Below are 69832 nucleotides of genomic sequence, written 5' to 3' on the forward strand. Positions count from 1 at the left end.
AAAGACCACATACTGTATGATTCCATTTATATGAAATATCCAGAATAGGTAAATCTATAGACAAAAAGTAGATTCATGGCTGCCATGGAGCAGGGAAAGAGGAAAACGGGGAATGATTGCTGATGGGTATAGGGTTTCTTTATGGGGTGATGAAAATGTTCAAAAATTGATTGTGGTGATAGTTGCACAACTCTGTGAATACACTAAAAATCACCAAATTATTCCCTTTAAATGGATGAACTGTATGGTATGTTAATGATATCTCAATAAAGCATTTTTATTTTTTTAAAGCCCTTGTCTCAATATCTACCTCTTGGGAAAACCAGCTGAGATCCCCAGAACCTAGAATTGTGCCTAGTACATAGGAGGCATTCAGTCAATAGGGAAATACATACTGAATTATTAAATGAATGGAAAACAATTGCAAACACAGGCTGGATGATAGTCACACAAACAACTTCAAACAGAACTACAGCCACCATTCCCTCAAGCTTGTCCTCGGCTATCCCTTCATTCCCCACTGGAAACAAGCTCAAATCTCACAGGCATGTCTGGAATTGTCTCAGCATGTGAAGGGGGCAGAGTGGTGTGTGTATGTGTGTCAATGAGATGGTGAGGGTGCGAAAGGGGTGTGTGTGCAGGTGTTTGTGTATGTGAGTGGAGGTGTGCGCATGTATGTGCATATGTGACTGTGTAAGTGTGTGTGTGTGAGAGTGTGTGTGTTTGCGTTACAGTGTGTGGGGTGTTTATGTGTGCATCTGTGTGTACGTGCATGTGTGTGGTGGTGCAGGAGTAGCCATCCTAGCGTAGGAGTTGCCAACAGAACCATGGATGGTGGTGAAGGAAATCTCTGAGCAGCAGGAGACCACTTCCTGATACCTTAAAGTCAGCCAGCGCCCTCCAAGCCCCCTTCTTGTCTCCCTCTGACCCATGAATTGCGTCCTATTGGAGTCCCTGCCCACGGGGGTGTTTGCAGCAGGTCACTGTCACTTCTGCAGGATGTTCCCAGCCAAACAGGGGCTTGGCTAACATTCCCAGCTGTTCATTGCTTGGCTGGTCCCATCTATAGGGGTCGAGGACTAAGAGGAGAAAAAGGAGCCCAACTTTGAGCAGGTTTAGAGAGCAGAGGGACACCCCCCTCCACCCATAACCCAACACTTCAGGCCTTTTCTTGTCCACTAGCAATAAAACTAGTTCTTAGTCGATTAAGAACATAATCTCCATTAGGATGTGCTTCCGATTATCTGTGACTCATCATCCCACTCAGCTGAGTGAGGCTGTCAGGGTCCCCTGCTCCACCTGTCCAGGGCTCTGCTGAGCTTCAAGGGCTGAGGTCCAAGAGGCCCGTGTGCATTCTGCAAGGCTGTGCGATGGGTTGGAGCACACCAGTGACCGGAGTGTGAGCCCTGGCCCTGCACTGAGACCTGGGAGGCACGGAGCAGGCCCCAGTTTCCCTACAGTGTGGTCAGGGCATAGGGCTGGGCATCTGTTGACCATTCCTGTCTGACACGGGACAGCTCTCCCTTCCATCTTGGTGGTCACCAGGACCACTCCCTCTTTCTTCACACCCTTGGCCACTTCAGGGGTGCCCCATCCATTCTGCAGGGCCACGTGGACTCGCTCTAACCATCCTCGGTCCAGGAGCTCAGTGGCAGAAGCGTAAATCCTCTAGGCTGGCTCCAGACTCTACCTCCCTGGGCACCTGCCCTTCCTGCCCCCAGCAGATGGTCACAGAGCCCTTGGAGGCTGCGAGCAGGAAAAGAAGAAGCATAGCACCCGGACCAGGCGTTCCCTGACGTTGCCTCCTGCGACTCTGGCAACTTCCCTCAGGCCCCTCCCAGACAGAGAGCCCCGCCCCTTCCTGGCAGCTTAGTCTCTCTACCCAGCCTGTCCCAGCACTCCTACTGACCTTTTAGTCAGTCGTCACTCTACAAATATTTTTGGCCTGTCTGCTCTGAGCCAGGCTCTGTGCCAGGTCCTGGGGATACCAGGATGAATGAGGAAGTCAGAGGCTCCCTGCCCTCAAAGGCTTCGGAAGAGGCAGACAAATAGCACACAGTACATCATGGTAAAAGCAAAGATAATGTTCATAAAACACAGAGAGCTTATCATGTGCAATCACTGTTTGTTTGTTTTTCTGTGATTACAGTTTTAAGCACTTTACATATATTGTCATGTAATCTTACATGTGTGGATATTACAAATACAAAAGCTGAGGCTCAGAGAGGTTAGGTAACTTATCCAAGGTCACACAGCTAGTAGTAAATGGGGTGAGGAGGGATTCAAACCCAGGCAATCCAGCTCCAGAGTGGAGCTTTTGAACAATGCTAGATTGCTTCTGGACGAGTCCAGAAGGAAGAAGCTCAGGGGCCGGGGTGTCCCAGCTGCCTGGAGGGGTAGTGAAGGATCGTGGATGGTCTACCTTCTCTTCCAGCCATCTTGAACTACCTTAAACTTGGGTCTAAACACAAGGGACTGGAAGGAGACTTTGAGGTTCACAATATTAAGTCCTAAAAGGTCAAAGCTGTTTCATGCACTGAAGGGCAGCAATGTCAGTCCTTGGCATGGGAGGGCAGGGAGGCAGTAGGATCATCGTGCCAGAAGCCTGTGACCACAAGAGACCACAAGGCCCCATGTCTCTGGCACCGGTTACCACCAGGTGAGCAGAGCAGTCCGGGGGCCCCTAACGAGGGCTGCCCCCCTTTATTTCATTCCTTCCTGTTATACTCTATTTCTCAGTCATAACTCGCCGCACTTCAACTTCGTGGTTTCATCGTCTGTTTCATAACTCTCCAAGTTCCCCGGGAGCAGGAACTGCGCATGTCTTAAGCAAGGTTGTGTCCCCCACAACCAGTGCCGTGCCTGGCATGGAAAATATTTATTAAAGTTATTGAATGGCTGGCTGGCTGAATAATAGGTGAGTGGATGAATCTGAGCCATTCGATAGATACTCTGGGAAGGTGGAGTAGCTATTATTATCCCAATTTTACGGGGTTCGGGGCAGTGGCATGGCAGAGCTATGGGACCATCTCCTTGATCTGACTCCAGGAAAGGGAATTTTGTTGGGTCACACTAGGGACAGGTCCCCAGGGTCACAAGAATCCCTGAAGACCCAAGGAAAGTTGGGGGACAGCAGACTTCTCGCCACCTCATGTCCTGTTATCCTTTTTCTTTGCCTCTTCCCTCGGTTGGTCCCCTCCAGCAGCACATCTGTAGACCCCAGAAGGTTCCAGGCCCTTCCCCGGGCTTGGACCATCGTTGTGTTTTTGATGCCCATTACCGTGTAGTAGACGTGCCTGGGGGAGGGACACAAATATTGAGGTGTATCTCTGGGACCATGGTGACGTCGCAATATCCCCTTACCTGAGCACCCCTCACTACGATGAATACCCAAACCCAGCACTCTCGGGGCAAACGTTTCATTCATTCATTCAGTCAGCACACATTCCTTGGGGGCATGCTGGGTGCCATGCAGAGTTCTAGGCACCAGGGACCCAGGCCTGCCCTCAAGGGGCTCTCAGTGCAGCTGGGGAGACAGACAGGAAATCAGGCAAACAAGCCAGCGACACAAGCAACAAGCACGGTAGGCGCACTGAGGTGGGGAAGAGGAAGTTACCTCTTTGAAGGGCCCAGACGCTGAGATGAGAAATAGCACGATTTGCCGGCAGAATTCTTGTAACTAATTCTACAAGAGCCCAGCTGCTGAAGCGAATGCGTGAGGCAGGGAAGGGCAGAGAGGAAGGTGGAGGAGGAGGTGGTAACAATCCCAGCTCTAACTGCTTTGCACAGAGAAACGCACTTCATCCTCACAAGTCTATGAGGCGAGTACTCTTCACATTCTGATTTCATAGATAAGGAAATGGTGGCACAGAGAAGTTTAGTAACTTGCCCTTGGTCACACAGCTAGAAAGTAGCAGGCAGGATTTGAACACAGGAAGTCAGACTCTAGCAGCTGTGTTTCTGCACTGCTTTGGCAAGATGGAGTCCAACCACCTCCGTCCTTTTAGTCATGCTAAAGAGCCCAAGATGATCCCTTGGGATGGGGAGACCCTGGAGATTTAAATGGAAAAACTGCTCAGCCTGGCCCTTTAGGGGGACGGTCATGGAGGCCACATGGAGGATGGATTTTTTTTTTAATTTATTTATTTTTTATTTATTTTTTTATGGCTGTGTTGGGTCTCCATTTCTGTGTGAGGGCTTTCTCTAGTTGTGGCAAGCGGGGGCCACTCTTCATCGCGGTGCGCAGGCCTCTCACTATCGCGGCCTCTCTTGTTGCGGAGCACAGGCTCCAGACGCGCAGGCTCAGTAATTGTGGCTCATGGGCCCAGTTGCTCTGCGGCATGTGGGAACTTCCCAGACCAGGGCTCGAACCCATGTCCCCTGCATTGGCAGGCAGATTCTCAACCACTGCGCCACCAGGGAAGCCCGAAGGATGGATTTTAGGGGCAAGGCAGAGAGAGCTGTTAGGAGACTGTTACTTTGCTCAGGTGAGAAGAGAGCAGAGGGGGCTGGTTGGAGAGCAGGGGGTGGTTTTGAGAAAAACTGAGAAGGTAAACTCGGCAAAAACGTGGTGACTGGCAGGAAGAGAAGAATTGGGAAGAGGGAGGCATGAAGGTGGACCTGATTTCTGGCTAGATGCCTGGGGTGGTGCTTCACTGGCCAGGATACAGAGCCCAGGAGGAAGGTTGTCAGGGTGATGAGTGGGCTGGGACAAGTTACCTTTGAGGTGACTGTGGGACACCCAGGTGGAGATGCACAGCAGTTACGTAGGAGCCCCATAGCCCTCTGCCTGCCTCTCAGGCGCCACTTCTCCCATCCACCCTGCCCTCTCCCCCTGCCGCCCACCGCCCAGCGCTGCCTTCCTCAACCACCCAGAGCCACCGGCTTGCTGGAAAGCCCCAGTGTTTACTCTGGGTTCCCCGGGCCCCCTCCCTGCAGCACAGACACTCCCCCATTTCCGGGGGCCCTCAGAGACTGGGATGGGACTTTTCCACTCTGGTTTCCCCTGGCAGTTGCAAACGTTACCTGCCTCCATGTGACATGACCATGGTCTGTGACTCCACCCCTATAAGTGAACCAGCGCCAAACTGAGAAAGGCCCTGTGCCACTCTACACCTGGGAGCTGCCAGTCACCCATCAGGGTTCCCAGAGAGCAGCCCCTGGGTCTGCGGTGGGAGATGGAGGAGAACTGAGTGTGAGGGGCAATGCTTGGGGTGGAAGGACCCCAAGGCACACGGGAGTGAGCACTCACTGGGGGTCAGGAGACCTAGTGCTAATCCTGACCCTGCTACAGACCTGCCGTGAGACCGCGGGCCACTGACTCACTTGCATGGGGCTCCTCCGTACTATTTCGGCTGAAGGACAAAAGCTTTCAGCTGCGCACTTCAGCTCTCACCCTCCTGAAGGGCCGCCTCTCCCACCGTTAGGAGGAGAAAGCCTTTTGCCCCAGAATTCTGGAGCGGGAGGGGCACCGGCAGAAAACTCTGCAAGGTGTTTTAGCAACAAGCAGGACAATGGAGCGGCTTAGCGCTGGGAGCTTATTCTGCTTATTTTCCCGTCTGTGTGTCAGGACACGCCAGCGCTGGGTGTCTACATTTCGGTAAGTCCCTCGTTACAGTAGCATTCTCGGCAGCTTCAGTCACTTAGACCGCAACGGTAATCCGCTCAGGAAGAGCCTGGCCCTGCCACAGCGGCTGGTGGGTGTTTGGGGCAGGGTGCCCTCCTTCCCCTGCAGCCACTCCTGCCTGCCTGCCTCCTCTCTCCCTGAGCCCTGTGTGTCACCTTCAGATGCCCTACAGATCCACCAACAAGCCCTGGTCAGTGGGAGGGCTGACGGGTCCTTCTCAACGGAAAGGAATTGAGTTAGACACTAGGAAGAACTGTCCCAGTGTTGGCGTGGTTGAGTTAGGAGCCATGTGGTCTTTCTTTGTCTAAAGAGAGTTTAAAAAATATGAGATATTTTCTTGTCTGAGGTCAAAGTTAGATGAGTAGAGGTTTGGCATGAGGGCAGGGAAATGGCCATTAAATCTCCAGAACTTTCTGGAAAGGAGTGGGAGCTGGGGAGGACTACACCAAAGCCATGGGTGGGGAAGATCCCCTGGAATAGCTCTCCAAGACATAGCTCCCCTTTCCCTCTTGAGGTAATGAATTGTGAATCCCGAGTCCTGGGTGTGGGTCTGACTACAGGAACCTCTGTGACCCACTGTTTCCTCTTCTGTCACACAGTTTTTAGTCAGTAAGACATCTCTGACCTGACACTCAGCATGTGATACTATTCACTTCTCCTTCCATTTTGAAGTCTTCTCCTCCCTCAGTTACCAAAAAGTGACTTTCTTCAGGTTTTCCTTCTTCCTTGGTATGAGTTAGGAATATTCCATTTGCAGGAAACAGAAAACTCTACCTCACAGAACAAAGGGCAGTTAGTTGTTCACCAGTGGTTCAGGCGAGGACTGATGGAGCAACTCAGGGATGTCACCCAGGGCTAAGTTTCTTTCCATCCCTGCCTCTGTCTTCCTCAGCCTAAGGCTGGCTCCTCTTGGGGACACAGAAACTGCTTCCTTGTTCATGTACTGATGGAAAGAGCTTTTTTGTCCATCATGTCCATCAGAAGTGCTGTAATTCTCTGACTGGCCTGACTTAGGACAAATGTCCCCCCTCCACCACCCAATCATGGTTGCTAGAGGGGTGCCACGTGTTCCACTCGAGAGCCTCTGGGATGGGATAGGGGGTGCCCCAACATACACTCTTCCCCTGGGCCACCTCTTCTAGTTCCTCTCCCTCCCCGCCTGCCTCAGCCTCTCTTCAGCCGCTCACCTGGCACCCAGACTCCCTCTCACGGATTCAGAGATCATGTCCATGTGACTGATTCCCTCCTTTGCTGCGTCTTGAGCTCTGACTCTCTTCTAATATCTCATGCTCTATCCTGATGTATTCACAGAGCATTTCTACTTGATGTCCTCAAATTCATCCTCATAGAAAAAGAATTAACCATTTTCCCTACCGTCACCCACTCTCACACATACACACCTTAACTCTCCAGTTACTCCCAACTTGGGCTAGTCCTTCTCCTTCAGCCTCCCACATTACATCAAGCTTGACACGCTGGCAGTTCTGGAACCCATGCCCTCTCCACTGTGTCTACAGTCACCTCAAGCCTGGACCACAGAAACATCTTCTTCTGCTTCCTTCCCAAGGCGCCCAGTCTCCTTAACACTTTCATATCAGCCTTCCTAAGACACCATTGGGAATTCCCTGGCAATCCAGTGGTTAGGACTCTGTGCTTCCACTGCAGGCCTGCAGGGGGCACGGGTTTGTTCCCTGGTCGGGGAACTAAGATCCCGCATGTTGCGGTACGGCCAAAAAAAAAAAAAAAGGGACCCTAAGACACCCTCCTTCAAAAGCCTTCTATGTCTCCCCATTGCCCACATGACCAAATCCACTTCCCTGAGCCTGGCATTCAAGGCTCCTTGTAAAGCAGCCTCCTCTAACTTTTTGGGCTCACACTTTGCCCTCTAGTCTGCTGTCTGGTACACACCCCTGTCTGGTTCACTGCTTACCCTGAAAGACCGTGAGCATTCCTGCCTCTTCACTCGCCTTCCTGCAGCTTCCCAAAGGCCATCCTCCCAGCAGCCTTCCCTGACTACTTCCGCCCAGCAACCTCTCTCTCACTGTCCCCTGCCAGCACACATCTGGGTGTGTATGTGCCCATCTGCCCTTGCGTTCTTAAATGCATCAAAGCCCCTGGACAGAACAGTTGCTGCTGCCCTCGAATCCCCTGGGAGAGCCTGTTCTCAATAGAAATGAGCTCACATGTGTGGAAGCACTTGGAACATTCCGAGTTCTGTTGGGTAGAGGTGTGCTTTGGGTGTTTCACCAGCCTGGAGGGCAGCGGCAGTGACACTGGAAGAAGCTGCAGAAGGTGGAGCCTCAGGGAGAGCGTGGTCGTTAAGGACAGCCTGCCAATCTGGCGAGAGCCACACCCGGCACCAGAAGATGTGACATGAGCTACAATCCCAGCTGGCCTGCTAACTAGCTGTGGGATTTTGGGCAACTCACTTAACCTCTCTGAGCTTCAGTTCCCTCACCAGAATGAGGGGCATTATTCCACGGCTCTGCCTGCATCCAGGGTCGTTGGGAGGATGATGTGAGGTGACGTACGATAGACTGGAGGAGTGTTTATCCAGTGAGTGACCTGGTCTCAGCCTGGCCTGCCTCTGAGGGACAAAGAAAGGGCAAGAAGGAAGCCTGGGCCCCCCTCCCCCAGCGGGAGGCTCTGCAACAGTCTGGCCCTCAGCAGGCTGTGGGGAGAACAGGAGCAGATCAAAGGCCAGGGTTGTAAACAGCAGGGCAGGCACCTCTCCCCAGGCAGGAAACCTGCGGACCAACTCCATCTGACACCCTCCTGGCCGCCAGGAGGGCCTTCCTGCCCTCTAGTGGACACAGTTAGGAGGTGCACGCACTTATGAAGCCGAGCTGCAGGCAGAGTTGCCTACTCTTAAGAGCAACAAGGTCTTCAGAAAGCCACTGTGTACTGAGCTATAAACTTTGTCATCTTATAGAATTCTCAACAGTCCTTCAAGGTCTGCCTTATCATCCCCATCTTACAGACGGAGATCCTAAGGCATAGAGGTTATGGATTGCACAAGTCCACACGGTTCATAATGGTGGAGCAGGGATTCTCAGGCCAGAAGGTATGTGGAGGGGTCTGGGACCCTCTAAGACCCACCCTGGGGAGAGCTGGCTAGCAGCTGGAAGATACAGGTTTATTGTCGAGGAGTTTTGTCATGGGAAAATCAGGGCAGCTGGCTCTGCAGAGGCCTCCTGAGAGCTCCCTCCGTCCCTTCTGCTCCTTGCTTGCTTGCCCCTCTGTCTGCAGCCTCAGCTTCCCCCAGGCAGCTTCCCCTCCAATAGGGGGGCAGATCCTGTGACCCAGGGCCCTTTTTCTTTAAGGTAGGGGTCCACAGACTTTCTGTTAAGGGCCAAAGAGTAAATATTTTAAGCTTTGTGGGCCGCATGGTCTCTGTCTTGACCCACTCTGCTGCTGTAGCAGGAAGCAGTCATAGACGATACATAGTGAATGAGTGCATGGCTGTGTCCCAATAAAACTTTATCTGTAGGCACTGAGGTTTGAATTTCATGTAGTTTTCAGGTGTCATGAAATATTATTCTTCTTTTGAAGTTTTCCAACTATTTAAAAATGTAAAATAACATTCTTAGCTTGCAGGCAGCACAAAAACAGGCAGTGGGGCCTTAACGACCCTGCCCCTGCTCTAAGTTGAAAGTCTGTCTCTAAAGCATTCGGGCTTCAACTCTTCCATCTGATTGCTCCTTCTTTGTCCATTGTTCCATTTCCCCTTCTGATCCCTCAGTGAGGCCAGAGCCCAGGAGCCCACCCTTCCTCCTGTTCTCTCTCTGTTCTTCTCTCCCACCCCTCCCCATGGACCCTCATTCTTGCCTCTTGTGTCTCCATCTCCCGAGTCCGGGGCAGGGAGTCCCAGCATTCACCCCTTTCCCCCTTCTCCTCAGCCACAAAGCCTTTGTCTAGCCGCCCCGGATTGCTCAACCCCCTTCAGCTTCACACTTCCTTACCTGTATGTTTTAGAAGGCTTATCCCTTCTCCAAACCCCCAGCAGTGACATGGAATGCTCCAGAAAGCCCCCCCGCCCCCCTGGGTATTGCTGCCGCCCTGGTGTGGGTCTGAATCCTGACTCTGGCACCAGCCAGCACGTGATCTTTGTCTTGTCCTTCTCCAGACCCTCATTTTGTCTGTGTTTTCTGCTGCCTTGTTGAAGAAACAGTGTGGTGCTGTGATGTAAGAACTGAGTCAGGAGCCAGGAGCCCTGGGTTCTAGTGCCAGCTCTGAACTTAGGGGAGTTACAGGGTGTTGGGGTACGAGAGCACCCCAACATCAGAACACACAGACCTGGGTCTCAAAAGAGATATAGATTTGGGCAGAGAGTTCTCACCACCAAAAAAAAAGTTAACTATGGGAAGTGTTAACTAAAAGTACTGTGGTAACCATTTCACAATACGTATGTGTATCAAATCATCACCCGTGTATGCCTTAAACTTACACAATAGTGAGATATATATATATATATCTGAATCACTTTGCTATACACCTGAAACATTATAAATCAACTATACTTCAGTTAAAAATGGGGGAAAAGGGCTTCCCTGGTGGCGCAGTGGTTGAGAATCTGCCTGCTAACGCTTGGGACACGGGTTCGAGCCCTGGTCTGGGAAGATCCCACATGCCGCGGAGCAACTAGGCCCGAGAGCCACAACTACTGAGCCTGCGCGTCTGGAGCCTGTGCTCCACAACAAGAGAGGCCACGACAGTGAGAGGCCCGCGCACCGCGATGAAGAATGGTCCCCGCTTGCCGCAACTAGAGAAAGTCCTCGCACAGAAACGAAGACCCAACACAGCCAAAACTAACTAACTAACTAAATAAATAAATAAATAAATAAAAATGGGGGAAAAAAGCTGGTGTTGACAAGGATTTCTAGATTGTGTTTCAAGCTACGTTATGAGTCAGTAAACATAATCCAATCTTTAAAAAAAAACTTACACAATGTTATATGTCAGTTACATCTCAATACAGCTGGAAAAAATCTGGAATAACAAAAAATATATATATTTGGGAATCAACAGCTGAAAAACACCCACAGGGGCTGTCTTAACACTCTGTGGCCAGAAGGTGGCAGCATAGGCCACTAAGGGGTGTTCTGAGGGGCAGGAAAGAGGGGCTCGAAGAGAGAAGTAGCTCCCCCAACTGTAGATTTACCTCCTGGTTGGACAACAGTGCCTGGCACCCAGGTGTGGGAGGAAAGGGGAGCTGAATCAGAGGGTAAATGTATATGTAAATAGAAATATACATAGCTTTTTCTAACTAAAACCCTACTGGATGGGGATCAAGCAGGTGTTACACTGCCAAGAGCACTGAACTAGGAACCCAAAGGTAGCACTCATCTGGGGAGTGACGGAGGAGCACAGGCTACCCACTCCCAGGCTGCCTAGGTTCAAATCCCAGCTTTACTGTTTACTAGCTTTGTGACCTTGGGCAAGTTACTTAACCTCTCTGTGTTTCAGTTTCTTCAACTTTAAAATAGGGACAATGGAACTTCCCTGGTGGCACAGTGGTTGAGCATCCACCTGCCAATGCAGGGGACACGGGTTCGAACCCTGGTCCGGGAAGATCCCACATGCCACGGAGCAACTAAGCCCGTGCGCCACAACTACTGAACCCACATGCCTAGAGCCCGCGCTCCACAACAAGAGAAGCCACTGCAATGAGAAGCCTGCGCACCACAACGAAGAGTAGTCCCCTCTCGCCGCAACTAGAGAAAGCCCGCGCGCAGCAATGAAGACCCAACGCAGCCAAAAATTAATAAATAAAATAAATAAATTTAAAAAATAAAAAGGGACAATGAGAGTATCTATCTCCATAGGGTTGTATAGGTATTAGATGAATTGATACATGAAAAGCTCTTAGAATGGTGCTGGCATATACTAAGTGCTTAGTATATATTAGCAATTTATGTTATTATCTTTAAAACCCACACTAAATGGGAAACTTTCCAGGTCCTTCCTTCCCATGAAGAGGCCCCAAGATCTCAGCCTGGGGACTCAGAAAGGTAGCAGCCTTGTCAGATCAGCCACTGGGAGAAGGGTCCTGGCAGAAGCATAGCACATCATGCCACCCCAAAGCCTCAGATTCAAGAGGCCATGCAAATGGTACGGTCAGAGGGCACGTACCTCCTTACCCTGATGCCCTTTTTACCTGACCAAGGTCTAGCACCTCCCTTTACCAGTCTCCAGGAGGAATTAGTGTTTGTTTGTGAATATGTGTGTGTGTGTACAGAAGATGAGGGGAGCTGTCTATTTTTTTCTCTCACTACCCCAATTTGTTTCTGAATCTGAAGACAAATGATGTGATGGAAAGATCCCAGGCTGGGCATTAGGAGACCCAGGTTCCAGTCCTCACTGTGTGACTTTGGGTGACTTACTTTCCCTCTCTGAACTCAGTTTCTCAAAGGTCCCTTCTGACTCTGATATTTCACGGTCTTTGGGTGGGCTTATGATTCGTCTCCCTGGTTGTGCAGCTGCACCCCAGACTCCTCTTCCACTATCTTCTCCCTCATCTTCCCTCACCCTGCTCCAGCGTTCTTGTAAAAGGCTCCTAGACCTAGAAATGGGGTAAGTCTTTTGAGAGCGCATGAGAGAAGACAGACAACCTTGCAGCCGATCAGTTTCTATTTCCCCTGCAGGATGCTTCTCAGAGTTCAGAAGGTGGGCCCAGGCTGCCAATTTAGCAAACAGCTGGGCCCCTGGGAACTGGAGTCTAAAAACAGCTAAGGGGCAGAGCCTTGGAGGTCAGAAGCCTCGGAGCAGTCTGCACCGAGGGAGGGTGGCCTCTGGCTCCACCTCGGGTTCCAATCCTGGGAACTGCCGTGTCTGGAGGCCTGCCCTGCCCATCATTTCCTGACATTGCTCAGAGCTCTGCTTCTGCCCGGACCAGCGGCCCACGCCCCAGGAGCTGGGTAGGGGATTAAAGCTCCCAACCTCGCGGAGCTTTAATCCTAACAGGGCTGCTGGCATCAGGGAGACGATGCTGACTCCCAGGAGCCCAGGCTCACGACTCTCCTCAGAACGAGGAGGGGGTGACCTTCTCCCACCACCCTAACGGTACTGGAAACCAAAGCGAGACACGGTTCTGTCAGCTCTCTCTGAATTTCTTGTAAGCAACAGCACGGGCAGAAAGGGTAGGCAGAGAAATACTTCCCGGGGCCTAGAAAACCATGAAATGATGAAACGGAATCTTGTTCCAGAGTGTGGGATCCAGGAAACTGAACCCAGACCAATAAGCAGGATTGGGGGACCCAATACAACATGAAAATGCTGGGTCCCTTATTCAAAAAGTATTAAAAATTTCAAGAAGGCAACAATAAAGCATTAAACCAAGCATGAGCCTCCTAAGTGTGGTGCTATTCTGAGCACAGGGCCCCGTGAGATGCACGATTACATGCCCGAGAAGTCAGCCCCGCCAGGAACGATCATTTACTAAGCACCTACTGTGTGCTAGACTCTTTATATCCAGTATCTCATTTAATTCTCAAATAGCCCTATGAGGTAGCCATGATTAGGTCCTCTTCATGGATGAGAAAATTTAGGCTCAGAGAAGTTAAACCACTTGCCCAAGGGCACAGAGGCTAATGACTGGTATCTGAATCAAGATTTTTCTGAGGCCAGAACCTGTGTTCTTCTCTTGAGTGGTGCTGCCTCTGATGTACAGTCTCTGGGGGCTGCCGGGGTCACGACATCTGAGTGTGGGCGCTCTGAGGTGTGGCAGAGACTCCCTCCCCTGGTTTGACATGCCCTGTTCTGGACTGGGTTATCTGGAGGGCGCCTGGAGCCTGGCTTGAGCATCAAGGCATTGCAGAAAGCACACATGCTCTGGACTCAGTCAGACCTGGATTTGTATTCAGCTATGCCTCTCACTAGGTGACTAGGAAGGTCACTCGAACTCTCGTAAGCTTCAGTTTCCTCATCTGTAAAACGGGATAACAATATCTACTTAATGTTATCATGAGGATTAACTATGATCTACATAAAGCGCCTGACACACAACAGGCACCCAGTAAAGTCAGTTCCCATCAGGAAAACACACTGGCGGCCACCCCTACCCCACCTTTTCTTTCTTCAGCAAGCCCCCCAACCTCGCCCCCCTCCTCGCCCTCTTTGAAGCAGCCTAAATTCACTCTTCTCTCTAGGGCTTCTCCTCCAGGCCTGGCCAGTGAGGGAGATCTCTCAGCTCCTCTTTCTTAAAGAAACTGGCGGTTTACATCAGGTTTCGAGGTTTATTGCTAATCATGCCAGGCAGAATTACAATGCCTAATGTGGGGAAATTACCAGGTTTCTGGATTCTTACAGAGTCTCGGAGGGTCTGACTCCTTTCTGGGGCGGCAGCCCAGCCCTGTTGCTCGGGCACCACCTACTTCCATTCCTCAGAGGGGCCTCACCCCAGTCCCCTGCTTTCCTCTTCCCCGTCCCCTTTCAGGGAAAAGCAGGCTGACCATTCCCTGCAGGGAGGCCTCCTTCCATGGAAGCCTCCCACTGGGTCCTGGGCAGGACCTGGGAGCCTTCTTGTCTCAAGGGAGAGGTTTGGGTTTCTGACAACTCCTGGCTGAGGTCCCTCATCTACTCAACTTTCACCCTCTTAGGGACATTTCCCTGGGGACAAAGTCCCCTTCCAGTCCCTCCCAGCCCGTGCCAGGAACAGGAGGGAGATGGTTGCCTGGGGGCACACCTGAGGTCTGAGAAACCCTCTGGTACCCAAGAAAAGAGAGCACATCCTCCCTTCCCCTCCACTTCCCTCCCCCAGAACCCAGCCAACTGCAGCTTCAGCTGCCTAAGGTGACACCTGCCCTTTTGCCCTCTCTCCAGGAATAAATATTGGATCAGGTTCAGTCACCAGCTGTTTAACTAAGAGTGGAGCCGTGGGTTCATAAATGGCTGGGATCCTGAGGAAGAAATGCTTAGTGGTATTAATGTCTCAGAGGGACCAGGGGCAAACTCACTGGGGCAAACAGTAGGCCTGGGGGTCCAGACTGTTCACAATCCCTTCCTTCCCCTGGCTGCATCAGACACTGCCAGATACCAACCTATGAGTCTGGGCTGTCACCTGGAGTAGCTGGTTCCCTGGAATAGGACTTTCTTGCCAGGTCATTTGGCACTCAGGTCTGATTTGGGGCAGCCTGGTATATTTGGGTATTGTACCCAGTCACACCTGTTCACAAGGAGAGACTTACCACCACTGCCTGGGCACTCAGGTGCATTTTCACCTGGTAGTATCTGGCACAGTCAGATGTATTTTGATCAGACATTCCTGTTCATTCAGATGTAGGGGCCCTGGACCCAGCTGATCATTCAGGTACACCTGAGCTGAACAGGCCTAGTATCTGCTCCATCACTCAGACAGAGTGTGTTCCTGGGAGGCCCTGCTAATCCACACCATTCTGGTCATGGGCTCACCCCAGAGAAAACCCGGGGCCTGTCCAGATTGCTTCTGGTTCCTGACCCATGCTGACCCTTCCTGTCTGCCTGGCTCCTCTCCCACCCCTCAGGCCACACCTGGCTGCTCTGGAGCCCCAGCCCCTCCCAGGCTGCAGGAAAAGGGGAAGCTGGCCTGGGAGGAGCCCCCAGGAGAATGAGCTGTGCCTCCAGGGAACAATGGTCACCGGGCTGGGTTCACAAGGTGTGGTGGCAAAGGGCTCCCAGCTGGTCCCGGCAGGATAGGCTGGGTTGGGAAACGTGGTTCCTGCAGGCTGAGGTGGGAATGGGGCAGCTGCTTTCCCTCTGCCCTGGGCACCTGCCCCAGGCCTGGCCCAGGGCTGCTGATGTGCTGGGATTCTGAGAGGGGGTGAGAGGAGCACGGCCCACCTTGGCATTTCTCTGGCCTGTGCCAGCCTCAGAGGCCAGCACTGTGAGTCACCACTGCAAGGCTGTCCTCACCCTCCTGCTGTCCCCAGACTGGGGAGGGCTGGAGGGGCAGCAGCCTTGGTCTGGGGCCAGTCAGAGCCAGGAGAACCACCACGGGGGAGGGGCCGGCCCGGGGCTTCTGTGCACTCTTCTGACTCTCAGCAGAGTTAGTTCCCTGGGCTCTAGCTGGCCACTGGCCTCCAATCCAGCTGCCCAGTTTAACATGAAATGCCTTGCAGATGTATGCCAAGTGGCATCTACCTCTATTCATGCCCCAGTTTCAGCAGCTCTGGCCTCTGGGTCTCCCTGTCTCTGGCCCCAGTGAACTGGCCATCTTGCCTGTGCTGAATGTTTTCTCTATGGCGCTGTCCTTCTCCATCAGGATCCAGCTGCGAGAGCTGGAGCTTGGAACATCACACCATCCAGGCCCAAGCCGCTCAGGCAGGGGGAGAGGGGAGAGAACTCTAGGGGGTGTGGTGCTCCCCTCCCCAGGCCCCAGGCAGCTGCCTCCTCTCCAGTCTCCTCTCTCCTGCCCCATCCTCACTCTGGGCCCTGCGCAGCAGCGTGGGAAGAAGTGCTACAGGCACCTTGGAGCGTCTTCTCCATCCTTCGGCTGGTGGTCGTGGTTGGCTGGAGACGTGTGGGCGTCCAGGGCAGGCCGGTCAACTGGCACCCCTTCATGAGGATATCTCTTCACTTGTTCAAAGTGGATTTAGAAGAGAGGCCAGGGGCTCTGTGGGGGTGGGCAGAGAAGAACTGCTGGGACCACGCTTGGCCCCTCTTGCCTTCCCAGTTGGTCTGTGCTCCCCACTCAGCAAAGCAAAAGCTCTGCTGTTTAGCCCACCCCACTCTCTTGTCACTAGAGCCTTCTTGACGGTGAAGGGTGCTCACCTGTGCCCTAAGTGGCTTGTCAAATGATTTCTCCTACACATATCTTGTTATATTTCCATCTTGTGCACCTGTCTGCTGGCCCAGCCCTTACTCCAGTTCTGGCTACAAGGGCCTCTGGGGGCCATATTGTCTCACCCCGAGTCCTCCCCTGCCCCAGCTACCATCCCCATCAGTCCCTGGATGACTGAGAACCAATGATGTGTGTGTGTGTGTGTGTGTGTGGTGTGTGTGTATGTGTGTGGTGTGTGGGGGGAGTGTGCGTGTGTGGGGTGCATGTGTGTGGGGGTGCGTGTGTGTGGTGTGTGTGTGTGTGGTGTGTGTGTATGTGTGTGGTGCACGCGTGTGTGTGTGTGGTGCGTGTGTGTGGTGCGTGTGTGGGATGCGTGTGTGGGGTGTGTGTGTGGGGTGCGTGTGTGTGGTGCGTGTGTGGGATGCGTGTGTGGGATGCGTGTGTGGGGTGTGTGTGTGGGGTGCGTGTGTGTGGTGCGTGTGTGGGATGCGTGTGTGGGGTGTGTGTGTGGGGTGCGTGTGTGGGGTGCGTGTGTGTGGTTTGTGTGGGGTGCGTGTGTGTGGTGTGTGTGTGGCAGGGTGCGTGTGGGGGGTGTGTGTGTGGGGTGCGTGTGTGTGGTGTGTGTGGGGGGGTGCGTGTGTGTGGTGTGTGTGTGGTGTGTGTGTATGTGTGTGGTGTGTGTGGGGGGTGTGTGTGTGTGGGGTGCATGTGTGTGGGGGTGCGTGTGTGTGTGGTGTGTGTGTGTGTGGTGCGTGTGTGGTGTGTGTGGTGTGTGTGTGGTGTGTGTGTGGGATGCGTGTGTGGGGTGTGTGTGTGGTGCGTGTGTGGTGTGTGTGGTGTGTGTGTGGTGTGTGTGTGGTGTGCGTGTGTGTGGTGTGTGTGTGTATGTGTGTGGTGCGCGCGTGTGTGTGTGTGGTGCGTGTGTGTGGTGCGTGTGTGGGATGCGTGTGTGGGGTGTGTGTGGGGGGTGCGTGTGGGGGTGCGTGTGGGGGGTGTGTGTGGGGGGGTGCATGTGTGGGGTGCGTGTGTGTGGTGTGTGTGTGGTGTGCGTGTGTGTGGTGTGTGTGTGTGGTGTGTGTGTGTGGTTTGTGTGTGGTGTGTGTGTGTGTGGTGTGCGTGTGTGTGTGTGTGTGTGTGTGTGTGTTGGGGGGTGGGGTCCTTAGATGTTTTCAGACAAACCTGGAGCAAAGACTTCATGGCCACCCCCCACTCTCCACCTTTGCCAGACTTCCCTTCCAGAAGTCCAACTCACAATCTCCTGGGAAGCCAGTTTGGCCCATTTGCTCTCAATCCTGGGAGTCCAGGTAGAAGGTGGGGTCCCTTCCCTTGTTCCATGCCCTTTCACTTCCTTTCCCTGAGGACTTCTCAGATCTCCTCCCAAGGTCATGGGAGGGCCTGGGACTCCCCACTCACAACTCATGCCCCTCTAGTTTCCCTTCCCCTGAGCAGGGCCCATAGCCAGGCCTTGCCCTTGCCCTTGCCCTGCCCTGTCCACTGCCTCCCTATCCCCCAGGAGGGGCGGGCGGGTGCCTTGAAGAGACTGGGATTTTGTGGTTAATTATGGAGCAGGCACTTGGCAATGAGGCGGCTCCCGGCAGGGCGTGCAGCGTCTCTGGCACCCTGGCTAATGAGATAGTGCCGAGCCAGCTGACAGAGGAACGCTCTGTAATTTATGGGGGCCTAATTGCTGTGGAGGCTATTGCTTTTTAATGTGATCAGGAGCAAAGGCCTTCTTCTTCTTCTTTTTCCCCCCTTTAATCCATCCAACTGGGAGAAAGGAGTTCTGGTCTCTCCTCACATGTTGTTCCAACCTGAACATGCTACTCAGTGGCCACAGGGGGTCCATTCAAAGTCTTTACTCCTGAGCCATTGTTTAGAGCAGGGTCCTGAGCTGCTTGGTGCTTGGGAGAGGCAGAGAGGAAGTTCAAGGTGCCCTGACTGCCCCTCAGACTAATGCCCCTTTAGCACCTGTCACAGCGTGTCCCGCTGTCAGCACAGAGGTCAGCCTCACCCACTGGACCACTCGCTCTCGGTCTTTTCTGGATCATAGAGCCCTTTGAGAGTCTCACAAATGCTTCTCTTGCTCTCTTTCAAGAAGAATAATAGCTAACACTGATTGTCCTCTTATTCTGTTCCAAGCACCGTGCTAAGTTATTTACATACATTTCCCATTAAGCCCTCAGTATGACCCTATGAGAAAGGTACTCTCTGATCACCACCTCATAGATTAGGGAATTGAGGCACAGAGTGGAGGATAATTTGCCATATCACACAGATAAGACTTGAATCCAGCAGATTGACTCCACTTGAATACGTTCATTTGTAGAGTTTCTCTCTTTAAAACCATGCAGTCTCTGTCTCTGACAAACACACACACACACACACACACACACACACACACACACAGAGTCAATATCAGCCTATAACAGTATGGATTTTCAGACTCTCTGAAGCTCTCCGCTGCTCCAGGGTATAAAATTCCCCACATTCAGGAGCCCTGAACCCAGACTGTGAGACACCTGAGAGCAGCAACTGTACCCATCATCATGACTGCTGGAGAGGCAGCACTTAATTAGCGTTTACTGAAGGAAGGAAAGGGGGAGGCAAGGGAGGCAGGGAGGGAGGACGTGATCCCTGCCTTCAAGAAGTTCAGGATCTAATTAGTTGGACAAGATACCCAAACGCAAAGAAGACTTTTAAATAACAATTCAGAAGAAGAGAGGAGCCCCGACCCATCCATGCAGGACCCATTGTGCTCGCTGGACAAAATACACAGACACAGAGAATGGGAAGCTGCTGGTGCTGCAGGGATCTCAGGGTGGTGGAGGAACAGCTGGGTGACAGAGGTGGCAGGCTCAGAGCCGCTCAGGAAGAAGTCACCAGATGCCCACAGTGCTCCTGACACCAGCTTTGTTTGCTTTCTCTCCAGAGTGGCGGCACCAGGAGAGCCCCCCAGGCTCCTCCTGCTCCCCACTCCTGCACAGCCTAACAGCTCAGCAGTCGCCAGTACCCCCAATCTCCCTTCCCTACCTTCCAGTCACCCCTCGGCCCTCCACATCAGGCTTCTGCCCACCCCATCCTCCAGAACTGCCCTCGTCAAGGTCACCAATGTTGGGTGACCAACTACCTCCATTTGCCCAGGACTTTTCATCCTAGAACTAGATGAGTCCCAGGAAAACTGGGACTGTTCGCTTCCTAGTTGCCAAATTCAATGATGCCTTTCAGTCCTTAACTACCTTGACCTCCAGGCTCCTCCTGACGCCTCTTTCCTTCTTGACACCCTCTCTGCTCCTGACTCCTGGCTCGTTCTCCACCTCCTTTGTCAGCTCTGTTTCCTCTGCCAATTCAGTTCCACCGTTTTGGTTCTCCAGGCTTATTATACACTAGGTACTGGGAATACAAAGGCTAAAGATGTGATCCTTGGCCTCAGGAAGCTCATACCCCAGTAAAGAAGACAGATGCAGAGTCCCCATGTATTGGGGGGCACTCAACGAGAGAAGTGTGTAGACAGAACAGAAGCGCTTCAGACTGCTGAGTGATTAAGCCTGTCTGGACAGCATCGAGGACCCTGTCAAGGACGTGGTGACTCCTGAGCTGGACTTTGAAGAATGAATAGGAGTTAACTAGATACCAGGAGGAAGCCCCTGTAGTTGGTGAGAACAACATATGCAAGTCATGAAGCAGTGAAACACAGTAGGTGTGCAAGGGAAGCACATGCAGCTCGATGTGGCCGGGCATAAATCAGTGGGGGAGGTCAAGATAAGCTGACGAGGCAGGCAGAGGCCGGGTCACAGGGGCCTCATAGGCCATGCCTCCACAAGCAACTCCATGAATGAGATTGAAGAGGCCCAGAGCTCCCAAAAATGAATGAAAAATAGTGTGCATATGTGTTTTTGATTCTAGGAAGGAAGTTCCTCGGCGTTCGTCAGATTCTGAAGGACGTCTTAGGGGCCCAAAGGCTCACTGTTGAGGCGCTATCAGATGCAGCTGGGCAGAGAAGCCCATTGTCAGCTTTCCGTTTTTAACTAAGATAAACGCTCCGGTAGCTGAAAGGAGGATTCTGGGGTATGGAAGCGAGAAGCCAGTTTAGCAGTGGGGCACACAGTGTCCAAGCCTCAGCTTTCTCGTTGGCCCTGAGCAGAGTCTCCCTAAGGCGGTCTGCCATCCCTACCAGCACCTGCCTCCAGGTCCACCCAGCGGGTCTCCTGGACTTCCAGACTTCTCCACCAACACGCTCTGCAGGCCTCTCAAAGTCCACCTGGCCATAGCCAAAGTCAGCATCTGTGCCTGGCAAACGGTAGATAACCAAGTAAGTGTTTTCAAGTTGAACTGAGTTCCAACTCTATAATCTACCCATGAGCGGAATTTTAGGGTTTGATTTTAGGTCTTTCTGGGGACCAATCAACTTTCTTTTTCTCAGAAGATTCAAAATTCTTCAGGTTTTCTGAAAAGAAAATCTGTAGTTCCCATCCTTATTTATTAGTTGAAAAGTAATTACATGCTCTGAGCACATACTATAATACAAGCAGAAGCCTCTGACCCCGTCTATAGATGAGCAAACTGAGGCCCATGTCTAAAAAAAAGCTATTTAGAAAGCCTAGGTGGACCAGCTGCCTCTCTTCTCCCTCATCCTGCAGGGGAACCCTACTCAGTGACCTAACCCCAGCCAGTGTTGCCTGCATTCTCACCCCAGTGACTGTCAGTCTCGTTGCTGAGGAGGGCCACTTTCCCATTTTCTCAGCTCTGGGTGGTGGTTTCGTTGTGGTGGTAATGCAGCGACCTGAAGTGTGTGTGTGTGTGTGTGTGTGTGTGTGTGTGTGTGTGTGTGTGTGTGTGTGTGTGTGTGTGTGGTATGTCTGGGAGGCACTGCTGGATACAGGGGTGGGGTTCTAATTGGTCTGATGGTTGCTAGGGTCAACAGGGTTGTGATTGGCTGACTCTGTTTATGTGTCCACCCTGTCCTAGAACCCTCTAGGGATGCAGCTGTTGCCCGATCTGAGGTCTGGAGTGGTCGTGCATGGGGGGCAGTGTGTGTGTGTACATGTGTACACACAAACAGTGAGGAGAGGATGCTTGGTGCAGTGATAAAGCGGAAACTTCCAGGCTCTCTACTGGAATTACAATGGAATCAGGTAAATGATATTTTTCTCCTACTCATCCCCACTCTCCACATATCACTGGAAAACAATGGCCTGGGTTTCTTCAGTGGAGGAGTAAGAACTGGCTGAGTCCAGCCACATCCTGCTTTTCCAACTGACTAGTACAGCCTAAGGAGCTAGGCCATAGGGGATTGATCCATGGGCTCAGGTCTCTGCTGCCACTTTCCCTCCTCCCTGCCAAGGACATACATGCCCTTGGGGAGAGTTTCTCTCTGTTCTTACTTAGTTTCTCATTTCTCTTGTCTTCACTTGTCTCCTAGAACCCTAAGAAGGGCTCTTTGGTCAAACACTAATGATCTCACACACATGCAGATCTTTTTATAGTTTACAAAGCACTTTGACATTCACACTCTCATGGAATCCTCCTGAGAGGCAGGCATTCACATTATTCCCATTTTGCAGAGGAGTAAAACTGAGGCCCAGATAAAGAAATGACTCCTGCACCTTAGGGGCAGAGTCAGGTCTCTGGGCCTTCCGAGGGTTCCTGCAGTGCTTCTGGAGACTATGCCTGCCTGGGTGCAGGAGGGGCCAGAAAGGAGGAGAGCCTGCAGCAGTGTTGCAGGAAGGAGATTCTCTGTTGGCTGAACTCTCCCTGTCTGGATGCTGCGCCTCCCAGGAGAAAGTGGGGCGGGCTTGAACTTTGGTTTTTCAGAAGCTATTCAAATGTGCTGCCCGCACAGTCTGTGAGGGAGAGCTGTTTCCAGCTTCCCCACTCAGCCCTCAGGCACCCAGGGATGCCTGTCCTATCTGCAGAGCAGCAGCATGTCACTGGCAGTGGGGAGGAGGGACAGGATCAGAAGGAAGAGTGGGTTGGGCTGCCCCTGGGGCCCCCATTGTCATGCTGCTCAGGCCTGCCAGCCTGTTGTGCTAGGGCCACCAGAGCCTCCCAGGAATGCCGCAGACCCTTTAGGCTAGCAGAGGGGAGGGGCCTGCAGGGGAGAGGCCCCAGGAGCTGGGGCACCAGGGGAAACCCCCAGCTGAGAGAATCTTGTCTGACCCTCTGCAAGGAGGCAGTTATTGGGCTGCAGGGAAGGGAAACAAGCATTGATAGGCGCTAGGTTTACATCTCATGAAAACCTCACAACAGCCCCAAGAGAGAGAGACTATTACCTTCTCCATGTTACAGACGGGCAAACCAGAGATGTGAGTAACTGCCCAAGGTCATACCATCTGTGTGACTTTAAAGCCTGAGGTTTTGGTTGGTGGGGCAGCAGTGTGGGCGTCCCTCCTTAGTGGAGGACACAGGTAGTGCTGCTTCTACTAAGCTGGGCTTGTTGAGAGATGTATGGAAAGAAAATTGGCATGGAAGAAGGGTGGGGTCACCAAAGGATTTGGAGGCAATTATCCGACGGGAAGAGAAAGGGAGCAGAAAAATTAGGATGAGCCAAACACACACACACACACACACACACACACACGTAGGCTCTTTATCCTGCTAGCAAGCTCCACCCACATGCCTATGGTCACTCTTACCTGGCTCCCCCTTCTACCTGTCCATTTGCTCATGCCCTTCCCTGGGGCTCCCAAGGCTCCATTTGCCATACAGACACCCATCTGCAGCCCATCTCCCTCCCCCAATCCCAAGGAGCGAGGCATTGCCTTCAAAACTGAAGATTTCAAAGACTCTGAAATGCAATCCCATGTCAGGGGGTGGGGAGCTGATGTGATAGTCTCTGAGCAGGTAGCTGACCCTACATCATTTAAGCTGTCACCTCTCCTCTGTGAAGTTGTCCCTGATTCTCTTGGGTACAGTTAAGGGATTCCTCTTGGAGTTACCTTTGCCTTGCTAGGTAGCTCTTCCTCTACACATCTCTCTCCCTGGGATGCTGACCTGCATAAGAATGGGGACTGATTGAAATCCCAAGGATCCATCCGGTACAGACCCTGGCACATAGCAGGTGCTCAATAAATGTTTGTTGAATGGATAAACAACAGTAATTACATCTACTATTTATTGAGTTCCTGTTACAAGCCAAGCCCTGTGCCTTGGCATACATTATCTTTAATATGCACAACAAGCACACACATCAATTTTAGTACCTTTGTTTACAGATTGCAAAACTTGGCTCAGAAAGTTTAAGTCACTTGCCCAAGGGCACACAGCCAATACAAGGAAGTTCTGGGAATCAAGGCATCCCTAAGGAGCTCCCAGCTTGGCCTATCACACCAGTGGTTCCAACCTTGACACTCTCCACTCCCTTAACTTCTAGGTGCGAAGTTCCATGACCCTGTCTCCTAACTATCTCTCCTCCTCTCCTCCCTGCTGCCACTGCACTAGTCTAAACTTGCATGATGTTTCACCAGCTTCAGCCTAGAAATTGGGGTTCGCATGTCTAGATTTGACCCCACCATCAATCCTCCACTTGACTGCCAGAAGGATTGTCCTAAATCACAGACCTGGTGATACCGCTTTCCTCTGAAATGCTCCAGGTTGCCTTGTATTGTCTGGAGAGGGTCCTGGCTCGTTAGCCATGGTGTACGTAGAAGGGTCTTCAAAATCCAGCACCTGCCTCCCTTTACGAAGTCACCTCCAGCCCCACCAACTCTAAGTCTGACCTCACAGAGCTGTGTAGCCATATTTTCTCACCCCTGCACTGTGTACATGTTATCCTTGCTGGAAAATCAGAAAAGCCCTTCCTCCCCTCCATTGTCCTCTCATCCTGTAACCCTCAGTTCAAGCAGCAGAACCACACCTCCAGGCAGCCACAGCTCTAACCTTGGCCCTCCAGCCCCGGAACTGGTCACGTACTGCCCCATGAGACAGTGAGCTTTCTGAGGGGGAGGACTGCATTTCATTCTTCCCTCGTGCCCAGTAAATTGGCCGTTATTTGGCATATAAGAGATGTTCAGAAAACTTTTGTTGAAACCTCTTGACCTCATCCATCCCCCTGGTTCCTTCGGCTTCATTCTCTCTAATCCTCTAAAATACAGTTGCTTAGCATAGCTCCTTCCCTGCCTCTGCATGGACTCCTCCCTGCACCCCTAGTATTCTTATCACACACGTGGATTATGGAGCCAAGAAGGTTGCTTCCTTTCCTGAAAGCCTGGAGGCTCTGGATCCATCCGCTCTCTGCAACCCTTCAACACTCAGCAGTTTTATTCTTAAAGTGCCTGTGCCTAGGAAATCTGCATGCCCTGGCAGGGAAAACATAGGTAGCAAAGAGTTGGGAGGCCCTTTGCCAGGTGGCCCTGCAGACTACCCACAAGTCACTCTCCTGATGGGCCCAGTGTCTTCCTTCTCCCTCCCAAGTCCAAGCCCTGTGGAGTTGCGAGAGATCTTGTGCTACAGGTTGGATGCAGGCTGATGTTGAAGGGCAAACCTCAGGCCCATGTCTTCCAGAAAGAACATTTTCCTATTCTCAACAACTCAGTCTCTCTCTCTAGGGAAAGGCCTCAGGCTCAAAGCCTAGGACTTAAGAAGTGGCATTCACTTTTTTTTTTTTTAATTTATTTATTTATTTATTTATTTTTGGCTGTGTTGGGTCTTCGTTTTCTGTGCGAGGGCTTTCTCTAGTTGCAGCAAGCGGGGGCCACTCTTCATCGCAGTGCGCAGGCCTCTCACTATCGCGGCCTCTCTTGTTGCGGAGCACAGGCTCCAGACGCGCAGGCTCAGTAGTTGTGGCTCACGGGCCTAGTTGCTCCGCAGCATGTGGGATCTTCCCGGACCAGGGCTCGAAGCCGTGTCCGCTGCATTAGCAGGCGGATTCTCAACCACTGCGCCACCAGGGAAGCCCCCGGCATTCACTTTTGATCAATCGTCAGAAAGTGTTCAACAGAAACACATCCCCACTGCAGACTACCCTTCCTCAAGAGACCCCTGACAGGGCCTCCAGACTGCAGAGGCCATGTCCACTGGCAGGGCAGAGGCCACAGACCTCCCTGGTTTGGTGCCCGTCTCTTCTTCAGGAGGAAGCAGGGCTGGGAGGGGCCTAGATGGGGCCACTTCATTCCAGCCCAGTTTTCCTTTGATCCCTTAAGTCCGATGGTGGAGGGGGAGGAGGAGAGGCCACTGGCCTGGATCCTAATCATGGCTTGCCACTAACCTTGTGAGACTTTGGGCCAATCCAACATCCTTTCTGGGTCTCAGTTTCTCCTTCTCTAAAATGAAAGCTGGACTAGCACTAGCTATTCTGTAAGGCTTCTTGGATGATTCTCAGTTGGCCTGTGGGGTTTAATTCCAAAAGGACAAACTGCATTACTCATCAGGGTAGGAAGTGGGAGTGATGAATACCTTTACTTACCTAAAGGTAAGTGACAAGTTCCACTGGACAGGACAGAGGGACAGCCCTGCCAGGAATACTGTTGTCAAGAACTCTAAGGGCGAAAATGACCAACAGGACCTGGCCATGCACATTAGCTCCTGGGGTGCCAGGTGCTGGGATCCAGGTTCAGACTCAGAAGGTTGGAAGGGCTACACCTAGGGGTGGACACTCAGCAAATCACCCCGTGACCTGGCCCCAGTCCTGGGTGAATCCGGAGGGCCTCATCCCCTACTGAAGGCTCTCAGGGCCAGTCCCAGAGGGCTGGTAGAAGCCAGGCCTAGGAACGAAACCGGAAGAAGCACTTGGACCCTGGTTCCCAGAGTGGGAGAAAGGGGTGGGCACCCGGGCAGAGGGAGCCCTGGGGATTGGCAGCGGCTGTGGGCAGGGCAGGAGGGACGGGGGAGGAGTCAACTTATACGTGTGAAAAACTCTGGCGGGGGCCGGGCTCTTCCCTTCCTCCTCCTCCTCCCCCTCCCTGCTCTTCCCCACCTTCCTCCACCCCTTCCCTTCCCCTCCCCTTCTCCCTCCTCCTCCTCCTCTTCTAGCTCAGGTTGCAGCTTCTCTGGGGAGCCGCTCACCTTTACGGAGCTGGGGAAGACGCCCCGAGCCCGGGCAGGGACCCCAGCAGGGCGCAGGGTACGGCGCCCAGACCCGCGGCACCCCGGCCGTCGCGGGCTGGAGCCGGCGCGCCACGGACCCCAGGACACCCGCGGTGAGTCCCGCGGGCGGCGCACTGTGTCCGGCCGGCTGGGCGGGCGGCGCGCCGGGGGAGGAAGGGGAGGTCGGAGGAGGGGGCACCGCGGCGCCGGGTGAACGGAGCAAAGGTAAGCGGAGCGGCTCTTAAAGGCGCCGTTCTGCTTTTGCCCTGGGGCGAGAGGTTGGAGGGAAATACCGGAGCGACATGGGGAGGTCCGAGATCACGAGGCGAGTGGACAAGAGTGTTGGGGGGTGGGCGATGCCCTGCGAAGGCCAGTCCCAGGTTCCAGGTGCTTAGGAGGGAGGACTGTTTTGCCTTCTCAGATCCTCCGCCCACCCCCACCCCCCCACTCCCGGGAGTCTCCACCGGTACTCACTTTGGCCCCCGGGCTCCTAGGAAGCAAAGTTTTCCACCCCATCGGGAACCAGGCGCTTTCTCACTTCCCTTCCTTCTGGGAAGGGCAAGGGTCAGGAGTCTCCGGTAATGGGAGAATCCGCCAGTGTGGGACCAGATCCCGCCTTGAAGGGCTTTCTGGGCTCCGGTGAACTTTCCAGAGAGGCAGGCTGGGGCTGGGTGGGAGGCCAGGGCCCTGGGGTGAAGGTGGAAGGACAGGACACGTGAAGCCCTTCAGGTTCCAGCGCTGAGGGGTGTGGGGGGGGGCTGAGTGGGGGCCTCTGGGGGTTACTGCGCCTCTTCTCTCCCTGCCCACCCGGGAGCCCAAAGGGGCAGTGCCACCTCCCCACCCAGCAGCAGCGGGCAAAGGGTTAACGCAGCGGTGGGAAAGGGTGGGTGGCCTGTTGGGAGATGTGGCTTGAGGATTCTCCTGTCTCGGGGTGGGGGCGGGGGAGACAATCAGGAATCAGAAATCTGAGGTCCGCTCTGGCTGGAAGCCTCTGTTCTCTCCCTGTTAGGGGCGGGGGTTTCTGGAGCTGTCTGCAGGCCTTGTGGTGGGAGGCCGGTTGTTGAGACAGTAACTGATCTTCTGTGCTTGGGGTCAACGCCCTGCTAGGCACCAGTGACGTCTTTCTGATTCTCTCTGAACCCCTTCCCAACAGCAAGGGTGGGAGAGTTGGGGCTGTGAGGAGTGGGGGTCAGCTTCCCAGAACCTCAGCCCCACCACCAGCCCGGCCCTCAGCAGTTCCCCAACTGTGTCCTGGGCCCTGTGACTCACTGACACCACCAGCCTGCCCCTCCTGTGTCAGCACCCTGTGAGATTCGGCATGTTCGTGTGGCGTTTTCCACTGGGCATGGGCACACAGCACATTCCCCGACACTGGCCTGAGGGAGTAGAATCCTCGAGGACGAGGATGCCTGGAATGTCTGGCTGACAGACATGTCCTCAGAGATCCCCTACCTTTCCTCTGCCTTGGGCAGGGGGCTGGGACCACCTTGCTTAGGGTTGGGGGAAGGCGAAGATGGCCCCAGGCAACACTGGCTCCTGGGTTTGGGTCTGCATCTTGAAGGTGTTCTGGAGAGAGGGTCACCTTGCCACAGCAGAGCTGCTGTCTCAGGTTACCCTGCCCCAGTCAACCTCCTGTGCCCCTGAGGAGCCTGTGAGGCTGACCTCCCCCAGCCCTGCAACCTCACTGCCCACTGGGACTCTCCCCGCTGGCCGCGCACGCCCACCAGGAGCCTTCATTCTTCCCAGAGTTACTGGGGTTTCCAGAGCCAGAGTAGACTTCAGTAAGTTACATCCGATTTCTGAATGCCTCAGTGTCTACCGTTTATTGATTTTATTTTTGACTGGGCATTTATTATTGATTGGGTGCCAAGCAGTGTGTCAGACAGCTTTATGAAGTAGGTATTATTATCTTCATTTAAGACTCTGAGATACCAACCTTCCCCAAATCCACAAAGGTGGGATCCAGCCCACTTCATCTGACCTCAAGGCCCCTGTCTCTTAGTTCCTGCCCCGTCAAGGGAGATGCCAGCCTACTCTGGAGTTGTCTGGTTCTGTAGCCGTCCTTGGAGAAGGAAGGATGGGGCTGGTGCTGTCAGTAAGGAGGCTCCCTCTTATCCTGTGCCAGGCAGGACCAAGCTTCTCCATGGATTGCAGGAGAGAGGGTACCCGGTCTGAGGAACAAGTAGGTTTTTGGTCTAAGATCTCATGGGACTGATCGAGCTGCCTGCCTTGGAAGCCTCCCCACCGGGCCTTGAGGAGATAAGCTGCCTTTATGGCTGCATTTGTTTTCTCGACAGACCCAGACTGTCCTCTGCCAAGTTGGCCTTCCTGTGCCCAGGCAAACAAGCCCCATACTATAGGGCAGAGCCTGGCTTGGCTTCTCCCAGCTCCTACTCCAACTGTGCCTCTACTTTCTAGGGTCACCCTGTTTTGGACTTTTGTCCAGCATCTCCATCCATCCCTCTGCAGATTTCTTCTTTCCTTCCCTGAGTTTAAGGCCTAAAGGAGAGGGCCAGCCCAGCTCCTGCAAGTATCAATACCAGCTGTGTGACTTCTCTCTCCCCAGCAAACTCTTGAGCTTCTCCCAGCCTCAGTTTCCTCATCTGTGAAATGGGGATCATAATAAGGAGGGTTGTTGCATGAATTAAATGAAGTAATGCATTGGCACACGGCAAATGCTAAATAACCGGTAGCTCTGTTTGTTATTTGGAAGGGAATTCCTAGTTATCGCACTGTGCCTGGCTTTCAGTAGAGACGGAGGCAGGCTTTCCTAATGCCATCAGGCCGGGCCCTTAGACAGTATCTTTCCTGTTCCTCCAGGTTGGGGAGGAGGGCTCTGTGTAAGAGAATGGCGGTTGGGGTGGGGTACCAATTGGATGAGAACCTGCCTGGAGGGGACCAGGAGCCTGTGCTGTGGGACTGTACCTTCCCCTCTATCCCAGTTTCTAGGATGAGTGAGGTAGGCACTGGGACCTGGAAACCCAACAGCTCCCTTCTCTGAGGGCCTCTGGCAGGGCCTCCTTTCCCTGGGGTAAGAAGACCCTCCTCCAGTACTTAATTAATTGCAGTCCCTGTTCTGCTCTGTTGTCCAGGAGGGAGTGGCTGGCCTGGATCTAGACTCACCTGATTAGCTTCACCCCGTTGGGTGTGAGTCACATTTCTCTTCCCCCATCCGCCCTGGACCCTTTGCCCTCCTGGCATTAGCTGCTGAGTAGGCATTTTCCCATCTCCAGGGGGTGGGAGCAAACCAAGGTCTTGTCCTGGTCCCCACAGCGCATGTGTGCGCACACACGGAACCCAGCTCTGAGGCTGGACTCCCAGCAGCTCAGGCAGAGGGTCTGGGACCCAGGATCATGACAGAGCCAGTGGCGCAGCAGCAGACCAGGAAGAGGGAAATCTGTAGGCACATCTCAGCCAGACCTCCTGTCTGAAGGAGAGCGCATCTGCTCCTGAAATCTCCACGGTTCTGTCTGCAGAGGAGGAGCAATGAGGAGGCGGGTGTGAGAATTGCCTTTGAACTGAAAAGGGTCTTGAGGCTTCCGGACAGCATGAATGACCCTGGTGAGACAGGACACCCTGGTCTTGGAGACATTGGCCCGAACTTTTGAAGGGACAGTGGTGAGACCCTCTTTCTTGGAACTCTGGATAATGGTTTCACCCTGTGCTCCCACCCCACCCTTCCAACATTAAATAAAGTCTTCCCTGGAAATAGAGGGGTCAGTGTAGACAGCATGACCCGACAGTGGCCAGCTGGTGCGTTCATCATTTTTGTGTGTGGAGTGTCTCCTGCTCACCGTGGGTGGGGGCAGTGTATGGACTCCAGGGTCAGTGCAAATCCTGCCGCTGTCGCTCAGTAAGTGGTTGCCATAGGTGAAGGAACTTGCTCACCCAAGTTTCAGTTTCCTCATTTAGAAAATGGAGAGAGTAATAGTATTACCTCATGTGGTTGTGAGAATTCCAGTGAGATAATGTCCACAATATTCCTTGAATTTTGCCCTGCCTGGTGTCATTATCGAGGGTGGTGGCAGACGGAGTTAGTGGCCACATTTGGCAGTTCTCAGGACCCTGGCCGCTCCTTGATCCCTGTAGAAACCAGGGTTCAGGCCCCCAGTCGGGCAGGAAACTCTGTTCTTAAAGCATTTCTACCCTCCCTTACCCTGAGCGCCCTCTCCATTTTATCATTATTGTAGGAAGCTCTGGCAAATCTCCAGAATGATTTTTGTCCTCACACCTTGCTTCCCTAAAGGAGCCTCCCCTTTCCTGCCTTTGGGGATCCCCTCAGGAACTGGGGCTCCTTCTCTCCTCTGGCCCTAGCCACCCAGCAAAGGAGATTCTTGCTGGGTGACCAGGCCCAGGAGGGGACGTGGCTGTCCTTCCCCACATCCTGGCAGGATCCAGTGCCTGGAAGCAGGTAGGTGGTAGGTCCTGCACTGGAGGGCATCACACTCATGACATCAGCGGTGCTGGGTCTCTAGACCCCCTCTGCCAGCAGGGCATAGGCTGAGGCCAGGAAAGGGGGCCCTGAGCCCCTCCCTGTTCCTGGCACGGAGCCCAGCTGGCAGCACCCCTTGCCACGGCTGGGCTGGGTGCCACATTCTGGGCTGACGCCAGACCTGCCTGGCTCCTTCCCTGTGCAAGGCAGCCCTCCAGTGGGCTGCTGATTTCCCTGATAATGGTGCCCGGTGCGGGGAATGCCGTCTCTGGCCAGGTCCTTGCCATCCCTTCCAACCCTGGGGGAGCAGAAAGGGCATGGAACTCAAAGTCACAAGCCCTCAGTTCTAGTCTCGGCTCTGCCCCATCAACCCAGTGGCCTTGGGCAGCTCGCTCCCCATTCTGAGTCTTCTGTTCTTCACCCGAAAAACAAGGACACAGACTAGGGGATTTCTAGAGCTCCGTCCAGGACGGCTGGTTTGTGGTTCCAGCTTTTGCCGATCCTGCTGGCAAGATGAGCTGTGCTCAGAGACCCCAGGAGGGACTCTGCCTCTGATCCCCCGAACTCTGCAGCACAGGGCCTTCCCCCAGCTGAGGCCAGGGCCGCTGGTCCTTGCCACAGCTTCAGCGGGCGAGAAAGGCCTGGAAGACCTCCTCCTTGTCAGATAGGAGGAAAATAAGTACTTCCCAAAGGAGTGGGTGCCGGATTCTAACGCCATGCAGGCACTGATGCCCAAGGGCAAGGCTTGGCGAACCATGGCTCTTGGCCAAATCCAGCCTATATTACTCTGACCCATGAGCTAAGAATGATTTTTATAGTTTTAAGTAGTTGGGAAAAATTCAAAAGTTGAAAGTAATATTTTGTGACACTTGAAAATTACATAAAATGCGAATTTTCGTGTCCACAGTGAAGGTTTACTGGAACATAGCCACACATTCATTTACATCTTGTCTGTGGGTCCTTTATGGGGATAGAGCTGTATAATGGCAGAGACCATATGGCCACAAAGCCTAAAATACTGACAGTCTGGCCTTTTACAGGAAAGTTTGCCGACCCTTCTCAAGAAAACCATAGTTCTCCCAAAGTTTGCACTAAATCGTTCTGGAATCTACCTAAAAATACTTTTTTTTTTCATTTAAAAAGAAGCGTTACTTCTTCTTTTAACATTAGCAGTGAATGTTCATTATGGAAATATTAGAAGATGCAAATAAGCAAAAAGAAGGTATTAAAATCACCCATAATTCTGCTACCCTGTTATATAACTACTGTTAGCATTTTAACTTAGATCCTTCTGGAATATATATATGTTTGTCTATGTGGGTATATATATACACACACACACACACATATATATATTTATATCCTTCTGGATTATATACAGTGTATTTACATGTATTTATATAGTGTACATGTATGACACATGTATATCTAGCACACGTACAGCTTTTACAAGTTGTACACAAATGCCCTTTTCACTTAAATACACATCTCAAACTATTTGCTGTCTCGGGGACTGTCCTAGGCCCAGTGGGTAATTCTAGGATCTCAGACCCTAGGGGAACATCTAGACCGAAATGCCCAGCAGGCAGTTGGGCCTGTGTGTGTGAGGCTCAGGGACTTGGTGGGGCCAGAGCTGTGGATCTGGGAGTCATCAGCACATGAGTGGTGGTTTCCACCACAGGAGAGCATGAGGTCACCCGGATGAGTGTAGATGGGGAGGAACAAAGGGCCAAAGAGGGAACTCTCAGGAGCACCGACATTCAGGGACAGGTAGAGGAAGTAAGTCCACCAGACAAGGGAGGGAGAAAGAAGCAGGAGAACCAGAAGGCTGGGGGAGGGGAAGACAAGCCAAGAGCCTGGGACAGTGCCTGGTGCTGAGTGGGTACTTGTGAAGTGAGAGAGGGTCTAGGAGAAACCAGCGCCACCCCTGAGCTCTGGGTGGTGGGTGCCGCTGACGGGACGTTTAAAGAACAGGTGAACAACTGCAGGATGTTCAGAGGCATCCCAGAGGGGGCCTTGGAGACAGAGAGGGGCAGGGAGGTGGTCCAGGCCGAGGCGGCCGCCTGGGCCCAGCCTGGTGAGAGGGAGGCCGTGCTGAGTGTGAGGAAGCCAGCTTGCCCTAAAGGATGGAGAATGTTGGCCAGGGTCCTTCAGAATGTGGGCCTGGCGTTGTTGGGCCAAACTAGTGGCGGTGGAGGGCTGGGAGTGGAGTATAAATAGAAATGTGGTCTGGAGGTGCTGGGAAACCCTCCCCTCCTGCCCTCCCTGCTCATGAGACTGAGCAGTCCCCCGGGATGCCAGAGCTTGAAGGCCCCTGCCGTTCTGTTGCTAAAGTTGGACATGGCGAGGGCTTCCCTGGTGGCGCAGTGGTTAAGAATCTGCCTGCCAATGCAGGGGACACGGGTTCGAGCCCTGGTCTGGGAAGATCCCACATGCCGCAGAGCAATTAAGCCCGTGCGCCACAACTACTGAGCCTGCGCTCTAGAGCCTGCGAGCCACAACTAATGAAGCCGGCGTGCCACAACTACTGAAGCCCATGCGTCTAGAGCCTGTGCTCCGCAACAAGAGAAGCCACCACAATGAGAAGCCTGCGCAATGCAACAAAGATTAGCCCCCGCTTGCCGCAATTAGAGAAAGCCCATGTGCAGCAAAGACCCAACACAGCCAAAAATAAAATAAATAAAATAAATAAATTTTAAAGTTGGACATGGCGAGAAAACCAAAGAGATGTTAACAAAGATCCCATGACAGGTTCTTCAATCTGGACAAGGGAAGGCTGAAGGAGAGGTGACCTGGATGCCTTTATTTCTCCTCCTATTGATGGAATAGAGGATGGTGGGCATCAGCATCTGTCCTTAAGCAAACAGAGAGGAAACAGTTGTGAGCTATTTCCATTAGGATTTAGGAAGAAAGACCTAAGAAGAGGTTCTAGACTCTGGAATTTTAAAACCACTGGGTACTAGGTGAGGGACCTTCCTTGAGGGTCTTTAATGGATGCTGCTAAGAGGAGTGGAAAAGGGTCTTCTCTGTCTGGGAGGTGAGGCAGGCCTGGTCTGGAAGCAGACATGGGAGACAGAGATCTTGCCTGCACTGGCTCCTTGCTCCAGCCTCTGGTCTGGGATGTTATGCACGGCCAGGACCACAGTTGACAGAAGGGCACCTTGTCCCATCTTATCACTTAGAAATCCAGAGCCTCCACAAAGATTACAGGCCAGCCTTAGCTGGGTCTCCAGAAAAGGCTGAAAAGAAAATACCAGGAGATGATATACGTGACTTCATTCCTTGAGCCTCAGGAAGCCAAAAAGAGCAGAGTATCAGCAGGGCTGATGTGGGGCCCACACCAATGGGGCGGGGGGGGGGGGGTTGGTCAGGAGGGGTCATCTGTAGGGGTTGAGGCCAAGGTCTGAGCCTGGGTAGTGCACCTGACCTGTGAGGCCCTGGAAGTCTGCCCCTAGGGGATGGGAGCCCATGAGGAGGGCCCCAAGCTCTGCCAAGCCCCCTCTCCACAAGCCCTGGAGGCCCCAACTCGGTGCATGTTCAGCTGGTACCTCTCTTTAGGATTGTTTCCATCCCCTGTCCATCCCTCACTGTGCTGTAGCACCTGCCAACCCTGAGGCCTCCACAGACCTCACTGGGGGAGTAGCTGCTGGGCAGGAAGCTGCCCCCTCTGCCCCAGCCCACGCTCCCCCCACTGCCATGGGGAAGAGTTGGCTGGAGAAGGAGGGCTAGGTTACAGATGAGGCTTGGAGTCCAGTGGGCAACTGACAGTCTCCTGGCAGCCCTCTTACCTCCAAATAGCTCCCAGAACCAGGAATTTTCAGCTTTCATAGATTTGCTCACTGATCATTTGAGGGTTTGCTTGGTGCCAGGCCCCATGGCAGGCACATGGGGGTGTAATGATGAGTCAGACCCAGTTTTTGCCCTTAACAAGCCCGCAGGCAAACTAGGGAAACAGACAAACAAGCAGTTACAGTACAGGGAGCCAAGGGTGCTACTTGGGGACATCCAGAATGTCGTGGGAGCACAGACAAGGGGCCTCCACCTGGCTGGGCCAGCAGGGTTTCAGGCTAGAGAGGACATGAGGTGCATCGTAGAAGGCATCCAGGAAGAGGTCATGCCTGACTTGAGCCTTGAAGATGGGAACACTTTGCTGGCTTTCCCCTTGTCCCTGGCCCACAGGTCCCTGGGTTCCAGTTCCCACTGAGAGCCAGGAGAACCGAGGAGGAAAGATGTCCTAGGGAGTCCAGGGCTGGTTGACGGACCCCCGGGCTTGCTCTAGTGTGCCCAGAAAGAGGGCAGGGCCAGGCCATCCCCGTGGGCTCAAGTCCCACCTGCTAAGAGTGGGGCTGGCCTGACAAGGAGAAGATAAACGTAGAAACAGGTCCCTGGCCTGCCTGAGAGTGGAAGGGTCTGCACACAGACAGACAGAGTGTTCTGGGGATTCAAGGTGCCAAAAGGTCTTTGTCTTCAATGACCCTAAGGTTTAAATGTCTACAGAGGAAAGAGGCTTGAACAAGTCATTATGGTGCACTGGCTATGGTCTAATTCAGCCGTGTGTTCATTCATTCCACAAACACTGGCTGAGCACCTGGTAGGTTCCTTCCACCATGAGGCGCTGGGGAAGCAGAGCTGCCTGAGACCACGCTCTTGCCATGAAGACATCACCATCTAGTCACGAATGTGCACAGGCTGCTCTGGAAGCATCTCATTTTACCTTGAGGGAGGAGCGGTGGCCACGTACAGCTTCCCAGGGGAAGCAACACTTGAGTTGAGTTTGGCAGCGGTTTTACCTAGGGAAAAATGAGGAAGGGCATCCCAGGCCAAGTGAAGGTTCATGTGGGCCGTGCGTGTGGTTTACCCTGAGAACGCCAAGTACATTTCATAAAGCTGGACCCCCCAGGGAGGGGTGAGAGCTGAGATAAGGAGGAGACAGGGGTCAAAACACAGGAGGCCTAATCTTCTGGCCACTGGAGTTTGGACTTTTTCCTGAGGGTGACGTTAATATTGAAGGATTCAAAATAGGGAAGTGACATCATCAGAAAGCAACTGGGAAAGTTAGGTCTCGCAGCCAGTGGCAATTGGATAGGAGGTTAGGCATTATCCCCATTTAGCAGACAAGGAAACTGAGGCATGGGTGTCTTCCCAGGTCATAGTGCTAGTACGTGGGAGAGCTGGGACATCTTCCATGACTCCAAACTGTAGAGGATTTTGGAGAGCAGGCCTGGGCAGCACGTGGCCCTCACTGCGGGACTTTTGCATCAGGTAGGATGCCGTGAAGGCTGGTGGTGCATTTGTCCAGGGCAGGGGCCACCCTGAGCCCCAGATGCTTCGCCTCCTGACCGGCTTCTTGCAGGTTAGTCCTGCTTGCTCCTGGAAGGCCTTCCCTGCCTGCTTCCTGCATTCCAACAGGGGCTGTGAGAATCTTCTCTGAGCTCTGTCCCTGTGTCCAGAGCATCTGTTCGCTGGCAGAGTGGCCACAGGCCTATCTGTCCCCTTGATTCTGGCCACTCAGAAGGCCCCAGGCTGACAGCCTCTCTCATCCAGGCCGGAGCTCGCAGAATGAGGTGAGTGATGAGGGCTCCAGGGCTTCTGCTTCTGCTTCTGCCACTGCCTTTCAGCTCCAGGCAGTCATGTGGTGACTGGCTTCTCCTGAGGTTTGTCGCAAACTAGGGAAACTAAAGCCTCAAGCTGTGCAAGGCAGGGTCAGTTAGAGGATGAAGGAAGAGATGGTATCTGCTGGCTCCCTGCAGGCACAGTTCTACTGGAAGGAGGGAGTGTCTCTGAAGTCTCAGTTCATGACGTCTGCAGACTTGGTCAGCCGTGGCCTCTAGTTGTTTTGAAACCTGCCCAAAGGCCCAGAGTGGCTGAGTGGCTGAGGTGGGGGCAGGAAGTGGGCAGCAGAGAATGTCATAAGGATCCTAGCTGGTGGTCAGCCTTTGGGACCAAGGGTCAGACCCTCTGGGCTTCAGAAAGTGGGCAGTTGGAAGTTACAACCTTCCTCCCCTGTCCCTGAACTCACAGAGACTGAGCGCTTAAAGAAAAGAAAACAAAGCAAAAAGAGGGACTTGAAAAAGTATCTAACGTGCCTGGAATGCAGTAGGTGCTCCACGTGCTGGTGCAACAGCCAGCCAGGCCTGCCGTATGTGACCAGCACTAGGCACAGGAATCAAAGCATCCCTGGTGAGGGAGGCACAAGGAAAGTCCCCACTGTGATCCTGTGGATGATGTACTTTCACCATCAGATGGGCACCCTGCGGTCCTAGGGGGTCTGGGAAGCTTCTGAAGACCCAAGACCTGAACTGCGTGCTGTGTTGGGGAGTGGGGAGAGCAGAGCCCGAGAGGAACGGGAGGGCAGGTCTTGAAGGACCTTGGGTTGCAGGCTTTATTGTGAATGGGACTTTATTCAGGAGGAAGGCGAAGGGGCTTCTCAAAGAGTTCTCTGAGGAATCTCAGAGCCTGGCTTCCTGGAGGTTAGGAAGTGAAGCTGACCTCCGCCCTCTGCCCCAGTCTGCAGCCAAACTTCTGTGAGAGGGAGGCTGTGGCCCAGCTTCCCTGGATGCTCTGTCCATCTCCTTTTCTGCCTCCATGGTCTCCCGGTCTGGGTCACAGCCTAGAGGCAGGTGTTAGTTATGGGGCCTGGCAGAGGTTGTCCAGGGGGTGGGGAGCAGCAGGCCACCTCTGCACTACCTGGATGATGGGCCCGTGGGCTGGCCTGGCCCGCCCCGTGGATGAGAGCAGTCAGCTAGGAGGCCCAGGGCCCCTGCCCGACGTGGCCCTGCCAAGTTGCGTCAATAATTGGGGGGACCCCTCCTACCTGGCCTTTCCCTCTCCATCTGGTGGCTCAGGCCTGCCGATTGCCAACCATGTTCCCTGTTCCCTGTTCCTCTTCCGTCCCAAGGCTTCAAAGTGCCTTATGGGCTATAAGAACGTCTGTGAGGGATGTGTTTGATGAGCTTTATATGGGCCTCTTTTCTGGTACATTTTTACATCTGTGCAGGAAGTTGAGAGAAAAAGAAAAGGAGAAAAGAGAGCTAACATTTTCTGGGTGTCTTCCTTGTGTCAGCTCACTCAGCATCCCCACTCAGACATCCACTGGACATGAAACACATGCCTAAAACCCCACTCAGACCTCCAATCCCACCATCCCTCATCCCCACAATGGCCGCCCATCCTTCCAGTTGGCTCAGGCCAAACCCTTCAGAGTCCTGCTTGACTCCTTTCTCACACGCCATATACAATCTGTCCGCAAATCCCTCTGGCTCCACTTTCAAAATATACCCAGAATCCAGCCACTTCTCCCCACCTCCACTGCTCTACGCTTCCCCCAGCCATCACCTCCTGACCAAGCTCCCTGCTGCAGCCAGAGGGAGCCTATTAAAACCTAAACGGGATCAAATCACTCATCCCCGCAAACCCTCCCAAATCCCGAGGGGCCCCAACATGATCAGCTCTCTTCTCCAGCCACACTGCTGTTCCCAGACCGTACCAAACTCAGTTCTGCCTCAGGACCTTTGCACCTACTGTTCCCTTGCTGACCTGCTTCCCCCAGATGCTGTATGACTAGCTCCCTCCCCAGTGCCTACTCAGAATTTTTCCCAGAAGATGTCACCTTCTCAGGGAAGACTTCCTGACCACCCTATTTGAAACTGCAACATCCCACCTCTCACACCCCATCCCTCTTTCCTGTTTTATTTTTCTCTGTTGCACTTGTCACCATGTAACATGCCGTATATTTTATTTACTTATTTTCTTTGATGCCTCTCCCCACCCCCATTAGAGTGTCAGGATTAATGAGGGCAGAATTAATGTCTGTTTTGTTCACAAGTGGATTCTCAGGGTCAACAACAGTGCCTGACACGTAGTAGATGTTCAATAAATAATTGTTGAATGAAAGACTAGAGCCAAAGCTATGAGCGATGGTGTCACTGAATCGCCGTCATCAGCCTGCTAGTGGTAGCACGGGATTGGAAGCTGGGGTTGTCTGACTTTAATTCAGGGTGGCGGTGGAGGAGACCTGCAAGGTAGAAAACCGCACTTACAGCCTAGGCCACAGGGAGGGGCAGAGTGGGGGAGTTCCAGTTAGGAGAAGAAAGGAGCAATGTGGTCACTGAGTCTGTGTACTTGGCAACAGCCAGGAAATTGCTGCATGATTTTGAGCAAGTCAGTTCCCCTCTGGGAGCCACGTTGTCCTCCACGGGCGAGCCAGGGAGGGTTAGAATGGGGGGGGCTCTGTGAGTGCCCGCTCCTGCTGACACTCCAGGAGTCCAGCCCTTTCTCGCGGGGCACATAGCAGCCTCTGGGCAAGTGTCAGTTTCCTCTCGGCCTGGCTCCTCCTTCCTCCTGTGCTACCTGCTTCTCTGGCGCCAGCAGGAAGTGCTGGGTTGGCTGGTATGTGCCCAGGAGGAGGCGATGGGAGGTAGGCCGAGAACTTTATGGACTCACCTGGGCAGGAGGGAAGGCCTGGTTGGGGGTCTGCCTGCCCACCCCTGCAGCTCCTGAGGGGGACTTCTCCTTCAGCATCCCCCCACCCCACCCGGCCAGGCCAGCGTCCTTGGACGCCCGTCTCCCTCTTCCCCTGGCACCAGTTGCCCGGGGACAGCCCCAGATGGCTCCCTGGCCCTGGGGACAAAGGCCACACTGTGCCCAGCCCTGGGCTGGCTTCAGGCTGGGTCACACTGAGCCCTTCTATTCCCAGATGGGGGTGAGGGGCAGACGGCACGAAGGTAACAGGCCTTTTTCCTGTCGCCCTTCCCCCCTGACCCTCAAATCTGAGGAACTGACTCTCCAAAGAAAGAAGTCACAGAGGCATCTTGTGTCCTGAGGTAGGGAACAACAGACCATTCACTGCCCAGCCTGCCCTGTCACACCCAGACCCTGCCGGGTTCAAGGCCCCAATTGTCCCCATCCGAGGGCAGCGTCCACTCTGCGTGGTCACCACCCCTGCCGCCTGCTCCCCTGCCACCCTCAGGAAGTCCATCCCTACATCTGACCGCCATCGCTCCTGCTACAGTGACAGCCACTTCCTCTCAGTCTCTTCTCAGGCCGGGTGCAGAGCAGCTGGTTCCCATCGTCTGCATTGCTTGGCTCCACATTCCTGCTCAAGTGAGCCGTCCCCAGTTTCACCGTCCACATGCTTCCTGGTCCCACTGGTGTCTCCTTGCTGCTAACAAGGAGGGCAGGTGCAGTTCAGGCCGCTTCTCCTTTGTCTTGTAGAGATTGGGGGCCTCCCTCACAGAAGGCTTTTGATGAGCTCCCCTCTCCCTCCCCTACAGGCAAATGCAAGGGCGTGAGGTATATGGCAGCTACTGGTGGATTCCTGAGCCACAAACCCAATGTGCCATCCCATAAATCCCAGACTGTAGGATGGCTTTATGGGAGGCCTCTTTTTAGAAGAGGGCGTGACTGGCCCCTCTTGGCAGAGCCCAGACCTCAGGGAGCCAAGTGCCCAGTCGCCCCACCCCCTAGGATGACCATGACTGAGCTTGGGGCATCGGTTTGTGCAGGGCAGATATTTTCTCCCCTTCTGGTGGGTCTCCTGCTCCACTCAGCATTCCTCCACCTTCCTGTGCCTCCGCAGCTTCGAGGATTCCTCATCTCAGCACATTAGTGCGATCTGGAAACCTGGGCAGATTACCATCCCTTACCTAGACCTCAGGTGCTTCCCAACCATGACTCCAGTGTTCAGATCATTGGGCATGGGTTTTATTCATTTGTTTGTTTGTTTTTTGGCCACCCCATGCAACTTGTGGGATGGGGGATGATTTTAAAAAATGAATTTTCCCAGGCACCATCCTCAGAGCCTCAGTTCCAGAATCTGAGGGCAAAGCCCAGGCATCTGAATGTTTCCCAATACTCCCTGCTGATGCTGATGTTCGGCCAACTTGTAAACAGTTGATCTGTGCGATGGGGACATCTCCACTCTCCTGTCGTGTGGGAAATATGAGTCAACAGGCAGGGCGTGTCGAGGTCCTCTTGTCACTGGAGCCTACACGCTGCCACCATCATGAAGCCCCCCTATGCCCCCCCATCCCCGGCTGGCTGCGCACAGGAGTGAGGTGGGTGGCAGCCTCTGGGAGCTTCCTGTCCGTGAGAATCCTGCAGACGACAGGCGCGGACACCGCACAGAGCCAGGAGGAGTGGTTGAGGTTGGCTGGCAGGAATGAGCTTGGAGATGGAGAAGTAAGAAAGTTCCAGGCTGGTGGGCTTTGCAAGGAAGCTGGAAGAAGAAGAGCTTTCAGCTACCTTCTCATCAAAGGAGGCCTCACAGCCCCCAGGTTCCTTGAGAAGAGGGACCAGGCTTTACTCACCACTCACCCCAGTGCCTAGTGTAATGCTTGGCACTTCATTTGTTGAGCCGAACTGAGTGAGACTTCATAGCCCACTGACAGAGATAGGCTCGGCTGGCAGTGCAGACCCAACGCCTGTACTCTGAGAGGTGCCAGCCTGAGGAAGGAGTGCCTGGCCATACCCAGTCTCTGGGCTCAGAGGAGCTGGAGGGCCACAACTTAGCTGCATTTGGGGGCAGCCATGGAAAGGACCCTTTCCAGGCTGGCTGAGTACAGAAGGATGTGATCCATAAACAAAGTAAACATGTTACTGACCCATAATCCCTTAAACCAGGATTCAGGAGGGGCCTGGTTGCCTTGGCAACTGGTTACTGGCCAGTGACAGTGCTGAGAGCATCCTCTGGAAATGGGCTGTGCTTGGTGCATGGGTAAAAGCTGGGAGAGGGTGCAGGGTGGCCCCCTCCCATCACAGGGCTAGCCCTGATGGCTTCATGGCAGGCGTGGGTGGGGGCCCTTGTGAGGCCTCTTGATCCCAGCCCCACTATAGCTGAGGGAGAAGGAGGCAGAGTAGAAATGAGGGGGTGGCCACACTGGGAGCTTATGAAACCATGGAGGGGAGGGGAGGGGAAGGGGGGAAAGGGAAGGGAAGGCATGACAGCCCCACTCTGAGTTTTCAGGGCAGAACAGAGAAGGAAGGGTCTATGGGAAGAAGCAGTTGCACAAGTCTCATTGGGAGGCCAGCGGGTGTCCCCTCACTCAGGGGGCAAGAGGGCTGAGGAGCCGCAGGGAGGGAACCTCTTCTCGCTGGGGAAGGGGCCCTGGGGTGAGCAGAGCAGCCCACCCCTCTCCTTCATCATGTTCTCTGCAGTAGACACCCTGCCTGCTGGGGTTCTGGTGCGGAAGGGGCCGGCAGTGCTCAGCCTCCCCTCCCTGGGGGCCCTGTCTGTTTCCAGTAAATTTCTGTCTTTCCCTTGAGACATTCAACTGCTCCTGACCTCCCATATTTCAGCAGGAGGGATGGGGCTGGGCCAGCTCAGATGCATACATCCTCTCCCTTGTCCCTTTCCTCTCTTTTCCTGTCTCCTGGGGATCCAGGACAAGCCGGAGAGGGACTCCCAGGTGTCAATATTAGGATGAAATGGGATTTGGACCAGACTGCGTTACAAGGGTGTAGGCTAAGCTATGTTCAGCTTATGGACATCAATCAGTAAGGCTTACTGGCTGTTGACATATTCAGCCTCCTCCATGCAAGTTGATAAAGAGCTGCTGGCCCTAGGGCCACCCGGTTCTGGTGTCTTCCCTGCCACCCCTGGCCTCCTTCCAGAACTCTCTAGACCTCCAGCAGCTCAAAGGTTACCATCTGGCCCTGGGGAGGCCTTCAGGATCCTATTGGCACGTCAAGCTGCTATTATGAGCAGTACTTTGCTGTGCTTCCTTAATATTCCCTGTGAATATCTCCCCAGGGACAGGGAATCCTGGGGGGATGAGATTCCCAAGGAGGAAGAGGGTTAGGAAGATGCAACCCTGGCCCCTGAGTGCGGGGCGACAGAGCTCGATGGGAAGACCCAGAATTCACATTTGGTGTCGACTGGACCCATTGCCATGTTCTCACCCGCTCTTCTCACTTCTGTCCCAGGACCCTGCGGCCTGCTGCCTGCTGATCATGAACAAAATGAAGAACTTTAAGCGTCGCTTCTCCCTGTCAGTGCCCCGCACCGAGACCATCGAGGAGTCCTTGGCCGAGTTCACAGAGCAGTTCAACCAGCTCCACAACCGGCGCAACGAGGGTGAGGGGTCTGGGGCCCTTCCCCCGCCCCTCCCCACCCGGCATCCCCCCCCCGCCCCTCCCCACCCTCCCTGACACACCGTGACACACAGCACGGCTGGCCCCGGGGCTGGCCTTGGTCCGGGAAGGGCAGAGTGAAGTCTCCTCCCCACCCCTGTGCCGGGGCAGAGGCAGGGAGGGTGGCTGATGCCTCTCACTCTCAGGCCTGCAGCTCCGTCCTCTGGACAGAGACCCCCAGCCAGAGTCCAGCACCTTCTCCCCCACAGACAGAGGGGAGGACCCCGGGCAGCTGTCCCCTGGCATGCAGTACCGGCGGCAGAACCAGCGCCGCTTCTCCACGGAGGTGAGGGGCTCCAGGCTCTACGACACATCCACAGATGTATGCCCAGGAAGGTGGTTGCCTTGGAGCCAGACTTCATGGGTTCAAATCCCGGCTCTGCCATTGATTAGCTCTGTGACCTTGAGCAGGCTACGCAACCTCTGTGTACCACAGTCTCCTTGTGTTAAAATGGTCATCGAGAAGATTAAATGAGAATATATGCCACGTGCTCAGGACATTCCTGGTACATAGCAAGGGCGAGACAATTTGACTATTGGTCTTATGACCCACATACATGTGCCCAAGTGTGTGAAAAATATGCTTACAGAATCGCAGTGTCTGCAGGAATCTTATTCTACAGAAGGTGACTCTGAGGTCCAGAGAGGGAAAGGGACCTCCTAAGGTCACACAGCAACCCCTGGATGTCCGTGTATGTCTCAGCAATCTTTGAAGCCTCACAGCCTCACAGTTCAGTCCTGCTGGGGTTGTTCACAGGGAAAGCCAGGCCCAGGGCCAGAGGCGAGGGTCCCACAGCCCTAGCTACCCTGGAGCAAACACTGGCACCCCTGTCTCATCCTGGCCACTGCAGGACATCAGTAAGAGGCTCTCTCTGCCCATGGACATCCGTCTGCCCCAGGAATTCCTCCAGAAGCTGCAGCTGGAGAGCCCAGACCTGCCCAAACCTCTCACCCGAATGTCCCGCCGTGCCTCCCTGGTGAGTCCCAAGAGGATCAGAGGTCGCCTGGGTGGAACACCCTCTCCCCTGCAAGACATCAGTCCTGGTTTTGCATGTCCTAGCTGAGGCCTGTAGCAGTTTCCAAGGAGGTTTCTGGGCCTCTGGCGCCACCTGCTGGCCGAGAGGATTCCCATAGCTGGTGCTCTTGGTCAACCTCCATTCCCTAGTTGAGCCCCACCAGTGCTGGAGCTGAGCTCCAAGCCCCCTCTGGGTTCCAGAGTCTTCACCAGGGTGAGGTCAATAAACCAGCTGGCCCGTGTTTCCAAGTCTTGGCTGCCTATCAGATTTCCCTGGGAGCGTCTTACAAAACACAGATTCTGGTCCCCAGTCCAGATACCTACAGAATCAAACTCTGGGTGGTGGGGCCCAGGAATCTGTATTGTTAAGGGTTGGGTACTACTGAGCTGGAGCAAGTGTGCTGATGAGAGAGGCTGTAGGGAGGTGAGTTCTGAACTGGACCCCCAAGGTACAGTGGAGAAAAAGGCACAGTTCCTGCCCTTGAGGGACTTCTGAGCAGGATGTAGACAGACAGGTGATAAAGGTCTGTGGCAATCCCAGGACTACAGCCCTGGCCTCTGCACCCGCCACTGCCACGGGAGAAAGAAACTCACACTTCCAAGGCCTCCCTCCTGTATCACAGGGACAGAGAGAAGCGGAGAGGGAGGATTTGGGGCTGCCCTCACCCTGCTAGCCTCAGACCCCCTGGGGGTCTCATTCCCTTTCCACCTGGAGGCTGGGGGTGGGGAGGTGTACTCTATGTGGGACTGCTGGGGCCTTCAAGCTCACAGGACCCTATGTCTCTCCCTCTCAGTCAGATATCGGCTTTGGGAAACTGGAAACATACGTGAAACTGGACAAACTGGGGGAGGTAAGAGGCTGGGTTGGGTGTTCTCCAGGCCGCCAGGCGGGATGGCTAGAAGGAGGAACAGAGTCTTCCCCAGCCTTCCCCAATCTGCAGTCACGCTACCCCTGTCCCACAGATCTTGCCATGCAGTCTGGCCCAGCCTTTGGCAGGTGTTAAGGTGGGCCCAGGTCCTGGAGGAGGGCATGAGGATGGAGTGGCTGATGGGCTCTGGGGCAGAATCCAGTCTTTTTTTTCCTGCAAATATTTCTTGTCTGGGATCAAATCCCAACTCCTCCTTTTACCAGCTCCGTGGCCTGGTGTGAGCTATGTGACCTCCCTCTGTGCCTTGGTTTCTTCCTCTGTCAAATGGAGATCCCTAATTGTTCTACCTCATAGGGTGTTGTGAGGACTGAGTAGGTCACTATAAGCTTTTGTGCTGTGTAATTATTAGCTATTTCCGTAAACACTGTGCTGGGCTTTGTGTTCCAGGCTGGGGGTGGGCAGTGGTTTACAGAGAGGAGGAGGATGTGGCCCTTTCCTTCCAGGAACCCAGAGGAGACCTATATGTAAACATCAACAGAACATAAGGAAGAACAAAACTGGTGTTACAATAGAGGGACACCTTGCCTGCTGGGGGCTTACAGGAAGGACAGTTCCTTCTGACCGGGAAGGAGTTAGGGACAGCTTCACAGAGAAGTGGGCTTTGGAAGAAACAATTTCAGTGAAGGGGGGCTAGGGAAGGGCGGTCCTGCCAAAGTCACGGCCCAAGCAGAGGCACAAAGAGGAGGACGTTGGACAGAGGAGAGCGGGGCCTGAATGTGGCTGGGCTGCTGGGGTTCTTGTTCCCAGGGAACCTATGCCACAGTCTTCAAAGGGCGCAGCAAACTGACAGAGAACCTCGTGGCCCTGAAGGAGATCCGGCTGGAGCATGAGGAAGGCGCGCCCTGCACTGCCATCCGAGAGGGTACAGCATCCTAGGGTCCTGTAGTCTTGGGGCTCCTGGGAGGAGGGGTTCTTGGCCTGAGCCCTGGTGGCAGCCTGGGGGCCAAGGATCATTGCTGGAATGGGGACTCCTGAGGCTGATCCCAGGAGGAGAGGGTATGAGGGGCATATGGGGCCTAAGGGACCCAGGCAGGCCTGTCTCCCCATAGTGTCTTTACTGAGGAACCTGAAACATGCCAATATTGTGACCCTGCATGACCTCATCCACACGGAGCGCTCCCTCACCCTGGTGTTTGAGTACCTGGTGAGTTGGGGTAGGGGTGGTGGGGGGAGAGGGTGGGGGTGGCCCAGACCTTGTTCTGGAATCAGGTTCTCAGATGCTCCCGTGCAGGAATGGCCCAAGGGCCCAGGCTTAGGGGCAGCTCAGAGCCAGGGACCTGTCCCACTCCTCGGCTTGGGCCCTGCCCAGGGAAGGGCTCCTGGCCAGGCGTCAGGTCAGGGCGAGTGCTGAGCCAGGCCCTGTGTTCCAGGACAGTGACCTGAAGCAGTATCTGGACCACTGTGGAAACCTCATGAGCATGCACAACGTCAAGGTAAGAGCCTCCGTGTCATGGACCTCTGCGCTCTAACGCTGAGCGTTAGGTTCCCTATCTGTCAAATGGGAGCATGAGTTACCTGCCAGGGTGAAGAGAGGCTTCCGGGGAAATTCAGAGGGATGAATGACCTCTTCTGTGTGCGTACATCCCCACACAGGCAGGCTTCCTGGCCCAGTGTGGCGCCTCTCAGCTCCCCGGCTGGGGTACTCTCTCCTCCCCCACCCTCCTGCCTCCTCTGTGCACCTGGTGCCCTGCCCTCTGGATGGGATTCCCTGGGGTGGATGGGGCCCGGGATGCGGCTTCCACGCGGGCAGGAGAACCAGGTAGCTCTCCAAGTACCTCACCTCCACCCAGTCTTGTCCCCATCGCCGTCCCAGCCACGGGGAAGAGGCGCAGGGTTCCTCCCTTCCCCCCTCCCCTCCATGGGCCATGCTCCCACCTTGCACTGCTTCCTTTCTTTTCCCTCCCCAAGATTTTCATGTTCCAGCTGCTCCGGGGCCTCGCCTACTGCCACCGCCGCAAGATCCTGCACCGGGACCTGAAACCCCAGAACCTGCTCATCAACGAGAGAGGGGAGCTGAAGCTGGCCGACTTCGGTGAGCGCCAGAGCCCACAGGGCTGGGGCGGGGTGGTGGAGGAATCTGACGCAGTCTCCTCAGGATGTGGGCACTGTCGGGGGTGGGGGCGGTTCAGTGACGGGTCTGTCCCTAGGACTGGCCCGGGCCAAGTCAGTGCCCACGAAGACCTACTCCAATGAGGTGGTGACCCTGTGGTACAGGCCCCCCGACGTGCTGCTGGGGTCCACGGAGTACTCCACCCCCATCGATATGTGGTAAGCAAGCGCTGTGGGACTGGGCGGGGGTGGGGGGGGTGGGGCAGGGGCTTCGGCACCTGCGACTCGCTTTTGCTGCCCCAAGGGCCTCTGCGAAGGACTGTCTAACCTCTTTTGAATAAAAGCCATGTGGCATCCTGTTGAACTGGATGTTAAAGAATTGAGGGCTTCCCTGGTGGTCCAGTGGTTAAGACTCTGTGCTTCCAATGCAGGGGACGCGGGTTCGACCCCTGGTCGGCAAACTAAGACCCCACATGCTACATTGCATGGCCAAAAAATAAAATAAAGAGAAGCAAGTTTACGGGGGGGGGAAATAAAAAGATGCATTAAAAAAGAAAATAAAATTAAGTCAGAGCTACATTGGGGTTTCCCTGGCTCTAAATAGACTCTCCTAGGCTGTGCTTCTGAAATATTCGCCCAGGGGTACATAGGGGGTTACCAGAGGGTACAGGAGGGCCCCCACAGTAAATATGATGAATCTTACCCAAGCATCAGTTCTACTGAAAAATTTAGAAGGGATACTTTTTTTCTTAAAATTAACGCACGTATGATTCAGTGTAGAAGGAAAAGATGGCCGAACTTTAAAGGTAAAACACAGTTTTCTGATGAATGGCTGCTGTGCCCTACAGCAGGGGTTTCCTTGGAGAGTGGATTTGTGGACTTCTCTCTTCCAGAGGGGCACATGATGGAAAGTTTGAGACAACACTGCTTGAAGAGCTCCCTCATGGGTGCTGGCTATGCAGACCCAAATCCTATAGAGTGAAAGGGGAGAGATCAAAGCGTCCTAGAGCCCTGAGAAGCCCTCAGAGGGAGGCTGGAGTGGGTGGCTGTGCTGTGCTAGGAGCCTCTGCAGCCCTGGGCCACCCACCCCGGTGCCAGGACCCATTTGAGTCACTGTGGCAGGGCATCGTGGTGGAGCAGCGCTAGGAAGCGCGGGTGCAAGGAGGTCCAGCCTAACGCCGCCCCTGCCCATTGCTCCCTGCAGGGGCGTTGGCTGCATCCATTACGAGATGGCCACAGGGAGGCCCCTATTCCCCGGCTCCACGGTCAAGGAGGAGCTGCACCTCATCTTCCGACTCCTTGGTCAGTCTCCTGCCGCTCCCTCCCTCTCACCACTAGGGGGCGCCGGAACTCTGTCCAGCCCGGGCGCATATCTGGACTGGGAAGAGCAGCTCCCACCGGATCTCTACAGGGCGGGGCCCCCGGTGGACTCAGTCATTCTATGACCCCACCTCCTACCTTGCACCCCTCCAAGTCGCCCTCGGCTGTGGCCTCTCACCCCTCCCCACCCCTCTCATCTCCCCAGGGACCCCCACGGAAGAGACGTGGCCTGGTGTGATGGCCCTGTCCGAGTTCCGAGCCTACAACTTCCCCCGATACCTGCCCCAGCCGCTCATCAGTCATGCTCCCAGGTAGCCCCTCCTCCCCACTCCTCCGCTCTGCCTGTGGGCCTGGCCGTCCCTCCCAGAGGTGGCTGTGAGCCCCACCCGTCCCACCCCACCCCCATAGACCAGACCTGTGCCAGCTCCTTCCTCCCGCAGGTTGGACACTGATGGCATCAACCTCCTGACCGGCCTCCTCCTGGTGAGTGTGCCCCCACGCCGACCAGGGCCAGGCAGTCAGAGAGCTGAAGCCCCAAGATCCCAGCCCAGCCCTCCATCCCACCTGCATGCTGGTGGGCTCAGGAGCCTGAACCGGCTCCCTCACGTACCCTCCACCCACCAGGCCCGAGGGGAGTGCTGGCTTCCACAGACTTCAGAGTAGGTGCACTCCCAACTCAAACCCCAATTCAGACCCTAGCTGTGTAGCTGTGGGCAAGTTACAGAGCTTTTCTGTGGCTCAGTTTCCTCAACTGCAAAGTAGAATGAATCATTCACATCTTGTAAGATGGTCTTGAGGATAAATTGAGGTTATGGAATACACTTAAAATGGTGCCTGTCTTGAATAAGCATATGATAAAGGGTAGTTGTTAGCATTACATGTTAATATTACTATTAAAGCTATGATCTTAGATGCCTCAGCATCTGTATTTCCATCCCAAGAGGAGGTCATTCTCTGAAAGCCCCATTTCTGGTTTTCTCCTGGTGGCTGGAGACCTGAGACCCTGAGTTCTGAGACTGCCTTGGCTTGAGCGGGCAGCTGACCCCAGGGGCTTCTCAGGTTAGACTCTGGCCCTTCCCTTCTTGGTCATATAACTTAGCATGGGAATAGCATTGCCCAGAGGGGTCCCTGCAGTCCCCCACCCTCTGCTTTTCAGTACGAATCCAAGAGTCGTGTGTCAGCAGAGGCGGCCCTGAGGCACCCCTACTTCCGGTCTCTGGGGGAGCGTGTGCACCAGCTCGAAGACAGTGAGTGTGTAGGGGAGGTTGGGGGAAGGGGGCAGGGCCACCCCAGAACCAGAGAAAGGGAGCAGCTGGTGTACGAGGGGAGGAAACCCTGTGGATCCAAGGTGCTGCCTGAAAGGCCCAGTTAGGTGCTCCTGGGCCAGTCCTAACTAAGGGGTTGCTCGATGGGTGTGGGGGCCTCAGGCTCCAGGAGCAGGGCCAGCTCCACTCAGCTCTCTCCCGGCCTTTTCCCTCTCTCACCCCAGCTGCTTCCATCTTCTCCCTGAAGGAGATCCAGCTCCAGAAGGACCCAGGCTACCGGGGCCTGGCCTTTCAGCAGCCAGGTAGGGGCTTGTGCCTCCCCCACCTCCTCCTCTTATTAGAGGAGGCCAGGGCAGGCGGCTCCACCCTCTTGAGGAGCAGAGATAGGGCCCAGCAGCCCCTCCTGCCGTGGGAATCGGCGTGGCCTCCCTGACACTGGCCTGTCTTCCGGGGGCCCGTGGGGAGCAGGGAAGGGGCTGGTTTCCCTATCTCCTTGCCAGGCTTCCTCCTCCTGCGTTTCCCTCCTCAACCCCCACCCTAGACAGAACACTGCATCTGACAGTAGCCCTGATGAAGGTGCACGCTTTTCCTGGTGCATTCTCTCTGCAAATTCTGAGCTCTCTGGCCTCCATCCTGGGAGAACTGTACTTTGTTTCTAGACTAGCTGATGGCCTCAGACATGATAAGTGCTTTCCATGCAGTATCTCATTTAATCCTAAAATACCCCTTGAAATTGGTACTATTAGTTAATGCTCCCCATTTCACAGGCAATGAGACTGAGGCTCTGGGAGGCTAAGGTGCAATTTCACATAGCTAGTAAGCAGAGATGGGATTTGAACCCAGGGCTGACCAGCTCCCAAGCACATGCTCTTGCTGGCTCTATCAGAGTAGCTCTGGAGGATGCCCGTCCCTCCTGATCTCAGGTGACCTTCGGCCCAGCCTTCTCCCTGCAGTCCCACATCTTTCCTTCCATTCTCCAGGGCGAGGGAAGAGCCGGCGGCAGAGCATCTTCTGAGCTGTGCCCACCCTGCTGTGGCCCAAGGGACGAGAGGTCACACTGAGCACAACTGCGGCAGGATGGGGCCCGTGTGGCCTCGGAGGACTGAGGAGTGAGGGCTAACGGCCGGTCCAGAAGACCTCTCGGCAGCCCTGCTGGCCACGGCTGTTTCCTCTCCCTTCTTCCCACATGCCTCCCCAGTGGCCTTGGCCTGGACACCAACTCCTCCATCACCTTCCCTGGGGCTGGGCATGAGCTGCTTCCCTGGGAGGAGGTGAGGGGACAGGGAGCGATCTCAGACACTTTCCCACTCTAAAGTGCTCAGACACCAGCATGGAACCCACATGGACAGAAGAGTCTAGAGGCTGGGCAGAGCGCTATGCCTTGAACATGGGCACCACCATGCCTCCCCACCCAGGGTACCTGCCTGCCTCGGGTTTGGTCGAGTCCCTTTCAGGCCCCTTGGAGCCCACCCGTCTTTCCCCTTCTTCCCCCCTGAGAGCAGGAAGCAACATGGCACCTTGTCTGGGACCCTGGAATCCTGGGTGCCAACGTGTGTGCCAAAGCCCACCCCCACCTGAAGGGCGGGTGTCCCCAGAGCAACAGAGAGAGTCGTAGCCCCACCCCCTCTTCTCATCATCCCCCACTTGTTCCCATTCCCCACTCCTCGCCAGAGGCCCCGTATGCTGCTGGACGCCCAGTTGAGTCCAGCGGTGGCCTGGTCCCGCCAGCTGCACTCCTGCCAGCTCAGCCGGGCCCGCCCGTCTCCCCAGTCTGAATGGGATTGCCTTAAATTGGCAGGCGGTAGAGCACGCACTGCCCTTGGAGCTCTGACCCAAGCTCCTACCTTCCACCCTTTCCCGAGAGTGGCTCCTGCTTATCATCCCTGAGCGCTGGTAAGCCAGCCCTGGGCCAGGGTCCCGAGGACGGTACCCAGATATGCAGGGTCACCCTGACACTGGTGCCAGCTCCCTGGGGCTGGCACAGCCTCCCTCGTCCCCTCCTTCCCAGCCCCCGTGGCTCTGTCCTTGCTCCACCCTATCTGGGCACCAGCCTCCCCGTGCCCCTGGCCTCCCCAGAGGGCGGTCACCAGAGAGAGAATCAGCACCGCAGTCTGAGGTACAGGAAGGTGGGACAGGACAGGATAGACTTTGATCCTGAGCCCCGAGCCCCAGGGGACTGGGAGTGTTAGGGCCGTGGCCCCGCGAGAAGGCATCCCCCACCACCCTTATGGAGCACACCTATTCTATTCCCAAAGTCTCCTCAACACTTGGCTGAATCTTGGATGGCGAGGCCAAGGGGAGGCCAGGTCCCCTGCACACCCCCCTCAGCCTGAGGAGCAGCCCTGGAGGGTCTTGGCTTCCCCACAAGTCCCTCCACTCCTCCCCCACTGTACTGTGAATGTCCTGTGACTCAGCGCAAAGACAGATAATATATTTAATTCATGTTGTACAGAAAGGAGTGAGCAGTCTCATGCTGAAAAGCTGATTTTGACAGATTGATGCCAAAGATGGAGGACAGAAGGCCCTCTCTGGGCCTTCTGAGTGCAGGTGGGGCTTGCTTGTATGTGTATATAAAGTGGAGAGAGAGTTTGGTTTGTGTGTGTCCCTGAACCCACCCTGGGCTATGGGCATGGTGCCCTGCCCCCTCCCTGCTGTATTCCGGATGCTGCTGCATTCAGGGCTGGAAGTCAGCTCTGGGTGACCTGGGGTGGGAGCAGAGAAGGCTTGGGGCTCTGTGATCAGGGTCCCAGCCATGGCCCAAGCTGGTGCCTGAGGGGTGGGGCCAGCCAGGAGTCCTGGGGAAGGGTCTGGGGTTTTGGCTGCTGTAGCTGACCCTTGTGCTCTCCCAACCAAGTGGCTCTCTGACTTATTAGGGGGGCAAGGAGGAAAGTTCAAGAGAGGCTTGACATGGGGGATGGTCAAGGCCAGGGCAGCAGAACTAGGATACAAACCTCCCTATAATTCTGGCCCAGCAGTAACTGCACAGACCTGACTCCCCTTCCCGCTGCCCAGATGGCCTCTTACCTTGGGTCTGTCCATACCTCCTTTCACACACATCTCCCGGAGTTCTCAGCATCCTGCTCTGTTTTCCATTTCAGTGTCCAGGTTTGTTCTCCCCAAGACCACCCTGAGAATGTCAGGCCCCAAACCTCCTGGCCTTACCTGACCAGTGGCCTTATGTCTGGCCATAAGAACTTTCCAGTTTGCTGGCACACTTGAGGAAGCTCATGCTGAGAGGTTGGGTGATGTCCCCCAAGATCATGGAAGTAAAGAGTGGATCAGGGCCTGATTCTCAGCATGGATTCTGCCAGCCTAGACCTCCTCACCTCTCAAAGGCAGCCGGTCACTAAACTGGAGGACAGTGAGGGCAGGGGCCAGGAGACACATTGGTGGGCATCTGAGTCCAGCCTTTTAGTTGAATTTGGGAGGAGGCTAGCCAAGACCTAAGGTTTGCTAAGCTCCCTACTATGTGCCAGGTACTATGCCTCTCATTTAATCCTCACAACAACCCCGTTTCTCCCCACTTTGCAGGTGAGGACAGTAAGAGTCTCAGGGGTTAGAGGACTTGACTGCGGTCATGTAGCAAATTAGAATCCCAGGTCTGTCTGCCACTCCAGCCCATGGTCTTCAAAGAGGAGAAGGAGTGAGGAGGGGAGGTGTAGACCAGGCAGAGCCCCAGGAGCCAGAGAAACACACAGCAGGGAAGGCCCCAGAGCAGACACTGCTTTGCTGGAGTGCCTCTTGACACCAGAGACCACCGCTGTATCACAGACAGCAGCACCCACCAGTTTACAGAGGCTTCTGCCCCTTTAAGAGTCTGGGGGGGCAGGGCAGCTGATCTTGCTCAGCTTCTGTCAGGGAGGTTCACTTGGGTGGGGGGTACTTTGGAGGTCTCTGTGGAGACATTAAGGCACGCTGAGCTTCTGCTCTAGAAAGCTTGGGGGTGTTCAGCTGGACAGGCTCCTACCAGCCCTTGTATGTAGTTAGTGCTCAAGGAAAAATGATGTTTCTGGAGAAGGAAGCTGGAGGGGCGGAGTAATTGGTTATGAGCTGCTGGGGCAGAAGGGCTTCGAGGGTCGCCGTTGGGCTCTCCGGTGGCCAGACTGCCGCCACACAGGGCACGTGTCCTGGAGCCCTCTGTTTCCTGGGCACCCCCAGCTTCATTCCCACATGCCTTATGGCTGGCTCTCACAAACAGCAGCCTGCCCCATATGCTGGAGTCCCTGGCCAAACCCCCCAGCCAGTCATTTCCCCCTCTGGCCTCACTTTTGCCATGGGCTCCTGGGATGGGTCAGGAGTGCCTGGGGCCCCCGACTGGTCTCTCCCTTTACCATGCCCACTCGGCGGGGTCGTTTGTGCTTTGCTGCAGCTCTGCAGCTGCCGGACAAAAGGTCCTATTTGAGGGTGACAGCAGCTCTCATGCTGGGCTCTGCCCCAGTCCTCTCCCACCCTGGTGGGACCTGGGGCTGGCTCTCCCCTGCCCCACCCCTCCTGTGGGCTCTCAGTCACCCTTTCCCTCTGGTCTGGGCCCAGTGGTCAGGGCTGATGCCCCACAAGCCACCGCTCTCTTTGCCCTGCTAGGCTACGTGGGCCAGCCAGGTGTGAGACACTTGCCAGACCTCCTTTCCTTCCTCCTCAAAGCAGCTCAGCTCCTTTTGGGCCACCTTTCCATCTTCATCTTTGCTCAGACCCCTGCTTCCAGTCTTGACACTCCACAGCACCCCTTGAATCATCAAATCATCAGCCCCATGAATTGATCACAGCCTGGCCCTGTGCTGGGTGCCAGGACACCAAGGTGCAAGACTCTCCACCCTTGCTTTCCAGCAGTGGGAGCTCAGACCTCCTGGTGTTGATGGCCTTTCATCTCAGCAGATTTTTATTAAGCACCCACTGTGTGCCAGGCACTGTGCTGGGCACTGAGGATGGGCAAGATCGCCATGTCCCTGTTCTCACAGAGCTTACATTCTAGTGAAAGAGAAAGCATCACCCAAATAAATGTGACACATCAGGGGTCAAATGTGATGAAGCAGAATCAAGCAGAGTCAGGGGAGATGTGAGGGCACAGGGTGGGGGGCTGGCACACAGTATGGTCAGGGGCCTCACTGATAAGATTGGGGAGCAGTGACTTGTAAGGGGGGAGCCATGTGGAACCCCAGGGACAGAGTATTCCAGCAGAGGTCCTGAAAGGAGGGTGTTTGAGGATGAACAAGGAGGCAGCCAGGTTGGAGCACAGCATCTGGGCGGGGTGACAGGAGGGCTGGCTCACGTGGAGCAGTGGTCCCGCGCGTTAGATCCACCGGGGAGCATTCAAGAAGTACGGATGCCCGGCTGCAGCTCCAGTGAGTCACACGGATTTTCCAGCGGGGGGGGGGGGCGGCTAGGCATCAGTAGTTTTTTAAAAGCTCCGCAGGTGACCCCAACGCGTAGCCAGGGTTGAGAAGCACTCACGTGGGGTGCTGTGGGGCATGGAAGGGACTCTGGATCGCGTTCTGAATTGCGAAGCCATTGACCTCTGTTTTTAGAGGCTCAGAGATGAATAGGAGAAGTCAGCCCCCGAGAGGAGGGTGCTATGGGCAGAGGAGGGAAGGACCCCCCCACCACATACAGGCACTAGGAGGAGGCTTCAGTCGAGGGGCGCAGGTGGGGGGGAGGAGCCTCTTCTCGGGGGCGGTGCCCTGAGATGGGGGCTGTCGTCGCACTTACCGGGAGGCGCCTGAAGCTCTGGGCAAGGTAGCTTGCTGGGCCACACAGAGCAAGGGAGAGTGTCAGAATTCAAACCCAAGTCTGCCTACCTGAGCAGTGCAGGGCTCGCACGATACGTCTGCCTCCCAGGTGGGTGTGGGCGGGCACAGGAGGTGCCACCTCACTGTCTGCTGGGTTCCCGGGAACTGGGCACAGCACCCTCACCCTCTGGTCACCTACAGGCATGGCTGAGAGGCGACCAGTAGGCCCCAGTGAGTTAGCTGAAAGTCACTGTGCCCCACCCCACCACATGTGCCCTGCCATCGCCCAGCCCCTCCTCGGGACCCTCTGGACCTCCCCACCAATTCAAAAGGCAGCACTGAGCACCGGGGGCCCCAGTTCCTGCGCCAGAGCTGTGACCGGCGTCCTTTCTTTTTTTTTTTTTTTTTTTTTTTAATAAATTTATTTATTTTATTTTTGGCTGTGTTGGGTCTTCGTTTCTGTGCGAGGGCTTTCTCTAGTTGGGGCAAGTGGGGGCCACTCTTCATCGCAGTGCGCGGGCCTCTCACTGTTGCGGCCTCTCTTGTTGCGGAGCACAGGCTCCAGACGCGCAGGCTCAGTAGTTGTGGCTCACGGGCCCAGTTGCTCCGCGGCATGTGGGATCTTCCCGGATCAGGGATTGAACCCGTGTCCCCTGCATTGGCAGGCGGATTCTCAACCACTGCGCCACCAGGGAAGCCCCCGGCGTCCTTTCTGATGGTCGGTGCCCAGCTCCGGAGAGTCAGCACCGACTCTCCTCAACAGGATGGACGGGGTGGGTGGGCGGATCCAGTGGGATCGCAGATGCCGCTTAGCCACTTCCTTCTCTCTCCTGTCCCCCTTTTCCCTCTGCTACCCCCTCTTTCTGCCCCTCACCGGCCCCTTCCTCTTGCTGGGGTTGCCCTGGGTAACACAAATGCAGAGATCGATCATCTGACCGGGCCTCTTCCCGAGGGAAGCCTCTCCTAGCTGTCCACCCCAGCCCCAAATCCCTGAGAAGCTCTCCTGATGCCAAGCGGCATCTCTGTCTCCTGCACGCTTGTCCGTCTCATCCTGGTGATGTCAACACGAGGCATGGGCGGTGCTGTGGCAGTAGCTGTGTGAGCAAGGGGATCCAGCCAGAGTGGTGGATACAGGGCTCGGCCCTCCCCGACGCAGTCAGCGCTCCTCCCTGCTCAAAGCTTCTAGCCCAGCTCCTCATCTTCCTGTCTCCTTCTGAGCTCCTCCCCGCCACGTTCACTCATTATTCATCTGAGACTTCCTGACTACATGCCAGGCTCTGTTTCCAGTATCTGGGATACAAACTTGACCCTTAGACCCCACTTGCAGGAGCTCAGAGCCTCAGTGTCAGATAGGATGCGATCTTTGCTTCCCTCTCATGAGGTCTCAGTTTCTTGGGGGAAGGGGAGTTGTCCATTAGTCATTTTTTTTTCAAATTTACCAAGGTTTTTTGTCTTTTTCTTTTCTTTTTTTTTTTTCAGACACAACAAAGACTTTTTATACCATCCATGTTTTCCCTGGAGGAGAGATCAGCTGGGTCCCGGGTCCCTGGGGAGGCGTCTTGCACATCCAAGGCTCCAAAATCCATGAATCTGGATTCAAATCCTAGCTCTGCTGTTTGCAAGCTGTGTCACCTTGGGCATGTTTCTTAACCTCTCTGTGCCTCAGTTTCCTTCTCTGTAAAATGGAGATGGTGACAACACCTTTTCCATGGGGTTGTAAGGATTCATGAGAGAATTCCCGTGAGGGGCCTGACACGAGTGCTCGGTGAGCGGTAGCATGAATATCACTCTGCACATGCCCAGCCCCTTCTCCACCAGCAGAAATTCCATCTCCCTCCTTCCCCCAGGGATCCTAGTCCTGGCATTTAAATTAGATCATACTTTTTCTTGTCTTGCATTCTTCACCCTTGATAAGATCTGAATTAGCAAGAATGTATTAAGCACATTCTACCTAAAAGATTTTGCAAGACTTTAAGTTTACCTCATCCCAGAGCTTTGTTTCCACAGAGTTTAAAATGTAGCTGGGGAAGTAAACATGGAAAGAGAGTTTAGGATAAAAAGCACTGGGTCACAGGTATCACTCAGTGGATTAAATGCCTTCTGAAGCAGTGAGCTCTCTGTCCCTAGAAGCATCCAAGCAGAGGCTGGGAGACCACTTGTTGGGAATTCCAGGGGCATGAACTGTTTCTGGTAAGTCCTACCAGGTTGCAGAGGAAGGTGCCGTCTTGGGATAGGCCAGATCTGCCCCTGGTCTGACCATGTTCCTTGGGTCTCTACTTTGCCAAGCAGGGCAGCAAGATACAGCCCACAGGTAAGAAGCATTCCTCAGAGATGCCGAGAGGAATGTGGCCAACCGTGGTTGCAGGCTTGCAAACACCCTTCCACCTGGATTGCAGGATGCCTGGAGCATCCGATAGGGCCATTTGCTTTGAGGCCAGACTGCCTTGGCCTTTCAAGACCTGGGGCTGACTCTGGGGTGTGGGAATTCCTAAAGCTGTAGCTGATGAGGACAGGAGAGAGGGCTGCCTTGGAGCAGGGGGATGGGCCCAGGGGTTAAGGCCCAGTACCGTTTCATGCCTTGAGGTGATGACTTGAAGTTTACCCTCAACCACCTGTGATTCTACACCTCTGGCTAAGTGTTCTACTTGGTAATGGAATTGACTGCCCAGCTTTAGGGTACCAGAGGAGGGGGGAAAGGTTGGAATTTCCAAGCAATAGAGGCAGTGCCGTGTGGAGGTCAAGAGCAGAGCTCTAGTGCCTTGGCTCGAATCCTGGCTCCATCACTTCCTAATTGTGGGATCACATAAAATGGTTTCTCCATGCCTCAGTTTCCCCATATGTAGAATGGGGTGATCATAGGATTAGTGTGAAGATTAGATGAGTTAATACATGGAAAGCGCTCAGAATTTATTGGCCACATAGAAAAGCACCGCCTAAGTGTTGGCTGTTGTTTTGTTGCCTGTCCTCTAGGGTGGAAGCAGGCACCACTCTCTCGCGGGGGGAAGGGTTGTAGGGGACACAGGAGTGAATAAATCCCCTCTGTCCAGGGGAACCCACCCATCCTCTCAAACTGCCACCAGAGTTTCAGAATTCTGATGTCCCTTATCCTAACAGATGTATGTTAGGCAAGGTACTGTGAACTCAACAAACATTATTTAAATTAAAAAAAAATTTTTTTTAATTTAACATTTTTTTTTTTAATGAACACACCATTTTACTCCAAATTAATTTAAAGAAATAGTAAGAGGTTTACAACAGTTGGGGACAGAGATTGTCACAGTGGCACTGTTATACACAGTAAAAAGATGGAAGCAACATAAATATCTCACAAGAGAAGTATAAATACATGTTTTTCCATCTATTACATAACTAGTATGGAAACATTTGTATCTCACTTTCTTCTCAAAGCCTATTTCAACTCATGGGGAACTGTTTATGACATTCTTTTGAAAATTATTTACAACATAATTATGTTATGACATAGGTGAAATACACTGGTTGTAAAAATACACAGTATGTAAAAGTATGTAAAATATATAGTCCTAATTTTGTAGTTATACAAATATTCATGACAAAACAACTAGAAGTATGTATACAGATGAGTGATTATCACTTTCTCCGTCATGAATTTCTCCATTTTCTCAATTTTTCACAATGAACATGGGTTATCTTTATGGTCAATGAAGAGGACAACAGAAGCCATTATTATGATTATATTGTCGCTATCAGTTGGGTTTCCATGGCTCTAGAGTTTTTACTCCCATTTCCCCTGATGTACATGTCTGGAGAGATGCTCACAGAGAGGATGGCTCTGTGTTCCCATGACCAGGGCTGGTCCCTCCTGGTCACTGCCCACTGCGAGGAGGATCCATGGGGACCACATTGGCTCTGGGCTTGGAGGGGCCCCTAACAGACATTTATTAAAAATCTCCTTGGTCCAAATCACTCTGTGAAGCACTAAAGATTCAGAATTAAGTAAACAGTTCTCTTTCCTCAAGGAACTCACCGGCTGGTCAGGGAGAGAGAAGCCGATTGCAGAAATGTTGACAGCAATGGGCTGTTATGTGCATCTGCATCTGCGAGATGCAGATAATCCCGGAGGGTGTGAGCGGCCTGCCCAGGGGGCTTGTCACTTGCCTGCCTCCCCTCCCCTTCCTCAACCTCTGCCTACCTATCAGTCTTGCAAGCCTCAGAAAGTGAGTTGGACCTCTAGGCCTCATAGTTCATAGTAGTGAATGAAAATGAATTAACATAGAAATGAAACCTCTGATACGTTAGGAACCTGCTGGAACCCACCTCTGCAAGTCCTTCCCTTCCTTGCCTGCATCAGTGAGCACCCCCAGGTGACACTCTACTTTGAGCTTAGACCTCTCTAGACACAGTGCCATTTAGTCACATGGTAAAGCCAGTCTTGTTTCTAGGTGTTTCCATGCTCCTCCAACCCCCATTCCCACCCCCAGAATACTCAAAAGAATGTGGCCCTGGGCTGCAGAGGAGCTCCTAGAGGCCTCAAGACATCCTGTTGACTGTCCCACTGTCATCTCTAAGGGGCTGTGCCCACCCCCAGCAAGTGCCCCAGCCCTCTGTGTCCCAGCCCTGACCCTCCTCTCTCTCCGGTCCCGTATCTGACCACCCGCTGCACACTCCTCGCTCCTGCTAGCAGACCAAGGACCACCTTTCCCTGAAGGTGCCTCTTCCTTCAAGCCTTCGTACCTCTGCCCGGACATCCCCTCCCACCTCCTGCAGCAGCTCAGTCAGACTCTGGGCCTCGGGCAGGTGGTGGGACTCACTGCTCCTGTCCCTACAGTGATGGGGTTGTGGGGTGCAGATGCCCTCAGAGTGTCCTCCCTGCTCCCAATTTTACATCAACCTGTCTGTTCTCATTTTAGGGTTTTGTGGGAGCCATTTTCCTCTCTCCTCCTTTCAAGCATGCCTCAAACCCTCCTCCAGGAAGCCTTTCCTGATCAACTCCTGAGCACTATGTGCTCAGTTCTGTTGGCACCAAATAGGCGTACACCAATGCTGATGCAAGGGCTTCATGGGGGCCTTAGCCCCTCATAACCTCCATTTCCCAAAAGGCTACCCAAATATACACAACCTAAAGAAAAACAGAGAGCCTAGTATGGAAGTGTGACCTCTGGGTAAGTTTTCCAATAACCGTCCCCCTCCCCCCACCCGCCCCCAGCTGCACTCCACCCCATCCTAGCCACCTCCACCACCCCCAGCCCGACTACCTAGAAATTCTCACAGCCTGTGGTCTGCGCTCATGTATCCAGGTTCCCAACGTGTTAGGTCTCTTCCCTGGGTTCAGGTTGCAAGCTGAATGCGTTGAAGAGGGCCATGTCCTCTTGAGTGTGCCTCCCCCAGGCATGCCATCCCACTCCCCAATTGCTTTGTTAGGATAATGACACCAGTTGGTGACCAAGTAATGTATTTATAGTTATTGAGGTGCTTTCATGCATGGTAGCCCATTTTGCTCTGAAAACACCTTGTGTGGTAGACAGGGCATGTAGGATGACCCCATTCAATGGATGTGGAAACTGAGGCCCTGAGAGGTTTAACACCTTGCACATAGTTAATTAAGTGACAAAGCAAGGCCTCCCACCAGGTATACCTACCTGCCTCACTGCCCTCTGAACTGCTTTGTTTGCCAGCTCAGGTTTTAGACTTCTTTTCTTTTTTTTTAAAGAATTTCACTTATTTATTTATTTTTGGCTGTGTTGGGTCTTCGTTTCTGTGCGAGGGCTTTTCTCTAGTTGCGGCAAGCGGGGGCCACTCTTCATCGCTGTGCGCGGGCCTCTCACTATTGCAGCCTCTCTTGTTGCGGGGCACAGGCTCCAGACGCGCAGGCTCAGTAGTTGTGGCACACGGGCTTAGTTGCTCCGCGGCATGTGGGATCCTCCCAGACCAGGGCTTGAACCCGTGTCCCCTGCATTGGCAGGCGGATTCTCAACCACTGCGCCACCAGGGAAGCCCCGCCAGCTCAGGTTTTAATCTGTTCCAATGTCAGGGCTGTTGAGCAGGGGCCCCCAGGGCGGATAGGGGAGCCAGAATAAGCAGATTTGACTTCTAATCTGACTCACCCAGCTGGTTCAGAATGCAGCCAAAATGGGGAAATTTGGTCCTGCTTCCACTCCCCTTCCCTCTTCCACAGCTGCTTTGGCATCCTCTTGCCTCCCTCTGCACCCCTCCCCCCCCCCCCCCCACTTTGGGAGCCGTGGGGTGGGGTCCCAGGAGGATGTGAGCCTATGGACAGGCGGGATGTTTTTCCTACTCTGCATTGTTCTGCCCATGCCCATTGTGTGGGCTGAGAGCAGGACGTCACCAAGTCGCCTGGCAAACTTTCAGCAGAGCTGGGGAACATTTCCGGAGGGAACTGACCCATTATGAATGGCTGAAGCTTTTTACAAGCTTTGGCACTTCTTTGGATCGGCAGACTGGGAGAGCCAGGGAAAGGAAGGACTTGAAGACTTCCGGTTCCTGGCAGCCAACTGCAAGGCTGAAGGTCCCAGGGACCTTGGCAGACCTGAGGTTTGCCAACACCTAACCCCAACTTGGGATGGCTCACACCTGAGGGTGGGAATGACCTAGTCACCTTGAAAAGCGTCACTGTGCTCACCCAAGGGGAAATGCAAGGTCAGAATTGTTTTAAAGCTGCTCCATGTTTGCTGTGGGGTGAGTAATGCTCAGTGTTCTTAACTCACAGCTCTTCCTTCCCAGGGGAGGCATTTATTTATGCATCTCTCTTTACCACTAGACTGGGTGTGCCTTCAGAACGGTTCCTGGATGCCAGGTGCTTTGCATCAGTTTTCTCATGGTTTGATTGAATCCTGGCAGCAAGAGGATTATAGGCAGGTATAGTATGCCGTTTCTTACAGATGCGGAAACTGAGTCTCACAAAGGTTAGGAATTAGTTCCAGCCCACACAGCTACTTCATGGCAGAGCTGGGATTTGAACCCAGGTCTGTGACACTCCGCAGTCCATGATCTGCAGCAGGATTTCTCAAACATTCACTTACTTGCATAAGAGTTGACTGGGGTGCTAGCTAAGAATGCAGATTTTTGGGCCCTGCATTCTCCCCAATTCTAATTCAAAAAATCAGGTGGGGCAGGAAATCTGCATTTTTGCCAAATAACAGGGGATTCTGAAGCACTTGAGCCACAGGTTGAGAAACACTGCCTTGGGGGTTGGGCTCTGTTTTATGATTTTAGCCAAGAGAGCAGCATCCTGGACTAAAAACAGAGGCGCAGCCCCAGGCCCCTGCTGAGACCTCAAGAGGTGGCCCTGTCCCCTCACTTGTCCCTGCCTATGTGTGAAACCCAGGAGAAGCAGCCTGGAGCCTCAGAAGACAAAGGGAACCCGTCTGCAGCATAGAAAATTCTCCCATCACCCTTTATAATATTTGAAACACACAAGATAGGAAACTGAGCAACAAAGTCAGAATAAAGGGGTCCTCGTTCACCCCTCAGACGTTTATGGAGCCCTGCTATGGGAAAGGGCCTGGGACAGACTCCTCTGAAATTCTGAGATGGCAAGTACAGCTGGATGCATCAGGAACCTCCTGCTTCAGAGTTACCTGGGGGTTTGCTAAGATGCAGAGTCACGGGGCCCATTCCAGACTTCCATAGCCAGAATCCCTGGGGGGTAAACTCTAGGTGAACTCATTTTGCTTTAAATATGTTCCCCAGACAATTCTGAAGCAAATAGAGGTTTGAGAACTGGTGGCCAGAGGGCCTGGGAAGGAAAGGAATTCCCGAAGCTGAGGACCCCAGGAGGGCCCCAAAGCTACAGCCTGGGTGGGAATCCCTGGGGTGCAGCTGTGGACTAGTGAAAGGGGTGCCACATTTAGTGTGTGGAATTCTGGGTTTGAGCCCTGGCTTGGCCACTCTGCACTCCTGGGCAAGTGACAACCTCCCTGAGCTCAACTCCTCACAGGCCAAATGAGGATAATCCGGTCCACCTCTGCGCATGGCTATGAAGACCCAGTGAGCACACAGTGGGCGCTGAACGGACAGCAGCAGGTGAGCGGTGGAAGAAGCTGATTCTAAGTTTTCAGGCAATGCTGACAGAGGGCTCCCAAACAGCATCCAGCTGCCACAGACCCACTTCACTCTGTTGGAGAACCAAGGGCTGGGTTGGGCGATGGGGGTTAGAATTCAGAATCATGACTTGTGGACGCTGATGGAGTGGCCTGGGACACCCTCAGAGGGTCAGAAACCCTGAAGCCCTGAAGCCCTGTGGTCTGAAGGACCCTGAAGCCCAGGTTGTGTCCGGAGGGCTGTTTCCACCACTCCACTCCCCAGTCCGTCCACTCCCCAAACCCTTAATTTCACACCAAGAATCACACCATAAGCATGGGCTCTGAGAGGTCAGCCCAGGGGCCCTTCCCCGTATGACCCTCTCTGCTACTCAGTCTTGTTTCCCTGGAGTTGTCTCTGTTGAGCTGGGGGACCTAACTGTTCCTCTCCTCCTCCCCATCACCCTTGGGTGCCTCCAAGGACCCCTATTCCCTCTTCCTTGACCATTATGCCCTCTTTAGAGGCTCCTTTTCCCCCTCTCCCTCTCAGGAAGCCCAGGGGTCATCCTCAGGCCAACTGCTAACTCCCTGCGGGGAAAAGATCTGAGAAACCAATTCATACCCAGTGGGTAGACTAGGCAGGCCTGAGGCGCTCCCCTGGAATAGGTGCACTTTACAAGCAGCTGTAAGAAAGCAGTCCAGGGGGACTTGAAGAGGGCCTCTGCCCTGGCAGTACAGCCTTGAGGTTAAGAGTCCAAGCTCTGGAGGCAGAGGGTTCTTCCTGGCTAGACCATTCGTTAGCTGAGTGACCTCGCGCCACCTGCTTCAGTTTCCTTATGTATCAAACAGAGAAATAACAAACGTATCCACTTCTTTTATGCAGGCACATATTAAGTCTCAACATGTCTGGCACATATTAAGTACTCAATAAATGTTAGTCATTATTGCTCATTAATGGAAGGATTTGGGACATTTACTAGTCTGGATTTCATAGGTAAATGCCTGTGTCCATCCAGGGCTGTGTGCCCGCCAAGTCCAAGCTTAGCCCTAGCTGTCATCTAAAGGGAATGCTGCAAATGGGGCCAAGTGTCTGAGTTCTTGGGCTGGGATTCATCCTCTTGGTAAATCTCCTTGGGAATAAGGATAAGGATGAGAACAACAGCAGCTGGATTAGGGGAGAGTCTCTGTTAGTATCTCTCAAGCCAGGGCTTAAGGGAAAGCATAGGTGGATATGAAGGGAATTTGACATCTGCTTCTCTCTTAAGGTTCAGTTGCCTGTGAACTGGGGGTAAGGCTTGGTAAATCACTGGGTTTCTGCACTCTGAGATCCTGGGAAGGAGTGGGATTCTCTGACAGCTTTGTTCTTCTGTACCAGTCCGTGAGTCTGCGAAAAGGCAAATAGCAGGCTCAAATCCTCCAAGAAAGGGGATGGATGATGGGGCCTGTTCTTCCTGCTCCTATCATCTCTTTCCCTTCTGGCTAATTTCCCTCTGGATAGGAGCAGGCAAGAAGACTCAGAAGGCTTCTGGAAGAGATTGGAAGTCTTCAGGGCAAATGTCACCTCATCTCCCAGACCCACTTCTTTTTCCAACAGACATGAGAAAATACCTCCTCTCCCTTGGGCAGACCAGCCACCCTGGGGAGAGCCCTTTCCCCTCAAACTGGACCACTGGAGACTGATCCTTGCCCACCATTGGTTTGGAAGATGCAGCTCTCTGTGAAGAATGCCGCTAGGTAGAGGGCCCCACCAGGATGGGAACAAAGACTGCGGCCAGGTCAGGCAGGACACCAAGATCACACCCCAGAAACCCACAAACAGGAAGGAGACACCAAAGTGAAGTGAGCACTGCAGCCAACGGTAACTCTCTTAGCACCTCCATCTCACAGAAGGTGGAGGAAACCACAAGAGAGCCATTGGGCCCACACTCTCCCGACGTTCATCCTGTCAGCGCCTGGGCTGCTCCCGGAGGCTCAGTGACTCATAAGACAAGGGCCACATGTATGAGGAATCCAGTCCAGAGGGAGATAGCGGGTCACCTGGGCACGGAGGAGGGTGCCACTGATTCTCTCTAGGCGGGAGAATATTGAAGCTGGACACTGAAGGCTAGGTTGCATTTCTACAGGACAGTGGGGAACAGCAAAGGGGACTTGTTCAGGGGTCACAAAGCCTCCTGTAGGGGTAGGGGGAGGGGTGATAGGAGAGGATGGAAATGTAGGCAGGGCCTCGAAAGGCATATTGAAGGCACCCTGTGGACTGAGGGGAGTGGGAACACACATGATTTTTTTCCTGATTATTAGGAGCAATATACCTTTGGCATAAAAACCAGAGAAACAGAAAAAGTATAAAGAAGAAAATTAAAATCACTCATATGTCAACTACCCAGAAATAACCACTGAGGTTTTCCTTTCAGACTGTTAGTTATAAAGAGACCTTTAAAAAGGGTATATGTAGGGTAGATACAACATGTAATATATAGTCATATTAATATAGCAAAATGCATATTTTGTATTAAAAGATTATGTTATGTTAGAACATAATCTGAATTCAGAGAATATATAAATTAACATACAAGTTATTATATAATAATTTAATGTAATATAGTTCATTTAAAAAAAACTAAATTGAGATGATATAAAGAGGGAGCTTTAATTTGTATTTGTTTATTTTTAATAGACAACACATTCGTGTGCTCCATGATTGAAAAGGCACAAGAGGTTATATAGTGAAAATGTCCCTATTGCTCCATCCCTTACCATCTAGCTCTCCTCCTTGGACTCAATAAATGTTGTTGTAACCTTCCAGAAGTTTTATGCATAGACAAGAAGATAAACACATATTATTTTCTCCCCCTTTACACAAATGTTACACAAGTGTTAGCCACTTATTCTGCATCCTTCAGTTTTTACTTAATATACCTTGGATACCATTTCCTATGAATATATAAAAACTCTTCTCATTTTTTATGGCTACATACTTTTCCATCATATGAATGTATTCTAATTTATTCAGCAAGTCTCTGCTAATAGTCATTTGGGTTTTCTCTAATCTTTTGCATTTGTAAACAGTGCTGCCATAAATAACTCTACATATGTCGTTTTGCACAAGTAAAACTCCATATGCAGCATAACTTCCTAGAAGTGCAGTTACAGGTCAAGGGTCAGGTGCAGTTATAATTTTGATGCATATTGCTTAACAGCCCTCTGTAGAGGTGATACTAATTGCTTTAAAATGTCCCTCTTTTGATGTAAATGAGGGATAAAATCAGGTCTGAGCTTAGAGTGTAAGGAGGCTGGATTAGAGGTGGGCAGGCAGGGACCAGTTTGGAGGCCACTGCAATAGTGCAGGAGAAACCCACCTAGAACTGAACTATGGGTCAGGACCATTGGACAGTGGAGCTGGAGCAGTGAATTCAAGAAACATTCTGGACTTAGAACTGACAGGATAGAGACACAAATTGGCATTTGGATGTGAGGGTGCAAAGGTCTCTAACAGAGTGACTGGGTGGGTCTGGAAATGGCGTCTGAAGTAAAAAGGTGAAACAAACAGCCAAACAAAGAAGGAAGGAGCCCCCTGGATCCTCGTTTCTCAAAGTGTAGAGACATTTATTATAATAATAATGCTCTTACTTTGTTTCATTCTCCTATATCAAGGAAAATGACCTTCACTCTGGAAAAGGTAAAACAGACACATTAAGAGGGAATTGAAGATTCCCCTTTAAAGACAGATTATTGGTCACATGTGTTCGACACGTCTCCTTCCTGATCCCACGGAAATGATTATAAAGCAATGAGGAAATGTTACCCTCCCAGCGATGAAGAGAACAGGAGGGAGGCCACTGCAGATAAACATTCTCAGCAAATATATAGGAGCTGAGAAATGGAGAAGAGAGTGGTTACTGATGAAGTGGGTGGAAGACAGTGAGCCCAGAGGAGCAGGCAGCGAGAGAGAGAGACGGCTGCACATTACCCCAGCAGAACCACAGTGGGGCTCAGGCCTCCGAGACGCTATGAGGGTGGACGGCGTAGAGGAAGCAGGAGACATAGCCACCGCTGAAGTGAGGAGGACTGGCCAACGGTGCGTGGAACAGTCAATTCCCAAGCCACACACAGGGATCCACAGCCAGGGATCCATCCCCAGTCGGAGGGTTCAGTTCAATGGCCCCAAAGCAGGGGCTTCCACCTCTAACACTGGAGTCCTCGTGTGATGCAGGCTCACTGCCGAAATGAAATGAAATCTGCCACCTGACCAGCCCAGCCTCACTCTTAAATATGAAAAGACAAAGATCATCAGACATTTGAAAAAAAGCCTCTGGCATGAAAAAAAATAAAGATAAATGGGGGGGGGGGGAGACATAACGTCCATAATGGACATATTCCATTATTTCTCTTTAGAGAAATAATTTAGGAAACAGAAGACTAAAGAAATTTTCAATAACTAACAGGTAATCAGGGAGATTTGAGGAGGTGTTGCATCCCTAAGCAAGTATAGGATGCTATGAAAGGAGGACCAGAAAATAAGTGTGAGCTCCTGGAAATAAAAGATAGGATTATGGAAATTGAAATTTCAATAGAAAGTGTTGGGAGGTAAGAGAATTAGAGAAGTAGTTTCATGTCTGGATAAGAGAAACATCCAGAAAAAAAGTAAAGAGAAAAACAGAAGAGAAGAAATTCTCAAATAAGAAAACAAAATAATTCCCCAAAGCTGAAGGACAACTTGTAAAGGGGACACCAAGAATACAGCACAGGGCTTCCCTGGTGGCGCAGTGGTTAAGAATCCACCTGCTAATGCAGGGGACACAGGTTCGAGCCCTGGTCCGGGAAGATCCCACATGCCGCGGAGCAACTAAGCCCGTGCGCCACAACTACTGAGCCTGAGCTCTAGACCCTGTGAGCCCCAGCTACTGAAGCCTGTGTGCCACAACTATTGAAGCCCGCGCGCCTAGAGCCTGTGCTCTGTAACAAGAGAAGCCACCGCAATGAGAAGCCCGCGCACTGCAACAAAGAGTAGCCCCCACTCTCAGCAACTAGAGAAAACCTGCGTGCAAGCAAAGACACAATGCAGCCAAAAAAAAATTAAATAAAATGAATAAATAAATTTATAAAAAAAAAAGAATACAGCACAATGAGTGAATAAGGGACCTACATATGAGCACCATCATGGTGAAATTTTAGAATAGCAATGATAAAGACAGGATCCTAAAAATTTCCCTACAGGAGAAGAAAATTTACCTCTAAAAATATAAGAATCAGACTGGTCTCAGGGCTCTCATTAGCAAAGGTTAGACTGATGCCTTCAACATTCTGTGAAAAAAGCAATTTTCAACGAAGAAGTCTACATCCACCCAAATTATCATTCAAGTGTGAGGGTGGAGCTATAACACTTTGAGAAACTAGGGACTCAGAAAATCTATGACTTACTGCACACTCCTTTTTTTCTTTCTTTCTTCTTTAATAACAATTTTTTTAATTGAAGTATAGTAAATTTACAATGTTGTGTTAGCTTCAGGTGTACTGCAAATTGATTCAGTTACATACATACATATATATATATATATATATATATATATATATATATATATATATTCTTTTTCAGATTCTTTTCCATTATAGGTTATTACAAGACACTGAGTATAGTTCCCTGTGCTATATGGTAGCTCTTTGTTGTTTATTTCATACATAGTAGTATATATACACTAATTCCAAACTCCTAATTTATCTCTCCCCACACACATACACTCCTTTTTAAGAAATTACCTGAGATGTGGTGCAGCAAAATTATAGCCTAAACAAAATCAAAAACAAAAACAAAGGGAGGGAGGGAGGAAGAGAGGAAGGAAGGAAGGAAGGAAGGGAGGGAGGGAGGGAGGAAGGGAGGGAAGGAGGGAGGGAGGGGAGAGAAAACAGTGGGACCAGTCAAGGGCATCAGTGCAAAGAAGTCCCCGACCAACAGCTATGTAAGAGAAAAGCAACACGCCCAAATTAGAGCATATAATGGAGAGGGCCCCGTGTGAGGTCCCTGGGAAAAAGAGGAACCTCAGAAATAGAATACTCGATAAGCTGAAAAGTAGGAAACAAACATGAAGAAATAATCATGGCAAGTAAAGAGAAGAAGAGAAGGGGGAAGGGGAAGGAGAAGAAAGGCAATCTGAAACTATGAAAAACTAAAACAAATAAAAGAAAGAAACGTAATTATATGACAGTGCTGTCTCTGTAATAAACAATATTTACATTGTTACAAATGTAAACATTATTTATTGGTTTTAAACTTTCAGAACCAACTAATAGGCAAAGCACAGAAGACTTAATTATGGTTAGAAAATTATATATACAGGTAATCAACTTTGAGCATTTAAAGTAAATGTTCAGAAGACAGAAGCTGGGAAGGGGAGCTAAAAGGGAAAGGTAGGAGTGATATCCTTATCCTTCAAAATAGTGAGTCAAAATTACTATCAATAGCTGATGGTATGAGAAATAAAGATATAAATATGTTACTTAAAGCAACATAGGTAATCAACAGATTTTATTTTATTTAGAGGAACTAAATAAAAAC

General features: G+C 53.1%; 1 protein-coding gene and 1 long non-coding RNA gene across 4 annotated transcripts; one reads left to right on the plus strand and one right to left on the minus strand.

Annotated features, from left to right (window-relative positions):
* Positions 1–25024: 25024 nt before the first annotated feature.
* LOC130705151 (uncharacterized) lies at positions 25025–26470 on the minus strand. The gene is made up of 3 exons (XR_009005751.1): positions 26382–26470; positions 25585–25703; positions 25025–25228 (listed from the first exon to the last, which is right to left on the minus strand). It is a non-coding gene; the product is annotated as an uncharacterized LOC130705151 (long non-coding RNA).
* CDK18 (cyclin dependent kinase 18) lies at positions 26381–52152 on the plus strand. Of its 3 annotated transcripts, none has more exons than XM_057531627.1 (16): positions 26381–26515; positions 42757–42907; positions 43110–43249; positions 43815–43940; positions 44773–44829; positions 45655–45769; positions 45957–46051; positions 46278–46340; positions 46816–46939; positions 47055–47175; positions 48161–48258; positions 48482–48587; positions 48717–48759; positions 49433–49523; positions 49766–49843; positions 50522–52146. In XM_057531627.1, the coding sequence occupies exons 2-16, from the start codon at positions 42784–42786 to the stop codon at positions 50554–50556; spliced, it is 1416 nt and encodes a 471-aa protein (XP_057387610.1). In that variant the 5' UTR covers positions 26381–26515; positions 42757–42783; the 3' UTR covers positions 50557–52146. The 3 variants fall into 3 exon arrangements, 2 of the variants coding, with proteins under 2 accessions (XP_057387610.1, XP_057387609.1); XM_057531626.1 differs by having other exon boundaries at positions 43173–43249; XR_009005750.1 differs by lacking the exon at positions 49433–49523 and having other exon boundaries at positions 50522–52152.
* The last annotated feature ends 17680 nt before the right edge of the window (positions 52153–69832 follow it).

This window comes from Balaenoptera acutorostrata, chromosome 1, assembly GCF_949987535.1.
Source record: "Balaenoptera acutorostrata chromosome 1, mBalAcu1.1, whole genome shotgun sequence".
In the NCBI taxonomy this organism is placed as follows: Eukaryota; Metazoa; Chordata; class Mammalia; order Artiodactyla; family Balaenopteridae; genus Balaenoptera; species Balaenoptera acutorostrata.

What these genes read in the sequence shown, in the direction of transcription:
- CDK18 (XM_057531627.1), top strand. Translation starts at nt 42,784, where the DNA reads ATGAACAAAATGAAGAACTTTAAGCGTCGCTTCTCCCTGTCAGTGCCC. An exon ending in TGTCCCGCCGTGCCTCCCTG is followed by an intron (nt 43,941 to 44,772) that starts GTGAGTCCCAAG and finishes TCTCCCTCTCAG; the next exon opens with TCAGATATCGGCTTTGGGAA. An exon ending in TGTGCACCAGCTCGAAGACA is followed by an intron (nt 49,524 to 49,765) that starts GTGAGTGTGTAG and finishes CTCTCACCCCAG; the next exon opens with CTGCTTCCATCTTCTCCCTG.